We start from the raw sequence: 72,089 nt of genomic DNA on the forward strand, positions 1-72,089 counted from the left end.
AGGAAAATGCATAAAATTAATTATGAATATATATATAATGAAATATAGTTATCAAAACTATGTTCTATATCAGAACTATATCAGAAATTTAATTGATACTGAAACTTTAAAACTCATACAATAAAAACCACATATAATATTAAAGTAGACCAGAAAGTTACAACAACATAGATGGAAAAACAACATAGATAGTTATAACAACATAGATGGATAAGAATGGAAATATTAATGTTGAATACAGTTATCCACACTGATACTGAGGACAAAATCTGGTAAATGAGGAAGAAAATGAAAATTATTTAGCATTTAAACAAAACTATGGAATATTGCTAAAGTTGTGAAGCAGTATCATATCATGAAATTATTTTTCTGAGAAAAACATTGAAATTATGTAATCATGATATAATATTTTTATTTCTCATGCTGCCTTAGTTACTATCCTATATGGTTTATCATAACTAATTTAATTATTATTCAGAATTATTGTGGCACGATCATGTTCCTATTGTCAGAACTTGCTCAGATTCTCATGAGGCTACGAACCATGTTTGCTGGTGCACTTGCTTATCCAGGCTTGTAACATGGTTCTTGTTGCATGATAGCTGAATAATAAATACATATGAAGGGATGGAGGGGTAAATGGGTATCTGTATGGCTGATGGCCATTGGTAGTAGGAGGAAGAGATATAAATCTGGAGGAGAGTTTTCTTATGTTCAAAAATATCATTAAAGACATATCTAAAACAACAACTTTGTAAATGCAATGTAACAAATACAAAGAATAATAAAATTGTTTTAAAATGGCTGTGAAGTCATGAACTTCAGAAACTAAGGTGACATTAACTTTGCCTTCCTATTAAATTTCAGTTTTGAAAGACATTCAGTGAGCACTCATTACGCTATTACTTGCTGTGAGGAACACAGACACCTGAAACATATCCTCAACACTCAGTTCCCAGTGTGCATCACTCAGCAGTCATGATCCAAGTGAGATGAACAAGAGCCAGTGGTCACTGTGAAGCATTAGTAATCGGTTTGCATCATGCAAAGTGATGTGAATCCACAATCATTGGTGCAATCATAAAGAAAGGGATTAAGCAAATATCCTCTCTGTGTTCTGGTGATGAGAGGAATGAACATGCTTAGCACTAAATATTTGACTAAAATCGTACTCTTGAGAGATGCCATGCTCATTAAAAAATGAAACATGCTATTAGTTGATAATATTTAACTGCTAGTAATTCCCAGCAGATTATTATCCATACAACAGGAGCTAAGATACTCAAATGTCCTCAGTTCCTTACTACTAACACAGCAGAGTCGTGTAAAATTGTACCTGGACAGGATTATGAAAACAGAGTACATGGTATTAGATATGACAAAGATCATCTTTTTAATAATAAAGATAGCACTTGCTTTGTTGAATTCCAGGCTATCTAATTCTTCCTAATGCTAAATGTGGTGGTATATACCTGTGATTGCCATTACTTGAGAGGCTGAGAAGCAGGATCAAGAATTTGAAACTATTTGGGCAACAGCTCCATCTCAAAAATACAATACAATAAATATTATCTACTTTTCATTTGCTTCTTCATAACTTTGACTTTTTAATCTCTCTATTCAGAAACTTAAACTTGTACTGTTAGCAGAATCTTCTATAATTAACTTTTAAACCAGTAACAATGTGGAGTTTCACTCACATTAAAAACTAAGAGGCACTCTTTAAGCATGCTTAATGAGAGACAAATGCAATGTTATTTCTTTTTCAATAAGTAAAAGCAATGCAACGTTACCTGCTGATTGCAGAAGGGGAAATGTTCCCTCTTTAATTTTCATCTGAAATTCAATGAAGGCATGTTTAGGATGAAATAGATAACACTTGATAACCAGCTTCATCTTCATTCTAGCCAAGGGACAAACCACAGAGGACTGACATGCTGACAAGGACAGAACAGCTAAAGGCATCTGATCCTTCCCATAAGAACCTCAGCTTTGCTGACGTGAACCCACAACACTGATCGAGTCACCCTAGATTTATCGTGTGAGTCCCAATGTGTCAGGCATCCCCTCTCCAGGGAAAAGTGAGGAAAGGATTACATGATAACATGCCACATGGCTTCCACTTCTGGGCATTACATAAGAAAAGGCAAAAAGGAAGGAGAATCAGTCCCATTTTATAACCTGTACTTGAGATATGAACCGGTGTGTCCTATTGCAGTGGGGTAGTGGAGCATAAAATATTAATGCTCTTGATACAGTGAGACTAATAATACCTATAGTTCATTCATTCATTCATTCATTCATTCATTCATTTGGTGAATACTTACCAAGTATGCACTGTAACATAGAATCCATTAGTGGCCAGTTTGGACAACAGCCCATAGACAGGGACAAGGGCAAGGTGCCGACACTTGTGTAATGCTTGGCCATGCAAAGATGGAAGGTTGGGCTTTGTGGTGTGTGAGGATTCATTTGGAAGCAGTCCCAGCACCAACATGCTTTGCTGACAGCCTGAAGCAGGCCCAGGAGAGAGAAATCAAGGCAGACTTCCAGGTTCTGGACCTGAGCGATTGAACAAATGTTTGTACTTTATTTGGAAGGCTACAAGGTAAAGATCCAGTATGAAGATAAAATAGGAGCTTGCATTTGAATTAGAACCTGTTGGAACACTATGCCAATGCTTGGAGTGGACGCTTCCATAAAATCTGAACTAGAAGTACCTATCTCTAGTCAAGCTAGAAATAACTACTGAGTTGACATCAGATGGAGGAGTTGGTCTGTGCAGGAAGTCTTCTCCTGACACAACAGTAACCAAGGTGATTGATTATCAATGCAGGCAAATCACAAACTTAGTCTGTAATTATATTTGCTTAAATCATGTATGTGAAGAGAGAATAAAAGTGCCCCTCGATCAATATGTAGCACCATGAAGACTTGACATAATATGGTGAAACAATGAAAAATATCAAAATACTTTTCTCTTTTGATAAAAAGTCATGAGGAGTAGAGAAAAACATGAATCTAAATAGTGAATGACTTGGTTGTATGCAGAGGGTGAAGAGAAAGTAAGTGTATGTGTGTAGAATTTATAAATGGGATGCACAGGAGAAATGATGTTAACTTAACATCTGACAACACTTTGCACATTATCTCCATGGTGTTGGGCAGAGGAGAAAGAACACAGGAAATGCCTCATCAACCTCCACTCACTAATGTAATGTCTGTTGAAAGTTGAGTTTCCCTCTTTCTTGTACCATGCAATCACTCACATTTTCCACATAAAGTAATCACCCCGCAGTTTATTTGATGTTGCCAGGTTCAAGAAGAAAGTCAAAATGCAATACATGAATGATCTTCTATGATCTATATGTGGCCTACAACATATCATAAATACTATGCTAATGTAGAGAATTTAGCTGGATTAAAGAAACACACAATTGAAGAGTTGATATTTTATTCTCAGCTATAATTTACTATAGGGCATATGGTTAACTAAGGACTTTAGGATTTTTACATAAAGTGAAAAAATCTATAGTCAGCTGAATATATGCAAGAGAGCAGAAGGTTTCTGATGGATCGGCTTAGTGGTTAATGAGGCACTCCAAGAAGCTGCAAAGATCTGAAGGTTTGGAAAGCAGGAACGGGGACCCGCAGATCAATTTATTTTATGGCACAGCATAGTTCTTATGGACCTGACTGGTTTTGCTTGGAGTCAGCCCTGTATGAAGACAAAGGAAGAGGTGTGATCTCATAGAAAGTACAGTTTTTTGAGGCAGAAATTTCTTGTTAGCTGAAAATCAAAAACTAATAAAAAATGAGACACAAATGCATTGATAGGTTAATGTAATTTTGACACAAATTAATTTTAAAAATAATACACTTTCAGTAGGAGAACTAAGGATGAAATAAAGAATTGAGTCACACAAGAAAAAACAGAAATTGATTTAGTACCTGCTTGCTGATAACCCCAAATTAATGAATGTATTTCAATGTTTCTTTTAAATAATTAGCAGGAAATGTTCAGTTATGGAATGTTAGAAAGTCACATTTGTTTCTGGAAAGTAATTTTCCTTGTACCTTTAGAGTCACAAAGTTCTTTAGATTTTTTCACCCCAATAATTTTCTTTTGGACAATTTACTTAGTGTTCTCCAATAATAGCAGCAATCTGAAATGAGTAACCTGAAAGAAGTATAGCAACATGTCATAAAGATGTTCACTGCAGTGTTATGTACAATACTTCAAATTAGAGGTAAGCTAAATGTCTCAAAGAAGAAAATACTGAGTAAATACAACATTAAAAACAATGACAATGAAGTCCAAGATAAAGTAGTCACGGAACAACAAAAACATTTTTCAAAATTTCATTTCTCAATTTTTCTATATGTTAATATGAAAGCATTGGAAAAACCTTGAAAGATAATTTTGACAGGAAGAAAAACATTTATATTATATGATCTGAATGTTAGAAATTTCATACTATCTTATTAGCAGTTTTGTTTGATCTTATGCTTGATATAAAAAGCTAAGAGAAAAGTTACTAAGAGAGGCATGTTTTCTCTTCTGATCCACAGCACCAGATAGAATTACTCACTGAATTCCAGGATACTTGAACAGTAGGGAGAAATATTTCACTCAGTAGCCAGAAAAATATCACTTTGAGATAAAATGCATTATTAAGTAGAATGAAAGATGCTACTTAATATTGAAAGGTCCATTTGGGTAGAAAATTTAACAAATCTAAATATCCCTTACTATATGAATCACATAAAGAGTAACATTAAAATTATAAATAAATCAAGGACAAATTCATAATCATGATGGAAACATTACAACTTTTCCAATTATCTACAGATAAAGCAAAAAAAGATAAAATATAGACAAATAGAAAAACATGAAAGCAAATACAATACAATATGAATATTCATAGATTCCTTCTTAAAATTTAGATGTTAGTTTTCTCAAATATACAGGGAATGTTTATTAGCTCACAATGTTTTAACAAATTTTACAGAGTAGATAACATACAGATTGTATTATTTGACTGATTGCAATTAAGTTATGAGTTAATGGTAAAAAGAAAGAATTCTTTTTAGAAATACATTTCAAAATAATTTAATAAAAGTCAATAATATTAGTGATAACTCAAGCAAGTCTAAGCAAAAGATAAGACAATTACACATCAAAAGTTGTGAGATATTGCTTAATAGGTCGGAGAAATTTGTAATCTTTTATCTTATATTTTTAATATTGATTCAATTCCATTTAAAAAGATATTACACATTAATAAAAAGCAATCAAATTGATGATTAAATTAATTTTTAAAATCAAGGAAGAAAGAAAATAGTTACTATGGAACTCAGGAAGATGTAACCTGTAACAGAAGCAGAAGTGGGAGATGCCCAAGCCTTTGTGGGAAGCTGGGAAGCAGGCTTGGGCACAGTCACAGGCTTCACCTCCAGAAGACTTCCGTGCCTCACTTCTGCTGTGTCAGCCTGCCTCTCCGATCTCACTGCACTCGGGAGCCTGAAGCAGTGACTAAGATGCAGGGGGAAGATTGGGGTGGGGACATTCAGTAAGAAGTTACAAGATACTGTGTGCTGAGCAGCTGGCTCCAGGGCAGTTGCTTGCCTTAGGGGAGTTAGACTCAAAGAAATGTGACCCAAACACACTTAATTCCAAATCTCGGGACATACATCTTCTTCATCCTCTGGGTTTTTTAGTTTTCCTATCTGACATCTTCCTTAGTGACAATGCTTTCAAATTAGACAGACCCCACATTGAGGAGAATATCCATTGTATTCTGGGGAATTAAAGAGTGTCTACATAAAGGAAGTTTCTGACACAAGAGTTTCCAGAGATACCAAACTAAGGTCAGTCAAGGCCAGTCCTGATCTTGTGTGGAGTAACAATCCAAACTCCTCTCCAACTCCTACTAGAGTGAGGGCCTCTCCAGCCATATGTAGTTGGACATTCTGCTCCCCTCCTGCCCTGATCCATATGGGGTCCAGTAAGTCCTCTATTATCATACTCTTCTCCATCTCAGGTCTGAGGAGGCTGGTGTGTTAACAAAGACCCTGACTTTGCACAAAGACATCTTCCCAAGACCCAGCTTGCTCTCCTCCAGCTGTGTGAAACTTTCCTGTCACCTCCTATCACAGGGCTGCCTGACCCAACCTTCCAATATCCATTGGATTCATCCTCCTTACTCTGACGTGAGGATTTAGATTAGAGGAGCTGAGTGAAGATGTCCTCCCGTGCTTCCCAGGGTTACCTCTCTCCCTCTCCCTGCCTTGTATCTCCCACCTCCGTTGGAGACTCTTGTCTCCTCTCCTCAGGTTCACTTCCTTCTTACGAGCTGGCTCAGTTCATTCTACGAACAAAACCATAGCATGCTCCCTCTCTGGCATCCTCAACTCCTAGATGCACCTAAATCTTAAGATTTACCTCTCCCAAGTCTTGCTCATCATTTTCCTCTTGTAGTTGAAGTGGACAGGAGCCTTAGATTTGGAAGCTAGATTCCAAGTCTCCATCACAAAGGTGAAATGCTTATATCGTAACTAAGTTGCTTGATTTTTATGCATCTATGGTCATATTCTTTTCTACATTAAATTTATTTCATTCCTTAACTTCTGGATTATGAAAGTTATATTGACTTGTATATCATGTGTAGATGAAATCAATGAAGTAATACAAAAGAGAAAGTAACATTCTCCAGGAACTGGTCCACTTCTCCAACCCCTCAGCCTACCTTCACCCACGTCAGCAATCTGGTCCCAGGCCAGTTTCAGAAGTGGCATAATGTCATGCATTGTACTCCACAGCATACTGCCCTGGCATAGCAGTGATTCGTTCTATGGGAGGTGCACAATATTGCAAAGTAGGTCTGATTCTAACCCAATATACCTAAAAGTACCTCTTTTGATTAGCTGAAGGCAGTAGGTTCACCCACTCTCATTTTGATGCCAGATCTTTTCCCCACCATAAGCAGTGTCATGATTGCTTATCTTGAGGTTAATATCCTGATGAGCTAGTGCTGTTTTTAATTCTACAGCACAGATGCCTAAAATGGAATTTCTGAGTTCAATAGCGTTTATACTTTTAATTTTAAGAAATATTTCCAAATTTATTTTGGAAATATCTGGGCCTCCCTATCACACCATCAGCTAAGTACCTTCTTCATTTCTGTTTCAGATGTTATCATTTTTCTTAATTTTTCTCCAATCTGATTTTACTGTTGATTTAATTCCAATTTCTCTGATTCTCAACAAAATTTTACATATTGCTGCTTATTAGCCCCTATAATGGCCTGTTCATCTTAGCAGTTTTCTTAGGTTGTTTGTCATGTTTTAATCCATTTTGGGGAATTCTTATATGTGAGGCAACCTTTTCTCATATGTGTTAAAACTATTTTAACAATTTTCTGATAGTCATTTGAATTCTGGCTATCATTCTTTGCCGCACACAAAAGTATTTAATCTATGGGCAGTCGAAAATGCCCAGTCTTTTTCATTCATCCACATTATACATTTAATTTGCATGCCTTCTCCAACCTAGTTTGCCCAAAGCTTACTAGTATTTTAAAGACCATAAAGTTGTCATTGTCTTCTAAAGTCAACCATATATTTTGACTGCTAAGGAACAGTTTCAGCTGTTTTTGTTGGCTTTATTTCCCCTTTTTTCATTTAACAACCTTTGTGTACCAAATCAAACAGAATTAAGACTGTTATTGGGGAGGGGAGTTCATAGGGAAAGTGAAAATACAAAATGCCCACGGTACATTTTGCACTTTTTTAATACAGTTAAATAATCTTAAATTCACGTTGATTTTGCCTAACATCTTATTCTTACTTTTTAGAATAAAAAGTGATGGTGTCTGTGGAACCCCATTTCTCCCAAAACTTGCAGAAATATATTCTCTTTATCTGCCCATTACATGTCTCGGTCATATTGGCCAAGGACTAGGAGCAGTGCAAAGGAATTATGATTGACATACTTAGCAGAAGAATGACAGTATGCCGAGGGAGAACTGAGATGATATTATGAATATTATGAGTAAAATGTTAGATTCTCTTAATTGTAATGTGTATTTAACACAGAGAGAGTTAAATAATTTAAATGCGATTTTAATTTAAATAGTAACAAAACTTACACGCATTGCTAATTACAGAAGACATGATATATTTATTTTATTGTCCTCTCTGTTTGCCCAGAGGTCACACTGAAAGATAATAGAGAGGAGCAATAGATAGATACAGAATGAAAATTTTTAAAGAAAATAGAAATTTAAAAATAAAACTCTACCATTTTTGCCCATCAATATAAATGATGTAGAAATTCATAGAAAACAAACTTTCCCATAGATAGTTATTTAACATAGAAATGGAAATGTAACTTTATCAAAGAGATAAGACCCTGAGCTAGGGCTGGTAAATGTGAATTTGAGTTTCTTTGTTCTAATCATTTGCTTCAAGTTGGACACAGAATTAGGTCCCTGACTGGAGACTACTGGGCAGGTGAGGCCCCAGGCTCTGAGGTGCCCCGAGTCCCCAGAGCCATCTCTTGTATCCCCCATTGTGGTGTATCAGGGACATTGCCTTAGCAAGTTATCCCAGATGTTCAATGACTGCAGATCTGCTTTTTACTCTAGTAAGCAATGAGAACTCAGTTCTATCTCAAAAGTAAACTTAAAAGAGAAGGGTTTTTAGCTCTTATAAAGTGTTATATACATTACATGCAAATTGGTTAACATGGGTCATCACTGAGTACACAACCAAGCCAGGCAATAGGCCAGTTCCCAGCTTTATGTTCCAGTGGACTTTTTTTTCTTCTTACTCTTGTTCTGCTTATTTATATTTATTTGTATTGTTTTGTTTAACTACATGTTGTGGTTCATACATCTTGTGTTATTTTTGAAAAGTGGCATTTAATGAAGTGAAACTAAACAGGTAACTGTCAAGAGGGGATGACAGTCTGTTAATTTATGTAAAGTAGAAGCAACCAGATGTTATAGAAAATACTTCAGTCAGAAGTAAAGAATCCTACAAATGCAATGCTGTTTTTAATAAACAGGTGTTGGTTGCATGTTGTGATAAGAATTCTTTTCCAGGAATATTTCCAGAGCTCGACCTATGCCCAACTGCCAAGAGCCAGGTGGCTGGTATGGACTGGGTGCTGGAAATATTTAATAGCAAGGAAAAACCCACTGTGACGAGAGTAGCTCCTGTCCTTTAAAAACTGAACTTTCAGACTCCAGAATCTTATTGTCCAAGAACAGGAACTCTTTTATCTGAGCAATTGCTATTTACCTATTGCTAGCCTCATATAGGTCCTAAGCAAAGAAATGGGCAGAGTTCATCCACTAATATCAGTTTCCGTGGGTACAGTACAATAGTTACATACATCACTATAGCCTGAACCAAATGGTCATAAAGTTTATCGCCTTTATCATCTTCCTTGTGCTAAATTTCCTCTCCTATTTTTCTAAATTAATATATTACAATATCCAGATGCCAATTGTGGTCTTAAACAGGCAACTCTAATTGTGAAATTTGGATGAGCCAGTTGCCATAGCCCTAAGATACGTTCACTCACCCAGTTGGAACACTTTTCTTTGGAAAATAATTTAATACAGTGAGAAAGACCTCCAAAATAAAACTTGTGTCTTTAGGAAGAGAGTAATGGTAGGCCAAGAATGATGGATGCTCTTCCCTGCTTTTTTCTCTGTAGTATTCAGGTGTCACAAGGAATAACCTAAGCATTGCTGAAGTTTATCAGGAAATCAGCTCTTAACGGTTAACCAGATGTGTTCTGATGGTACCTGGTCAAGGTCATTGCCACATGACCTCAAAAGATTCTCCATGTTCCCCAATGAGGATGTACTAGTCTAATGTTTATTGTTCCATCATTTATCTTTCATAATTCTCCTTTCAGAAGCCCAGACGCCCCCTTCAGCATTCAGAGTGTTTTGGCCTCCAGTGATAGAGCAGCGTCATGCTCTGCAGGCCTGTTGAAGCCTCCATGTTGGGCCCACTGCACACAGTGTGAAGAGGCGGTGCCTCCCATCAGTATGCAAATGAACATATCAACAGTCTGTCTTGTCAAAATCCATTGTGTCACAATTATTACCACAAGTCTCACTTTGCTGCCAGAAATTTTACATCCATGACAGCTACAAAAAGATGAGCTCTTTTCTCCTCCCTCAATTTTATTTCTATCAGCATACAGTTTACTCTACCCAGCACAGTGAGCCAACATGAAGCAATGAGCCTATCCTTCAGATGAGGTCATAAGAAAACAATACGTCTCAGTGATGAGCATTTTACAAGAAATTCAAAGAAAAGGCTGTGTGAGGAAACCACGCAGCATCTTTCTCTAAGAGACCAGCACCACTTCTCCACGGTGCAGTGTCTCTCTTGGACTTCTGATGCTCCAGAAACTCACAGGTGGGGAATTTTCTTCTAAACCGCACTTCCTCCCTGAGGCTGTTGTCACAGCTCCATTTGTAGACCAACAATGAGGTTTGTTCTAGGCAGTGAGGACTGAGAACAGGAGAGATATCGTTTGTGGTATTTTATCCCTGCTTGTTCATAAGTAGATTCCCTTAGTTTTACTCTATATATCTTATCTTCTACTATTTAATGAGTATCCTGGAGAGCACATGGATGAAAAGCAAAGCAACTTTCAAGTACAGTATTTACTTGTAAATATTTCACTTCTATAAATTTCTTGTATTAAAGCTACAGTATGCATGGATTGCTGTGTCATTCTTTATTTTTACCTTGAAGTAATTCTAGATTGTTCTAAGGACCCCTCAGGTCCATAACTTTAGTGTTACCTTTTCTCTGAACTTTCCTGACTCAAAGTGTGAATGAATTATTAATAGCAATCTGTTCTTTAAGTACTCTGGACTGGTCATCTTTCACGTAGCACAATACTTGGGATAATTAACTTATAAAGAGAATGGACTTATTTTTGACTTGTCATTTTAGAGGTTTTTATCCACTATCAGTTAGTGCTATGGCTTTGTGTCTATAGCAAGGACACACATCACGGCAAGAGTAAATGGCAGAACTTAAAGGTTTATTTCATCATCTGGAGAGAAAATCTGAAGATCACCTACAAGGACCTAAAGGTCTCCCACTAGGCCACCACTTATGGCTTGTACAACCTCCTAATAATACCATAGTCTGTGGACTAATGCTTCTCAATACAAGAGTCTTGGAGAACATTCAACATCTAAACTACTCATACCCTTTTGCCTAAGAAAATAAGAGAGATTACTTTGAATTTCTCAGCCTAATTTTTTAATGTAACCTGAGGTTGGAAGTATATTTTATGTCATGAACCATTGTATACTTATTTGTAAAATCAAATGAAATTTTGCAAGTTACTTATACTTTTTAAATATTTGATATTTTCTATTACATTCTACCCATATTCCTTGTTTTTCTTTATTTTATTCAAAATAAAATATCAGTGTCGACCCACACAAGTTGTTTCCACAACTCACCATGTGAGAACTACCCTAGCAGAGAGAATGTGGTGACATTACACAAGGTCCTGGGGACTCAAGAGGCCAGTGAGTGACCTGAGGCCTCTGGTGGACATTCATGCTGTCACTTTTCAGTGTCAAGATAGAGGAAAGAGGTTATCACTTAGAGACATCTAGAAAAACAGACATTTTGTCTCAATTATTACAATAATAGCATTGAAAGATTCTAAATAGTGGAAAATATGGAACAAGCATTTGAGAAAAAGTATCACCCACCTGAATTACATCTGCCTTAAGAGTATATGTCCTCTTGATGACATTTCTGGACAATGACTTGAAAAGGAGAGCTCCGAGCTAGCTAAAATCCCCAATGAGACAGGTCTCATGTGCCTACTGACATGACCACCTACTAGATGTGTGTCTCTGCAAATTTCTCAGCCTCCAGGAACCTATAAAATGAGGAGAAAGACACTGCCCATTTTAGAGAATTGTTACAGAAGAAGTGAAGGCCCCCAGGAAGGATAGCAGGGGAGGGGAAGGTCTGAAGAGGCCTTTGGAAGAGTTTGGAGGAGACCTGGCAACTGCCCAGCGGTTCATGGGTATAATGACCATGCCTCTCTACTAGGGGCAGAGAATTGCTTTCCCCTGCAGGTGTGATCCATGGGTTCTCTCCCACAGTAGCAGAATCTGTGTGAGAGAGTAGGGTCATAGAAACAGCAGGACCCTCTGCACACCTGCAACGTACCAGTGCTGTGGAGATGAAAACCCACTCCATCCAGAGAGCACCACAGGAAAGCAGTGGCTCCAGCCAAGCTGTGTGACTGACTCTCCCGCCGATGTTCTCCTCCACAGATACCCTGAGTGACAGCTGTGTGCCTCGAGGTCTTGTTCCTGAATTCATCAGAGACAGCAGGAATCTGAATAAGCAGGCACTTGTGTGGAATGAGAGGAGAGCTTATGCTATGCTGTGCGTGCCTGTGAAGCAGGGCCTTATCCAAGGTGGTGTGGGCATCGAGAGGCACCAAACAAGCAGCACATCTTTGAGCTGGTCTTCATGCTTTTTGTCCACGGCCCATCCCTTGCTACTGCAGCCACAAATTAAGTTTAAGTTCTAACACTTACAGAGCGACAACACAGGCAGCTTGTGCTCTCTGCTTCTCCCTGCTGCCCAACCATCTTCCTGGGACTGTGTGTGCCTCTTTAACTATTAATAGAACTTTATTTTTCCAATCTTTTAACTTGTGGATTATAAAAGAGAGGTCTTCACTAGCATCTCCAAACATAACAAGTCACTTACAATGGAAGGGCTTACAATGGCAGTGTCTCCACTGTAAGAAAAGAGAGAGCAAGAGATATGTTCACCAGCCAATGCTGCAAAATGGCGGTACTATTTTCATTGAGTTTTGTTTGCTTTAGGGTCTGGCTAAGTGTGAGAGTCCAAGTGCATCCCCGCTTTCCTGGGAGCTGACCGGGAACATCAGGGGCCCAGGAGTCTCGCCTTGGGAGCAGGAGTTTCTCTCCTTGAGCACCTTAGCTGTCCTCTTGTCCCAACTCCTACAATTCTCCATGTCCCAGAGTTGCTGGTCTCCTCTCTACACTTCTTCACTCTTCTCTCAGTGAGCAGAGTTTCAGACGCCAGAGATGGCAAGAAACCCAAACTGTCACTCTCATATGGTTGTGTTCTGGAATGAGAGACATGCAAGCACATTTCTACCCGCCAGTGCTAAGAAAAACCATTAAGCCAGGAAAGGTCTTATCAAGAGGATTAAGAGAGTCTTGGGCTGAACATGCCAGGCCAGAAGTAGAAGTGCTAATGGCCTGAGTTACTGACTGGGACAACCTGAGCAACAACATTCCTGGGAAGAATGAACCTGAACAGGAATGGAAAGAGATGAGAGCTGAGAAGCCACTGGGCCAGTCCTTCACAGCACAAAAGATGGTGACACAAACTGTGCAGGTTACTCTGCGGGGAGGTCGTCTATGGAGAGAAAGACTGAGTCACAAGCAAGGTCCAGGCCTCAGCAGTTCCCGCTGCCCAGCGGTGTCATCTCTCGCTAACAGTGATCACTCTCTTTTAAAGACATCTGCACTGAGGAACAGTATATGGCCTAGAAAATGCACTCATTTTCAATGCCCAACTCAATGGCATTTAATAAATTTAATGTCACTAAATAATCACCACAGTGTAATTTGAGAGTATGTCCACATCCTGAAAAGGAACTTCAGATCCCTAAGAGTAATTCCCCAACACCTGCTCTCCTTTGCCTTTTCTGGACATTTTGTATAAATGGACTCACACAGCATATCATACTTTGTGTCTGGTTTCTTTCACAGTTGAGGTTTGGCCACATCTTGGTGTGTGTCAGTATTTCATACATTTTAACTGTTGAATAACAATCTGTTGTATAGTGCACCATCTTTTATTTTGGTGACAGCATCTGAAAGCACAGTGCTCCCTCCTTGCCTGCCTCAAACTCCTGTCACATGGTGAGGGAAGATGAGAACTGAATGCACATACTGGAGGTGGCACTGGCAGGTGACATTGCTAGACGTTGTTTATTTTGTGGATTATTGTTCCTTCAGTGTCACTGTCTTGTCCAAATCTACATGATGATAATGGGTCAATCTTGTAACTAAAGCTAGCATTCACGTACAGTGAAACATTAGTTTATGAGCATAATTCACTGTGGAAACATGCTTATAATCCATAGTGCTTGTATATTAAAATGAATGCTCTCCTAATAAATAATAGAAACTCAGCTGAATTGTTTCACAAGCCAAAAACTTCATCTAAAAATAATTACATTACTGTAAGCTAATTAAAAAGTATAAATAAAATACAGAATATAAAGGAAAATATACAAATTAATTTGCACTTGGCTTGCAAAATCTTCATGCCTTGTATGAGAGAGACAAGAGAGAGGAGGGTCATTGTGTAGGACAACTTCACTCTCAGTAACAGAATCACTGCTACCTATTGGTTTAGAATGTTGTTCTTTTCATGGAAATTTAACAAGGAATCCATTCAGTGACACTTGCTTTTGCTTCCTTTTGAGGGTTTCACCGAAATGTGACATGACATTGTTGTGAAACAGATTAATCACTTGCACAGTTAAATCATATTCTACAAAATTGTTGTCCCTAAGAGTAATTCCCCAACACCTGCTCTCCTTTGCCTTTTCTGGACATTTTGAATAAATGGACTTACATAGCATATCGTACTGTGTGTCTGGTTTCTTTTACAGTTGAGATTTGGCCACATTTTTCTTGTCCCATAATTCACAAAATGAACATTTCTAAAAAATTTTGCACTATTTCTCACACTTTACACATCTCTCTCATCTCATTTGAAGTGAAGAATTCCACCATCTTTTTCTTCTCCCCCTTTGCAAATGAGATCTCTTCCACAATCCCTTGCTGTTAGGAGACAATCACTCACAATCCCATGACAAGAGAGAGAATGATCATTGACTCAGCTGTGGTCACGTACTACTCATATTGAGAGACACTGCTCATTTATCAAGTTGCAATTTATTAGAAATGTTTGCTGGTCTTGTGGAACACTCACAGACCAAGTTAGTCACTCCGATGTTTTATTGTACTGCCTTTTAGGCTACTGTGTCATTGTATCACCTCTCAGTCTTATCCTGCCCCAGTTTCTAGATTGAACTCTTGAGCTTTTGAAGGTTTCTTTGAACACTTTGACCCACACAACCATCATGCAGCAGAAGGCAGAGGCAATCTGAGTCTGTCTGGCCTTGAAGCATGTATTCTTTGGTAACAGTCTCCTTCTCTCACCTTTTCTTCAGTTCACCAATGAATAATGAACTAAGTCAAGCTGATTCACAGCCAGTGAACAGCAGGGAAGGTTTGGGTGCGGAGTTGCAGACGCGTATCAGATACTTTCCCATTCACAATGCTCAGTCCACACAAAAGGGGAGAAAGCAAGAGTCAGCAGACCCTTGTTCAGACCAAGATGTTGATTTTCCCAAGTTATTAGGAAAGTCCTGATAAGCCCACGGAAGGACTGTCGCATGGAGAGCCTTCCTGGTAAAGTGTGCTTAAAGACAGGTCCTCCCCACTTTGCAGTAGAAACTCACCCTGAGAAATAAATAATTCAACCCGGGAGACAGAAGATAACATGAACCAGTTCAGAGCTTCCTGGAAACACTTGATAGGTACGGAAATACTAAACAATTAAAGGAATAAGCAACAACAGAAATTCATGTCATGTTTCACTCCATGCTTGGACATGACTGAGTTGGAGAAATTCAGTGTGGTTCTACTTTGTCCTCTAGTCAGTGAGTGTAGGAATATATTCAGCTAGGGGAATGCACGGATGCTGGTCAAATCTGCATATTTCTTGTCCTCCACACTTTCCACTCAATGATATTTATGTGACTTGCCTGTCAAATTCTTCCTGCATCCACCTATGTCTCTTCTTGCCTTCCTCTCCATCATTCTCCAGTCATCTGACTTCCACTTGGGATCATGTCCTGCCTTGGCACTCAATGGCCACCTGGGCTCTGGCTTCCTTCCCGAGATTGAAGACTGCTTCACCCAATAGATATTACTTTGTTCCAGTGGCTCAGTCTTGTGACTCTCACCCTAAGCTACAGATGATCCAGTGCCACACATGCCCCTTTGATTTTATGGTGAGCCTCAATTCTTCTTAATGTGACTGTGATATTGCTCATAGAACTGTGCTTCGTGCAGCCAGCCACTATTCAAAAGAGAAGTCCATTCCTTCCATTCTAGACAACTCTCGACATCCTCCCTTCTCTTGATGATAGTTTTTTTTAAAACTCTCTTCTAATTACATACCCAGACTTGTCATTTAGTGAACTTTAGAAATTATTTATCCAAATTCCAATTTTAGAATCTAGTAAACCCATTTTATCATTAAGTAAGGGAAGTGAATTTTTCACTTGAAATCCTATTTTAACCTTCATATAGTATGTAAAAATATCTAGATTGCTTGATATCAAAAAAGCTAAGCTCTGTAAATTTCACTGACTTCCCAGATATTTTGATAGCTATGATTACCCAGTTCATTTGATCATTTGACTTTGTATATTTTCAATAACTGTGATTTTAGCTTATGGCCTCTGCCTTGATAGGATCATAACAATCTACTATTTCAGAAAATTTTCTTTCTACATATTTATTGAGGCCAATTTAATTTCCAAAAGAATTCACAGAAGTTTATTAAGTAATTGCTATGATGAAAAATTCAAATGAGATAATGCAATGTAGTAATGCAAAATTACATTTGATGCTAATATTTCCTCTAAAAAAACTCCCATGAATATTTAAATGCTTCTCTTGTTTCATTCAGTGAAGATCCTCATGACTCCACGTGTTTAGCTACCTGAAATTTCTATGCCAGACTTCAAAGTTTTTTGTGGTTGTCGTATGATTATTTGCTTATTTGTATATTTTTCCAGAACAAAATAGTCAGGATAGACTGGATTTACTTCTAAAATATGTATTCCTGAAACTTATGAACACTAAATATTTTTGCTTTATAAAAGGTCAAGTAGCAAATTAGTTTTAAAACAATAGCAGAATGCCTATCAAAATGTCTCAGTATAATTTTTATACAGATACACAGAAGGTAGAGTCCACAAAAGAAATTCTTTTTGTATTTTAAATAGAAAAAAGTTTTTAAAAACCAATAAAATAGTTTAAAAGCAAGTCACACATTGCAAATTATTATATTCACAGTAGTTATTTAGAATATAAAATACAGGCATGAAAAACTGTCCAGAAAATTATGAGCACAAAATTTTCCTCTCAATGAATCAAGGGAAAACAACTGTATAACTATCTTAACTGTTATATTTTTCCTTCCTTTCCCCTTTCTCCCATCATGATTTTTCTTTCATTTTGAACAATTTCTTCCCTATTCATAATATCTGTTGGACATTTTGGATTTTTCTTACTCTTTCAGATTCTCACACCAGTGAGACAATACGATGTTTACACATGTGGGTCCGATTTACTTCACTTATGTGTACAGTTGTGAGTTGCATCCATTTACCTAAAAAGTCTGAAGTTTATCTTTGTTTATGACTGAGTAGTATCCCATTATATTAAAAAAACCTCATCTTTTTATGGTTGGAAATTTGGGTTGTTTCCAAGATTTAGCTCTTACAAATTGTGCAGCAGCACAGAGCCTGTCTGGCAGGGCCCTAAGTTCAATTCCCAGTACAAAGAAAAATTGGGTCACATATATAGTAACATTTGTTACTGGTTAATTTATTGATGACAATCATTCTATCTGGAGTGAGATGGAATCTCAGTGTCGTTTTAATTTGCATCTCTCGAATGACCAATGCTATTGAACATTTTTCATATTTTTTGGCCATTTGTATTTCTTCATCTGAGAACTGTGTATTCACCTCAGATGCCTATTTTTGGAAAGGGTCTTTGAATTTTGGGGACTTGATTTTTTCAATTCTTTATATCTTCTGTATATAAGTCCTTTGAGGAAAACTGATTATAATTTTTCTCACTTTGTGGGTTGTCTTTTCACTTTGTTGGTGATGTTTTTGTGTGCAAAAATCTTTCTATTAAGGTGAGAATCCATTTGTTGATTCTTTATAGTATATGTCATGCAATCTGGGTTTTGTGCAGGAGGTCTCTGCCTACACCTATGTCTTCAAGATTTCTACCAATTTCTTTCAGTATATTTAATTTCTGTTTTAATATTTAGATCTTTGGTCCATTTTGACTTTAGTGCATAGTGATATATATTAGTCTAGTTTTAATGTTTAGCATCATTTATTAAAGATCTTTTCTTCTTAATCTTTTCAGCATCATTATTAAAGAAGCTGTCTTCCAGTGAACATATTTGACTCCTTTACTGAAGATAAGATGGTTTACTGTGTTTGTAGTTATAACTGCATCTTCCATTCTGTTACACTGATCTCAGGTCTGTTTGTTTCTGTTTATTTGTTTGTATGTTTGTTTTTGCCCATACCCATGCTGATTTTATCGTGGTAGTTTGATAGTATAATTTTAGGTCAGGGATTGTGATGCAACCTGACTTGCCTTTGTTATGCAGAATTGCTTTTGCTATTCTAGATTTCTTCTGGTCCAAATGAATTTTAGGAAGGTTTTCTCTAGATCTGTGAGGTATATTAATGATATTTTGATTGGTATTGCATTAAATCTGTTTAACAGTTTTGGGAAGAAGCCCATTTTCACTATCATGATTCTTCCTTTCCATGAGCAATGGATATCTTTCCATCTCTGACATCTTCTTCAATCTTTTTTTTTCAGAGTACTATAATTTTCATTGTATAGATCTTTGCTTCTTTTGTTAGATTGATTTCTAAGTATTTCATTTCTTTAGATGCTCTTATAAAATGTACAGTTTCTCTAATTTCGCTCTCTGTGAGTTTGTTGCTTATGTATAGAAATGTTGATTCTTGAGTGTTAAATTTATATCCAGCTACACTAATGAATTTTGTTTTTTGGGGTTTTTTTTTTTTTTTTGTCTTTTTCGTTTTTATTGGTACCTGGGATTGAACTCACAACTGCCTGCTTGCAAGGCAGGTGCTTAAGCTGCTGAGCTAAATCCCCAGGCCCCTGAATTTTGTTATTAAATCTCTAAAGCTTTTGGTGGAACTTTTGGGGTCTTCCATGTAGAGTACTATGTCACCTGCAAATAATGACACTTTAACTTCTAGGAAGAAGTTAAAGAAGTTCTTTATTGCCTTCATTTCATTCTCCTGTCTAATTGCTCTGGCTAATGTTTCCAGGACTATATTGAATAGGAGAAGTAATAATGAATATCTTGTCTTGCTCCTAATTTCTATTTAATCTTTTCAGCATCATTTATTAAAGGGGTTATTTGTCTTCCAGTGAGCATATTTGGCTCCTTTGTTGAAGATAAGATGATTTAGTATGTTTGTAGTTCTAACTGCACCTTCTATGCTGTTACATTGACATCAGGTCTATTGTTTGTTGCTGTTTGTTTGTACATTTGTTTTTACCAATATCATGCTGATTTTAATCACAGTAGTTTGGTAATATAATTTTAGAATGCAAGCTTTCAGTTTTTGACCATATAGCATGATGTTATCTGTTCATTTGTTATACATAATTTTTATCAAACTAAGATAAAGGTCCTCCAGTTTGTAGGGTCTTCATCATGAATGGATGTTGGACTTTGTTAAATGCTTTTTCTGTATTTATTGAGATAATCTTTGTCTTTTGTTCTTTTAATATGGTGTATTACATTTAATTTGCATGGAATCATCCCTGCATCCTTGGTGTGAATCCAACTTATTGATGGTGCATAATCTTCTAATGATTTGCTACATTCAGTTTGCCAGTATCTTACTGAGGATTTTTGTGTCTATGTTCTAGAGGGAAATTGGCTTGTAGTTCTCTTTTTTGGTTGGGTTCTTCTATGGTTTTGGAATCAGAGTAATACTTTCCTCCAGAAATGATTTTGGATGTATTATTTCTCTTTTAATTTCCTTAAAGAGTTCAGCATTAGTGGCATTTGCTCTTTAAATTTCTTGTATAATTTGGGGGCTGGGGATTTAGCTCAGCAGCATAAGTGCCTGCCTTGCAAGTGTGCGGTCATGAGTTCGATCCCTGGTACCCATAAAAACAAAAAACAATTTTAAAAAATTTCTTGTAGAATTCAACTATGAATCTATCAAGGCCTGGTCATTTTGTTTTGTTTTGTTTTGTTGTTTATTTGTTTTTTGAGGGAGGAGGGTAAATTTTTATATTATATTTTCAATTTTTTGGTTGATACAAGGTTATTATATCTCCGTGATTTAGTTTTGGCAACTGGATTATGTCTAAGAATCTGGTCATTTCTTCTGCTTCTTTTATCTTACAAGATATAATATAGGTTCTCATAGTAGGTACTGATGATCTTCTGAATTTCTATGTTAGTTTCCCCTTTTCATTCCCAATTGCTTGAATTGAATTCTTTATTTTCTCTTTTTCATGAGGTTGGCTAATGGTTTATCAATTTTATTTATTCTTTCAAAGAACCCACTTTTCAATTCATTGCTTCTTTGTATGGTTTCTTAGTCTCAATTGCATTAATTTCTGCTCTTATTCTTATGATTTATTTCCTCCTCTGAGCTTTGAGTTTGATTTGTTCTTTTTCTAGAAATTTGATGTCTAACATTTGGTCATTTATTTAAGCTCATCCTGTTTTCCTGATGTGAGAGCTGATTGTTATACATTTCCTTCTTGGGACTGTTTTCATTTTACCCTGTAAGTTTTAGTATGCTGTATTGGCATTATCATTTAATTGTATATACTATATAATTTCATGTTTAATTTTTCTCTGTGACTCATTGGTTGTACAAAGTGTGTTTTGGAGATTTTGTGATTTCTTTTTTCATTGACTTTCAGTTTCATCGCAGTATAGTCAAATAATATTCAAGAAAAGAATTCACTTCTTCTACATTTACTTAAAGATTTTTGTGTTTTAGTATGTGATATATTTTGAAGAACATCTTATGGGAGGGGAAAAGAATTTTTATCTGATGTTTTGTCATAGAACACTTTGTAGATATCTACCATTTGTTCACTGGCTTGGTTTAATTCTTATATTTCTTTGTTGACTTTTGTCCAGTTTGTGAGAGTAGGTATTAAGGTTTCCCAGTACAATTGTGTTAGTGCTTGTCTTAGTTACTTTATGCTCGTCACTGAGACAAAATACCTGATGCCCAAGTTGGCAAAGGAAAGGTTTATTTCTTACAGTGTTTTGGAGGTTTCAGTCCATACTCAGTTGGCTCCCAGGCAGGCGGGCATGGCTGGGCCGCAGTTCATGGCGGCTGCACACAGCAAACTCAAACCAGCAAAGAGCAAGACACACCTTCTTCCTGCCATTACATCACATCCTGGCTCCACCTCTATGTGGGTGGAGCACTAACACCAACAATACAAGCACTAGACAATGAACCAATCAAAAATGCACAATGCAAACTCATGAGGCCTGGGGGACAGAGACATAAACCATGATAGTGCTTATTTGGGTTTTTTACGTCTGTTAATATTTGTTTTGTGTAGCTGAGTGCACCAGAGCTTAGTCCATGTATATGTATTATTGTTTTCTCTTCTCCTTGGAGATTTCCCTAAGAAGTATATAATGACCTTCCTTGTATCTTTTGATCAGTTTTGGCTTAAGGTTTATACTGTCTGCAAGTAGAATAATGACCTCTGCTTCTTTGAAGGTTCCTGTGGCATGGAGAATTATTTTTCATCCTTTGACTTTTAGTCTATGAATTTCATTTTGGGTTAAATGTGTTTCTTGAATGCAGTATATTGTTGGAACTTGTTTCTTGATCCATTCTGCCAGTTTGTTTCATTTGATTGGTGAATTGGGATCATTTACACAGATGGTTATAACTGATTTTCATTGGCTTATTTTTTCCATGTTATTTTCCTATTATTGGCTCCCTGTCTTATTCCTCTGTTTAATTGATTGCCCTGCTTGGTGATGTCTTTCTATTGGTGTTCATGTGTTTGTGGTCTTTGCTATCTTTTTCTAATACATATTTTAGATCATTCGGTAGAACTGATTTGGTGGTCATGATTTTCTCCAGTTGTTCTTTGTCATAGCAGTATCTTATTTCTCTGTTGAATCTGAAAGATAGTTGTGTGGGCTACATCATTCTGGGTTGAACATTGTTTACTTTACAGGATCAAAATGCCTTACTCCACACTCTCCTTGAATTGAGGATTTGTGTTGATAAGCCTGTTGTGATTCTGCAGGGCTTTCATTTATAGGTGATTTGTTTCTTTTCTTTAGGTGTTTGTAACATTTTGTTCTTGTGCTGAGTTTCTGGAAATTTGATTGTTATATACCTTGGTATAGATTTATTTTGGTCATGGTTATTTGAAGTTCTATATGCATCATTTATATGTATGTCAAGTTCTTTATCCATGTTTGGGACATTTTTTGCCATTATTTCTGTGAAGAGATTTTTAATGACCTTTGCACTTCATCCAGCTTTTTAATTGACTCTATAATCAATCTTATGCTGTTCTTCTTTGCTTCATCTTGTAACTGTTGGATTTATTTTTCACTGTTCCTTGTTATTTTTTAAAATATCTTTCTTTTCCTGGTCCTTAGTCATATTCGTGTCTTCTAGTATATATCGTTGCCTTCATTCAATCTGTTGCATATCTTTTAATGAAGTTTTTAATCTAATAGATTTTTTGGGTTATGTTCATTGATTCCATTTCTCGTCTATGTGGGCCATTCATAGTTTTCATCATTTTCTTGAGTGCCTCTTTTTATTTGTGTCTGTTTTAATTTCTTTCATTTTTTATTGTCATTTATTTTTGTACCTTAGGTATTATTTTTCCTATGGCCTGTTCCATTTTTTTCACTTCTGCTGCTATCATTTCAGAGAGTTTCCATGGTCGCCTTCTGATTTGCTCTATCTATATGTGCTCTGGACTTGTACTGGGTGAGCTGGGCATTTGGGGTTGCATTTTGCTTATTTATCTTGCCATTTTATATTTTTAATTTTATTTTCTGTGCTGATTATTGTAGATTTTTTATGTTAGGTAACTTTATGCTTGGTATTAAGGTTTTCCTAGGTAATGTCTGTTCCTCGGGGATGTCTTCTAGATATAGATGATTCTCAGTCTTTCTGTCTGTCCCAAGAACCTACCTTCCCAAAATATTAAGATTGTGGAGTTGCTATTTGACTCAAGGCCCATTCCTTTGCTACTTGATGGTGGTTATGACCCTTTGCAATCTCAGTTTTGTCACACAGGGGAGAAAATGTGATCATATTAGGTAAGGCATTCTGGTTAAAATAGTAGAGTTAGCAATAACAATAGACTCAAACACAGCCTGACCAATTGTGGTAACTATTAGCCTGATATCTTTAACCTTTGGTACAAGTTATACAGATATAGAATATAATCCAACTCGTACTAGGAACTTGTATACAGTGATTTTTCCACTTAGTAGAATGATTTTACACCCAGTAAAGGGACTTAAAAGCATAATGGGTAGGATGGAGAGGTGGATGAGATTAAATACAATAAAGGCAAATGTGGTGGGCATAGCATTATCCTCCAAGTTTTGGGTAATTGTAGTATATAAAAGGGAAAGATTGAAAGAGAAAGCCTAGGTGTCTGGAAGTGAACCAGAAAGGGATGAGACAATGTTTACCCACAACAAAGTCTCATAAAAGCAAACAAGATAGTTGATGCAACAGAGGATGAGTACAAGTAGAATAATACAAAGGGAAATTTTAGAGATTTAAATTGAGAACAAGAGGGAAAAGATGGTTGAAAAAAGAAGACAACAAAAAAGAAAAAGAAAAAATAGTAAACAAAAATAATCATGCATACAGAAAAAAAACCAACGTAGAACAGAAGCAAAAAGAGAAAAAGGGAAAAACACAAACAAAAAACAACAGTGGCAAAACAAAAATAAATAAATGAATAAAAAACAAAACATGATAACCCAACTGACTACTAAGAAGAAAACCCATCAGATAGAGAAAAATAATTAGTGAGTCCTCTAGTGTCTACAGCTCCAGGGTGAGTCCCACCATGATTCCAAAATGTGTGCTCTAGCCAAGGTTGCAGGTGGGTTTGGATCTGCTCTTTGTCTCTGTATTTGGGGGATGGGATTAGTTTTCTGTACCTGGAGTTCTCCCCATTTAAAGTGAATAAAGACACTTAAAATGAATAAAGGAAAGGGAGAAGAAAGAAAGTTTTAAAAAGGAAAAGAAAAGAAGATGGCTCTATTCACTCACTTCTGTGTGTTTTTGTCCCCAAGCACAAAGATGTTTCACACAGGAGCCTATCTCAGCCTCACTTCCCACCACCGCCCCAGTTCTGGGTCAGTGGATCAAGGGGAGCCCCCAAGAGAACTTCTTTGGTCCATGTCAGAACATGCAGTCAGCAGATAATAAAAGGTTTTAAAGCACACACAGACGCCCACACGTCTTAAACACACACAGCATCCTTAATTTCAAATCATAAACATATGGATATCTTGGCAGGATGGAGACTTACCAAGATTTCACTCTTGCTTTACCTTTTGTTCAACCATGAGTTGCTATGTATCACAACCTTTCTTTGCACAATCCCATCCATTATTTCTATTTGGAAGTCGTAGACTTTTCTATTATTTGGTAATTATACAATATCTGGGTCCAATCCATCTTTTCTTATATTGTGTGGGACATTCTTGGCTTGTAGTCTTCATGTGGTTTTATTGTTTCACTTCTTTCCTCTTGAACTTGAATTAAAGACAATGGTTTTACTTTTTAAAACCTCCAGCATCATCTTATTTGTGAAAAAAATGAGCTTGGTGCATCAATGATACAAAGACTTGGAGTGGATACGGAGCTTGGGCCTCACCATTTCCCAAGTACCTGGAAACTCAGTGATATTCACTTCAGAAAGTTAGTAGTATTTAAAATAAAATGTTTTATTTCATTAACTAGGGTAGAAATAAAGAAAGTAGAAAATTCCTCTCTGATTAAAAAACAAAAACAAACAAACAAACAAAAAAACCAAAACCCAAAAGAGCCTTCTGGAGTCTATGTAGAATGAAAAACTTGAGGATCTATACCCTTTCCTCTGATCTGAGTTTGTTTACATTTTAGGATGCTTTGCATAAATTCCATTTGTAACTATAAATCAAGTTTAAAGGACACTGTTATAAAATCTGCTTCATTAAGGAACCCTCAGAAAAAACAATCTTTTAACTTTCTCTGCAAACCGTTGTCAGACTAATGATTGATCATGGATACCAAATCTTGACTTTTAAACAAGTACAAATTTTCTATACTGTGTATTATTCCTTTTTCTTTTGTTTAGGCTAAGATCTTTTAAGATGCTATAAATCTATTTTACCATTCTGTTTGTTTTAATATTTAAATTACTTCCTTCCTGAGAACCCACTGCTATTGCCCTTAACTTTCAAACTTTCTTTCATTTATTTATTTATTTATTTTTATTAATTAAGTTTAATGATACATTTTAAGTCTACATAATCATTATTTGCATCACAGAGGCTTTGTACATGTATGTAACTTCTCTCAATTCCTTTTGTTTTCCGTTCCCTGATCCTCTCTTCAGACTAATGCTTTTACTTGCTGAGTGACTGAGAATACAAATCATGAACAGGTCCAGTCCTGTTTACTCTGGTCCTTTATGAATCAGTACACTATAAGCCATTGCCAATATTTGCACCGAACACTTATTGACCAAGGTTTCACAGTGGCCTTACTGCACAAAGGAGGTCTACTACTGATGAGAGTACAGATTTTTATCAAAATATTCCTTTCAATAGAAACAGAAATATAGTGATTTATCATCCTAGAATGAAACAGAAGCTGTTGCTAAGTCACAGTACAAAGAATGTCAAAGTATGTCAAATTTTAATATATTAAAATCATTTGGGGCAATAAATCCTTTTTACATAATTCTATGGAGACAACATGTAGATCAAATAATTTATTAACAGAAAATCATTGATCTGCAGGGCTGTCAATGGACACCTGTCCATTATCACCCATCCATTAATTCACGTTTTGTTCTAGGTATCAGAAGTCATATTCAAACGCTAAGTAACTATGCAGATTTGATCATGTGACACTTGTCTCAAACACTAAATTGTATATTTGGAAATTAGAGTCAGAGAAGACAGATGCTTTGGATGGCCTTTGTCATTGTGCTACAGATGACTCACAAAATGCAAAGCTCAGATTAAAGAAGCTTTCCTAAGAAATGGTATAGGAAGTCACAGAATATGTTGTATGCCTTAGCTTATAAAGCTTTCTTAACTGGCTGTGTGACAACTGAATGAATGAATACATAAAAGATCTTCAAAGTATAAATGCTTTTCCTTTTTATTTTAATCTTTCCATTTTTCTCTGGCAGCAGACACTTTTAAACTTTATTTGTGCATGTTTACAGTTCATGTAATTTACAATTGTTTGGGGGATGGTTACATATACATATTACAGAATGTTTCTTTCTTTCCCCTCCTCTTCTTCTTTTCTCCTCTCTCCCTTCTCCCTTACCCCATTTTTTTATTCTTGTTGAATTATTTGTCTTAGCTCATGTTATGGCATATAATGTTTTTATCAATTGAGGTTATTAAGTTCCTGTAGGTGGCATATCTTTAGTCTACTTATTTCCCTTTCCCTCCCGCCTCACACTTGACCCTTATTTCACTGAACCACTTACCTGTTTCAAGAGACACATTCCCCTTGTAACTTTCTGCCTGGTGTAGTTCATGTCTAGATGTACCCAAAGCCTCATGGGGTCATGGGGTGCTTTTCAGAGCTAGAATATGTGATTGATTCATAATGCAATGCTAGATTTAAAAGTCCTGGGATAAAGGGTGTTAACTGCTACATCAGTTCACTGATTGGATTGGCACTGTCCTAATCCCAGTGGGCTGGATACAATAGAAAGGACAGAAAGAGGTGCAGACTCTCTCTCTCTCTCTCTCTCTCTCTCTCTCTCTCTCTCTCTCTCTCCCTCTCTCTCTTTCTCTCTGGCTTTAGCTCTTGCTCTAGCTCTGGCTCTCTCTCATTCCTTTTGCTGTCCTCCATAGCCATGAACTATTGCCTCTCTGCCATGTGCCACCTTGCCTTGAAGTCAGCTGATTATGGACAGAAACTTCTACAAACTGTAAGCTAAATAAACTTTTTTTCCTTTAACTTTGTCTTAGCAAGGAGATAAGTAGCTAAGATATTATCCATTGTTTACAGTGGTGTTTTGCTTGTACTTTGCCTCACTCAAATTAGAGGTACCACACAGTATTTAAGCTCATATGTCTGCTTTCTTTCACTCAATATAATATTTTCCAGGCATATCCATTTTCCTATAAATGTCTGAAATTTGTCTTTCTTTATAGCTGAGTGGTACTCCACTACATATAGATACCACATTCTCTTTATCCAGTCATATCTGTCAATGAGTACACAGGCTGCTTCCAGGATTTAGCTATTACAAATTGTGCTGCTGTAGACAGTGCCATGCTCATATCACAATAGAGCCATGTCTTAAGCACTTTGGGGAAGATATTTAGCAGAGGGATAGGCAGGTCACATGGAATTTCTAATTTAAGTTCTTTAAGAAATCTCCATACTGACATCCATAATGGCTGTACCGGCTCACATTCCCACCAACAATGAAAGAGGGCTCCTTTTTTTACCACCACCACACAACATTTGTTGTTGCTTGATGGTTTAATGACTTCTCTGCTTTTCAGAGCAACAGATATTTCTTCAGAAAAAAATTTTCAGAAGACTAATATCAGTGAAATAACATGATTTTCTGTTTCTTGGCTTCAACTGAGTATCAATTTGAAAAAAATCTATCCACACTAATGTATTCTCTTAGGTTAGAAGGGTCTAATAAATATGTATATGTTTCTAAATGGAGCTAACAGTGTTCAACTCAGAAAAAGTAGATATAAAAATAAATGTGGACAACTGATATGGACTTTGAATTCACTCAAATCAAGACATATTTTCAATGTAAATACTGATTCTAAAATTATTTCTTCTGATAATCTCATATTATTCTGCAAGTGGCTAAAAATAGCCTTAACAATGGACAAACACATCTACTTCTAAAGATGATCATGATAAAAGAGGACAACTCACATACTTCATTAAGACTCCTTGCCAAGGCATAACCTTACATCAAGGGAAACTTTGCATTGGAAACCAGCATCTATCTGTTCCTTATGACCTGTGGAAACAAGAGATGTTAACTTTTGCTCTTGATTTCTTACCCCACCCAAGAATCAAAACCTCATTGTGGCTTTATTTTCTTCAACTCTAAAATAAATAGAAATGGTGAATCATGTCTGGATCCCCTCTGAGAGCCTATATTTTAGGGCTTTCAAGGAAGTTCTCGTGTGTGGATGACATATTTTATCCAATATTTTTAATTCTCTCTCTAACATGCTTTTTATCCACCTTTCTTTCATAAGAAGCTGGTAAAGAAGAAATTGCTCTACAAAATTAATCTCTAGTTAATGCTGTTTCAGAAAAGCTGTCCATGAGTGTAAGGAAAATACTCTTACTTTGTAATTCTGAGTACATACATACATATTGTGATTCTAAATATATATACTCAGGCTTCGAGTATCAGTTTTCTATTAGAGTTCCTCATGCATGTCAACCCTCTTTCCCATCCTCCACGCTATCTAATGCTGTTTTCTTCAGTAGCTCCCCTCACTATGCTATTAGGAAATTGTTTTAGGTTCTACATGGTTAAACATAAACTACCATGTTTTTTCATCTGTACTTCCTTACTTTAGCCAAATGTTTACTGTATACTGGCTCCCAATAATTATTTGGCTAGTGAATATGGAATAAGATTTATATTTTGAAGGACTTATGCAGACAAATGCGAGGCCCCTGGTTTGACAGAGATGCTCAATGGGGTGTTTTTGTCAAATATCTCCAACTTATGCATTTACAATGCTATGTTATTCTTCAGTTATATATCTTCACCTCCTGAAGCTTCATGCTACAGATGATGCACTAGCGTGACAAAAAAGAAATGAGTGAAAGACAGAAACAAAACACTAATTGAAGCCAAATTCCTTCCTTTCTTTTCCTAAATTACTTTAGCATTTTGAGGAAATATCTGCAATATAAAGCAAGACATTATTTTTAAATATAAGGATATCTCCTATGAGAAAGAGAGAAACAGGAGTAAAAATCAATAACTGGAGAGAAAATGGATAAAAGTGATGCTCCAAGGGAGTTCACAGCTCCTCAGGAGTCAGTGTTTACACTGTGACAAAAATTCCAAAGTGTTTCTTTGAATGGGGGGGCGGGGGTGTAGGTGGCTGTCTCCTCAAACAGATACCTTGGGAAAAATATATATATTAATGGGTTAATTCCAAAAATAGGATGAGAAATTCTCTATTTAGTTCATGTCTAAATACTCTGTCAAAATTAAAAATAGGTAAGTAATTCTCTATTTAGTTCATGTCTAAATACTCTGTCAAAATTGTTTTTGTTTTTTAACTTTTAACTTTTAAAAAATGTCTCTGAGTCATTTGCAAACAAATATATCACAAAAGCATAGCGTCCTGGATCTAGAAGAGGCCTCCCCTCCTTAGTTTTCAAGAGAACCAGTACAAGCCCAACAGGAAGGTCTTATGATTGTGGATCTGGCATCAAGACTTGGGGAAACTGACTGGTCTCCTCACTCCTTCTTGATCTAAAATTAATGTTTCTGATTTTGTTGAAATGACTCTTCTTTGGCCAGATATTTCAAAAGATTGGTCTTTTCTTAGTGCAGGATTCTGGTACTTTTTGATGCCATGAGACCCAGCTATTTGGATTCGCATTCTTCTTATTTTCTTGGATCTTTTAATGGTTCATGTAAAGGACCCTCTCACTATGAAGGGTTAAGAGGGGCTGACTGAGTGCTGAATCTGATGCTCATTCTACCGGAATGGGTTTTATGGCCTTCTCCCACCCTCTGCCCTATGTATGTGCTGACAAAGAATATGTGGACAATATGGATTCTTTAATATACAATCACGGAAATTATTGGAATTATGTATTTTCAAAAAAATTATGTAATTGCTATAATTAATTAGGGGCTTATGTTATATTTGAAATAAAAAGTAATAAAATAAAATGAAACAGCCCCCCTTACATGCAAAAGACTAAGTGCTTGCAATATTTTAGCTACTTTTTAATTGCTCCATTTTTTATTTCCATGAGAAAAGGCAGAAAGTACCCAAGTGCAAGAGAAAACACCTGATTCCATTTAAGTGTAGGGTTCATGCAGTAAAGCTGGAGCCCAGATTGAAAGATTGTCCCTGCAGGCTTGGTGCAGAAATTCTATCTGCTATGCATTACCCACCAGGTGAGAACTCAGTGGCATGCACGGAAGCCTAGGTCTGGAGGGACAGCTTCATTTATAGTAAGCGCTGTGTTGAGCTGCCTGCGTTCTCAGAGGACAGGTCTCTGGTGATCTGTGCACAGAACATAGTTTTTTAAAGTTTGATTTATAGCTTTAGTTACTTGAAATATATCAATATACAGTAGTTGTTTACTATGTGTGAGAAAATTCAGATTTTTCTTGGGGAATTCAATGCTTAGTCAAATAAATTTTGAAATCCATATAGAAAGAAATGCAGACTTCAGGAAGGAAGGCAGAGCAATGAGACGGTCCAACACCGTCTCATTTATTGTTAGGATCTGCTCTTCAGAAGGTGCTCTGAAGAGAAAGGTATGTTTTTCTATCAAAAATGCATCCTCTAAAATGAATAAATAACTGTGCCTCGTCACTTTCTGTGATGACTTTTTCCAGTATTCCATAAAGATGGTGATGGCCATTGAGTTCTTGCTTAAACTTCTCATGATGGGGAATACCAAGCTGTCAAAAACCTTATTTAAACTAGCAAATCTTGGCTTGGATAAATTATTTTATTGAGCTAAATCCTATTTATTGTTAGGATCTGCTTAAGTCCTCTTGCACTTGGCATTTGGTCATTTTTTAAATATTTTCTGACAGCTATCATGTATTTTTTGGATTCCTTCTTCTTTAATTTTAGGTACTGTCCCTTACAGTGTCTCCTCAATGTCCTAAGAGCCTAGGTAGAAATGCATATGGGTGTCTATGGTTTGAGTGGACAGGAGTCATGAATATAATTTTCCTTCAAAACAGTTAGTCCCAGATGAAAAAGTTTTACCCCAAAAGTCCAAGGAGACTCCATTTTCTTCACCTGATGTGGGACTTTATTCTTTCTGTCCCCAGAGGGCATCCAAAATGTCACTGTGGCAGTTCTTACTCCATGCCATCAGGATACAAATTGGCAACTTTAGGGAAATAAATTTTATCAAATAAATTAAAATATTCTGTTGGCAAAGCTGTGGAGAAACAGAAACTCTCATATGGAAAACTAATATAAACCCTAAGGAAGAGGATTTGAAAAACCTGACAAAATTACATGTAAGTATTGGATCTAGTCATCTTATTTCTAAGATTCTGATGATCTTCACTGAGGATTCTCCACATCCAGTATAAAACAATATTTAAGAAAAAAATCCAAGATCATTTATTCTACATTATCTATAAGATATTGACTCAATCTGAATGAGTACCAGTAGGATAATAAAAGTTGAATACATTATGATACAGCTGTGCAGGAGGATATCATACCATAAGAACAGGTCTTTATTTGAAAAATGTAAAAACCATGATATGCACAAATGTGTGTATATACTATATTTAATAAGAAAAATGGGAAATAAGAATATATGTATTTGATTTTATCTCAAAAAGATACAAAAGGATAAATAAAATAAAATTACTGCTATAGTGTGAGTGGAGATGGGTAGACTGAGACCACAGGAGTATACATAATTTTTTGGTACAGTTTCATGTATTTTAAGTCATGTAAACATATTCAAAAATGAAATTAATGTGATAAAATATTTCTTCTTTTTCATTTAGTAATTCTACTTCTAATAACTGATCCTATGTAAATGCCCAACCAACAACAAAGAAGATGTTAATGAAGTCTTTTGGACTTATTTGAATAAATACACCCCTTTGAATAAATACACTCCCCCCAAGTTAAATATTTAGGGTTTCAGCAACACTTTGTCCTCTGCCCAGGCCATCACTACCTGCCCTACCATTGGGTGAAGCCAATACATTGGCGAGCTTGTGAACTAGCTCAGAAGAGAGTGAAGGAGACTCTAGGTCCAACATCTTGGGGGAGCAGCGGGGGGGATTCGGCTGCAGTGCATTTTTCAAGAGCATCAGCCTGCTGTGAGCAGAAACATGCAGGCTGCTTCTCAAAAATTGTCCCAAATTGAAGGAAGGAGTTTGGACCTTTTATTCCACACTACAATCATTGAATGCAGGCTAAACTTTTAGACAAAGCCCTTTTCTCCACCTGGAGGCAATTTTTGAAAATGTCTGTTAACTTTAGAATAGCCATAGCTGCCATTCAAGTAGCTCAAGAAATGAATGCTTCCACCTAAAGGAGTTTCTAGAAGACGTATCACAATAGGTGGCACAGAGGCAGGGAGCTGCCATTCTGCATCCTGGACTTCATGGCTGAATACACCACTGATTGGGTTAGGGACTCTGAAAGGAAGCAGAGATGATGGGAAGCAATGCAGTCCAACCTAGACTACTGACTTCCATGGACTTGCAAACCATCAAATTTGACATGAAACCCCAAAGTCGTGAATGTCCGCAACAGTCTAAAATCCAGAGCAGAGGGAGATCCTTATTGTGGTCTTGGAGGTCTACAGCATAAAGATGATGTCACAGGTTGATTTGTGTCCCATAAAAATATGTCAAAGTACTAACAAACACTACTTCAGAAAGTGACGTCATTTGGAGACAGGATCATCCCAGGTGTACCCAGTTAACGTGAGATCATCCTGGAGTAGTTTGGACTCTAATTCAAGGCAATTTGTGACCTTATAAGAAAATATCAATGTAAAATCATGGGCGTATGGCATGGAAAGACAGAGGCATACCCTGGAGAGATATGACCAAGGACCATGGACAAACGTCAAATCTGAAAGAGGCAAGGAAGGGTCTTCCCAGAGGATTAGATGGAGAAGAATCCTATTAACAGTTCAGTTTCAGAATTCTGGTCTCCAGGACCACCGAAGAATAGATTTCTGATGTTTCAAGGTACCCAGTATGTATCATTTTTACAGGAGCCACACACTTCAGAGATACTAGAGAAGGTACCTGAAACTTTGAGCAGCCAGGAAATCATTGAACTGCTTGTGTGGATAGAAAGAGCAGGGGACAGGGAAAGACAAGACAAAAAGCAGCAGGGGCAGACACAGGGAAAGTGCTCAAGAAGGACAGGAAATGGGAGAGTGTGGCTGACCCAGATCAACAGCACTGTACTGATACACGGCATCTTCATTCACCCACAAGAACAGTGAAAATGAGGCAGCGTGGAAAAAACAGGGGCCAATGGATCTTTTTAACCTATCTGAAAAGCTAATTAGAAAGCCAATAGTTATCAATCAGGGAGTGAGGTGCTCAGAGCACCATCACGGCGTCCTTCCCTTGAGTGAGCCTCCCTTATTTGAGATGCAACAGGCTCCCTTGACATTTATTTCCTTTCCTTTTAAAATGTAGCATGTATCTATTTAAAATGATATTAGCTTTGGCATTGTTTAGCTTTTGTGTACATGGCTGTCAAATTTGTGTGAGAGAGAGAAAGAAAATGTCCTTGGCTCTGACTATCCCTGATTTATGTGATAAACTTTGTATCTGCCAATGTTTGCTGAAGGAATGGTACAAGCTTGAATCATATCGTGAAATTTATAAATGTATTTCAATGGAAAGAAAATGTTTTTACTTGTGCTCTCCCTCATGAAAGTACTTGAACCTGAATTTCAAGGCAGAAAGTCTTCTCTTTGGGAATTATTTAAAAGTGGCTGAGCCCTCCTTTCCCCCTTTTCAAAAGCAACTGAAGAAATTTTCTTCCCTTTTCTTTTATATATAAATTTTGGTATTGGGTTACATACCAAGGTAAAGTACAAAATTCTGTTAAAATTGAGGTTTTTAATAGAAATAGTAAACAGAAATTCTAATCTCTCAACCCAATGGGCCCTGTGACTTTTGAAAGAATGCCAAATCCTTAAACCTGGCCACCAAAACCAAATTATTTGTTCTGGCCATAAAAGTAATTCTGAGTTTCTGAGTTTTGTTTGCTGGCTTATATTTGTTGAAATTTATAAAAAGTCAGAGAGTTCTCCTAAGTATACCAAAGCCTAATTCAAATTCTACAGTTTTGAAGGGACAGTGTATAGAGAGTATAATTTAAATATAACTATTTAAACAATCATTATTGCAAACAATTGGGTTCTTAACTGCCTATTCATAAATGTATCCTTTGATCAAATGTGGCTAAAATTTTAATAACTGACTAATGAAAAGTAAAAGGTTATCCTATTATTTTCTGTGATTTCTCTTATTCTGACAACCTGCCTTATTATGATTATTTTGTGCTATGCAATTGGGCATGTAGCTGTGCTCTGTTCTGCAAATATATTTGTTGTTGGCAGCTGTTCCATTATCTTATGCATATATTCTTCTGTATTTGAATTTATGTCTTCTGGGCCCATTCCCAGAACAACATGGATGGCTTAGGAAAGTATAAAAAAACAGTTTGCACTGTGAATCTCTAACATCCAAGAGACTAATGATGTGTTTCATTCTTAGGAAACATTAAACTACAATGCCCTAGCCTTCCAGAGCACTTTCGGTGAATTTCATTGTGTAGAACAAAAGTAACTGCAAGATTATTTCTCCATGCATCTTCCAGGGTTGGACTTACATGGCTTCCTCATCTTATACTGGCTTTGTTTTATGGATTAACTATTCAATTTCTATTCAAATTAGCCCACAATACTTCATTATTTTCTTGGAACATACATGATCTTTACCATTCTCACTGTTCATTTCCAGATGATCCTTCAAAAAATTTAGTAACTTCTCTGAGACACGCAGATGGCACATGAAGAGCTAGAACTTTAACATTCACCCCTGGAGGCACAGTGGGACCACATGAAGTGGATTTTAGCACGTGTGTCAATACCTGGTCCTAAATGTAAGCTAATTAAGTCAAAACCTATGGGGCATTGCACTTTTTAAAGCTCCCAACCTCATATATGGATCCATATGCATTTAGGGTGAGAATCTTGCTCTGGCAGATAAAAAATTTTAAGTAATTCATCAGTTTAGTGTGAATTATTATGTGAAAACATAAATTCTTCTATTCTTAAAGTCCTATAGGGTTATCATAAGTATTAAATGGTTAGCACAAGTAAAATGCTCACAGCCAAGTCTGGCCATGAGGAGAAAGCATCATCATCATCATCATTACCATCACCACCAGGGCAGAAATTCTCGAACAATTCGACTGAAATGGCTCTTTAACCATACAGTAGTCAAATGCGGCTCATGAAATTTCTTGATCATAGTTATCTTCTATCAATGAAAAAGAAAAGCATGTGGGACTAGAAAGATGAACGTAAGGTAGAAATAAAGTCATCAAAACCTAGCCCCCAAAGAGCTCTTTTATTCTTGTTTTGCTCATATAGTAACTTGTGCTTGTGTAGTGACCATATTTTGCTCAGCGAGTAACCACCCAGCATTCATAGGTAGCTGCAGTTTCTGCCACTCATACAAACAAAATCCAATGACTGATAAAAGCTTTAACTTACTCAGAATAATGGAAAAGCATAGCTAATTCTTGGAGCTGTGCATATTTCAATTCATGAAAAATGATTTTATTAAATATATGCACATTCTAAATAGTAAAAAACATTTAACCAAACATTTAGTCAAATCTTTATCAATAAATTAATGTCACAATCACGTGGCTTTTATTTGCAGATTTGTCATTATGAGATGAAAATTTCTTATACGCTAAAAGACTAAAATCTGGAAAGTTAAATAAATGTGTAACTATTTTTTGCAGCTATTCTATTTAACATGTTCTTAGATTTTATTTGAATCGAGTGGCTGTTCCATACTGACAATCATTTTAGCCTGCTGGAAATTAGTATAGTGTAAAAAATAGCAAATCTTTTATGTTTGAAGTGTACACTGTAAAATTAATCAGATTTCCTTCTATATCCAAATCAGGTGTAGTGCATCTGATTACAGCTCTGTAATTCCAGCCAGACGGATTATAAATTCAAGCCCAGTCTCAGCAATTTAGTGACTTAGGAGACCATGTATCAAAATAAAAAATAGAAAAAGGTTTGGAAATGTAACTCAGTGCAAAAACTTTGGATTTGACCCCCAGTACCACCTACATAAACAAGCAAACAAACAAACCAGGTATCTGAGGAACTGATAAAAAAAAAAAACGCTATTATTCTGAGAACACTGGTTTCAAACAGGACACACATAGCAAAAGGATTTTCAAGCAGAGTCTAAATGCTTGCTTACCTTTTCTACAGAGCACCACTATGAGCTGCTAAGGCAGATACACAGACTCAAGCAATAGTGAAAAATCTCTGCATGGAACCAAATGCCTTGTTCAATGGGTTCAATAGCATGAAATGCATTTGTAGTTCCATCCAACGTATAACAAAGTTCTACCTGAGTCACAGTGGTTAAAGCTGGCAGCCCCCTGAGTTGTTGAGCAGTTAATTTTATCAAACATATTCAGTATGATATGCAAAGCAGGAACACCAAATAATAACACTAAAGTTGAATGGAGCAAAACTATCATCAACTACAACCAAGATTCTATTACACAATGGTTATTTTAATGAGAAAAATGAGAAAACTGTAAACCCTGAATTGCATTGAGTTATATTTCATCAGACTTAGTCTAAGGAAAATTCTTACAAGTTTGCATTATTGTTCTCCTTTCTTACATGGTTACTAAGATTTGGAAACCGTTGTCTAAGACTATAAATATGGGAATATCATTGCCAAGCACCTATTATTCCAAGAAACATTTGCTACCTGGCAGAGAAGAGAGTGATGCAGGGTTCCTTCACACTTTCCCCACTGGCACATTGGCACTGATTCAGTTGTAAGTTGACCAGTCTTACTGCTGTGTAAGAAAGCATAGCAGACCTGACCCTGGAGGGGAGCCTTTGGTGAGCAGCATGATTTGGAATTGAGAAAGACACAGTTATTAAATGTCAGTGACACATTCCAGAATGCCCTTCATGAGAATGACTGGCCTGAGCATGCTATTCATTGCTCAGTTCACAAACAGTTTAACGCAAGAAGCTAGGGAACACTGAAGAAGGTGAGCTTTGGGTAAAGGAAGGTTCAGAGCATAGCATTCCAGTGTTCCCTGCAGAAGTGGGCTTTCTTCCAATAACCATGGCTCAGGAGGAGATTCCTCTTCATGGATGTTTCATGCTTAGAATAAGATATATATATATATATTTAAAAATGGGTTTGGAGGTAGGACTTCTGCAAAGATAGAGGAAAGAGTCCATCAGATCTCCCCGGGAAATCAACCATTTAACTGGCAAAATCTAAAAATATGAAGGAAAAATATGGTATGCAACAAGTGAAGAAATATTTGTTTTAAAAAATCAACTAAATATATGTTAAAACAGTGAGAGTCGATGGTGTTTGGAGGCCAATCATGCTTTCTCCTTCTCCACCACAGATCAGTGCAACAGAAGATCCAGGGCAGGAAATGCAGGCAGGATGACATTCCCACATATCTGCAGCTTCCAGCCCAGGTCTATGGTGTCACATGGCAGGGACAAGTCAGCAGAATGTTCATGCTGCCCTACTTCGTGGTATAAAGCACCTGGACCAGGAGGACTGGATCTCTCTTTTCCATCCAACCATAACTTGTAGTGGTTGCTGACTCCTGCTGCAGCAGACCTGGAATGCTATGGTACTAAATAACCCTACCACAGCCGTCTTATAGTACAGAGGTTCACCAGCAGGCCAGCAGAGAGATCCATCGGCGACCCCACATGCTTCAGCATCTGTGCATAGAGCAGGGGCTGCAATTCCAGAAGGAACAGATTGCTGACCCCACCTCAAGTTCCTGTGCAGCCATTCAGAGGTGCTGCCCAAGGGAAACATAAGATGTGAGGGAAAGGAGCTCCACAGCTCTGCCTAAGGACACTGCCTTCATTTGGAAAATTATCTAGAGAGACCAAAATATAAGGAGAAATATCTTATAATTAGGAATTAGAAGAAACATTATGCAAGATGTCCACTCACTTGAAATTTATGTATAAATTCAGAGTAATGTCAATAATATTCCATGAAAGTTTTTGGAATAAATTAGAAAACATATATATCTTATAATAAAATTATATAGTTTACAAATATATAAATTATATGCATTACAATTTATACATATTTAAATGCAAATGAACTACAGTGGACAAAATAATGTATAAAGGCGGTAAAATTTAAATATTTACATAATCTAACTTCAAAACCTACTATAATGCTAAAGCATACAAAAATACAGTGTCGTTTTGATATGTCTGATGTTATAGTATACGAAGTTATACTCAAATATTTCAAGGAATGAGACACTATGGTAACTACTATTAAGTCGGGTTATCTGTGGTAAGACAGTATGTTGCTTAAATTGTTCTGTTCTGACCTGTGTCAGAACCTGACCCAGGACCTTTTTTTAAAATTTATTTATTTTTTTATTACTTTTTAATTAAGGGAAAAATAAATTTTAAAAATTAGCAGGATATATTATAGTAAACATTTTGACTTCCTATTAACTTGATTTGAAGCCCTGTATTTCTCTCACCATCTTGTTTGGACTGATTTTACTCTATTCTGTTTTGCTTGATATTATTAAGTTTGAGGGTATAGGCAACTACTTTGAAGGCAATAAGATTCACTATGATGCCCATTCTGGTTTGACTATCATCTTCTTTTGAAGTCCTGTAATGTCTCCAGTGTTTCGGTTTTATTGGTTTTGTTCTGTACTTTTTTGTTCAATTTTATTATACCTGATGATATAGGCAATTCTTTTTAAGGTGGAAAGAGACATTATGGTAACTATTGTAGATTACCTTGTATTCTGTTTTTACATCATATACTATGTCCATCCTTTGTTTTGACTGACTGCCTTGTTTTGTCACATTTGGTTTTATTCTCTTCCAAAAAAAAGTAATAAGAACTGTGGGAGTAATGAAACCCAAAATGTATAATTGTTATTGTAAAAAAGAGAGGAAAAGAAAGTGCTCTAAAGGATACAACTGCAAGTATGTTTAGGTGTGTAAGATAAATGACCATATTACTAAGTTTTTGTCTCTTTGCAGTCTCACTGTTTGAATTTCCACTTTGTATGCTTTAATTTTGTAACTTGAACAACTATTTCTAAGATGACAATATGTAACCTATTTACTAGTGATTTCTTACTGCTTATTTTTTTGAAATTCTGTATTACTTGTACCCTTTTACTGTTTTGTTATTTTTCTCTTTAAATAAAATTTTAAAAAATACAGTGTCTATGTAATCATAGAAAAATATCAAGAAATGAACCAATAGTAAATCTTGGAGGGACTGTGGGGAAAAAGGAACCCTTTTCTACTTTTGATGGGAGTATAGACTGTGCAACCACTGTGGAAATCAACAGGGAGATTCCTTAAAAAACCAGAACTGGGTCACATTTGACCCAGCCATTTCTCTACTGGGTATCTTCCTGAAAGAATTAAAAGCATCATACTACAGGAATATGGGAACTGCCATGTTTATAGTGACACACTTTGTAGTAGCCAAATCTTTGAAATAACCCAAATGCCCATCAACCAAGGAATGGATAAAGGAGATATGAGTTTTTTATACAGTGAGTATTACCCTGCCATAAAGAAGGATAAATGAGAAATTTCTAGGTATTTATGCACCTTGAGACTATGTTGTTAAATGAAATAAATTGTACACACATGTAAATACCATATTGTTTCTCTGGTGTGAGAAGGCAAAAGTATAAATAAAGACTGAAATGTATATTAGGTACTGTGAAACAGGAAGAAAATGTTCAAATGGGCAAGGGAACAGGGGAAGAAGGAGGGAGAAAGGAAAGAAGGGAAAAGTAAGAAAATGTGAGAAAAGAAAAAATGGAAACAAAGCTTTTATAAGTGGGAATGGGAGGATAGGTTGGAGGGAAGATAGAGGAATGGGGAAAAAAGAATCAAGCTATAGCATGTATAGGTACAATTTCTCTGGTGAATGTGATCACCAGGAATATCTAAAATGTACCAACAAAATCTCATTAAAAAATAGATCAGTGCAGTAGAACATAGTCCCAACACAGGCACACAGATGTGCATGGTCAACATTTGTTCAGCAAGATAACCAATCACTGCAAATGGAGGAGAAAGTAGTTTTAACAAACAGACTGTATTTCTACATAGAAAGCAGTGAAAGCTAATTTCTACATGCTCTATAGAAAAATAACGAGTTATTGATTAACCAGATGGCTTAACATAAAAACTAGAATCACAAGGCTTCTAAAATCATGAAACTATTTTTGCAACCTTAGAATGGGCAAATATTTCTTAGAAATAATACAGCATTAATGACAAGAAAAAGGATAAATTAGACTTCAGCAAAACTATAATTTTCTATTTCTATCAAGATAAAAATTAAAATAATTTGGAACCAATTATAAACATGTAATGTGATAACAATTATAAAAATACATTGTAATACTTGTAATTCACAAGTTTCTCACATCCAGAACATACAAAGAGCTACAAATCGGTAACAGGCAAACCCAATAAAAATGAAAGAATTGAACAGACACTGAATGAAATAGTGAGTAGATAAAATGTTACACAATCATTAGAGAAATAAAAACTAATATGAAGATTATGTACTATATTACACTCACCAGAATTCGTATAGTACAAGCAACTGGTAACACCAACAGTCAGGTAGGCAGAGTGGAAAGCACCAACCCGCATATCACTGGAGAGGATGTAAGAATGAATTACTATTTCATTGAGGACTTTCATACAAAAATAGAAACAGATCTTTTAGTTGCAGAGGCTGGGTGGCCTGGGGTGAGTGTGCCCACACCATCCCCAGAGCCCAGCTAGTTTGGGATCCTCATACATCCCCAGACAGAAAACTTCATGGCTTCCTGTTGCACTGGATCAGCTCGGTGAGTCTTGAGCCTGTCTGCCTCACCCTCAGTGAACCTCTCTCAATTGGGGGAACTGGGTGGCCAGATTGCAGGAGCTGAGGGCCTAGAAGAGAATTTCTAACAGGCCCTGAGGAAACCGTGGAATAACACTTAAAACATAGCACTATAGGAAAATGACAAAACAAAAGATCAAATTACAATCTCAAAACTCCAGCCCATCCCAAGAAATCATAGGATCTACATACTTAGAGGAAAATATATGCCGTACACTTGAAATATCCGACATAATAGCAAATGAAATAAAGAAGCCACTATGGAAAGCTTTGAAGGAATTCAAATTAGAAATAAACTCCCAGGTAAAAGAAGAAATGATAAAAAAAAATGAACGAGATGCTGAACATATCTAAAAAAAACACAGTTAAAAAATTGGAGGAACTGAAAAAAAGGTAGTATCCCTGGATGAACAATGTAAGAAACAAGCAGAATATATAAAGCAGATGCAAAGACATATGCAGGAAATCAAAAATTCCATTGAAAGTTGTAAAAACTGTCTCAATGAAAGTAAAGATAGAATTTCAGACCTCAAAGACAACATTGCAGCTAGTGAACAGGAAAGAAAAGATCTTTTTAAAATAACAATAAATCAGGAAATAACAATTCAACACCTGCAAGATGATGTAAAGAAAAACAACATAAGATTAATAGGTGTAAATGAAAAAGAAGGGGACAACATAAAGGATGTCAAGAGGATATTTAGAAAAGTAATGCTGAAAACATGGGATTGGAAACTGATATCAGGATCAGTGAAACATATAGAACTCCAAATAGCCATAACCAAAATGAAACTACACACAGACATATAATAATAACCATCGCAGAAATCCAATAAAAGAATAAAATATTAAAAGCTGTCAGAGAGAAAAGATAGATAACCTATAAAGGAAATACTATCAGAATCACTGCAGACTTCTCAAAACAAACAATGAAGTTGAGAAGAGCATGGAGTGAAGTATTTCAGATCCTAAAGGAAAATTATTTCCAACCTAGACTGATGTACCCTGAAAAACTGTCCTTAAAAATCAGTGGAGAAACAAGATACTTCCATGACAAAGAACAGCTGAAGAACTTCATGATCACCAAAAGACCCTGCAAAGAATATTGAAAGACAGTTTAGATACACTTAGGAAAAAACCACTAAGCAAATCAGACAATTAAAACAAACAGAAAGATAAAGATGCAACAGCAGAAAGATAACATGTCAACAATAACCAACATATAACAGTTATAACCATTAACGCAAATGGTCTCAATGAACCAATTAAAAGAAATAGAATGGCAGAATGGATCAAGAAACAAAATCCAACCATATGCTGTGTACAACAAACCATCTAAACCAAAAGGATATTCACAGGTTGAAAGTCAAAGGAAGGAAAACAATATTTCATGCAACAGGAATACCAAAAAAAGCAGAGATAGCTATTCTGTTTGCAGACAATGTGAACTTCAAACCAAAAATGATCAGAAGAGATAAAGAAAGTTATTACATACTGGCTAGGGGAAAAGTTCAAGAAGAAGAGAAAAATATTTTAAATGTATATTCACCAAATTCCAGAGCACCCAATTATATAAAACAAGTATTAACAGAATGAAAAACCAAATTAACAGTCACACAATTATAACAGGAGACCTTGACACACCATTGGCACCAAGGGACAGATCAACCAAACAGAAAATCAGTAAAGAAATAACAGAATTGAATCACACCTGTGAAAAAAGAACTTGATAGACATATACAGAGTGTTCCATCCAACAACATCAGAATACTCATTCTTCTCAGCAGTACATGGGTCATTCTCTAGACTAGACCATATATTATCTCACAGAACATATTTAAATAAATGCAAAAGAGTTGAAATTATCCCTGGCATGTTATTGGATCATAGCACCATGTAATTAGAAACTAATAATAAAAGATACTACAAAAATCCCACAAACACATGGAAACTGAATAATATACTTTTGAGTAATCAATGTGTCACAGAGGAAACTAAAGAAGAAATTAAACAATACCTACAAGCAAACGAAAATACAAATACAACTTACTGGAATCTGTGGGATGCAATGAAACCTGTCCTCAGAGGAAAATTTTTTGCACTGAGTTCCCATATCAGGAAAATGGAATACAAATAAATAACCTGATTTTACACCTCAAACAGCTGGGAAAAGAAGAGCAAGTCAAGCCCAAAGCCAAAAGAAGGGAAGAAATTATAAAAATCAGAGCAGAAATTAATGCCATAGAGACTAAGAAAACAATCCAAAGAATCAATGAATCAAAGAATTGGTTCTTTGAAAGAATAAATAAAATTTATAAGCCCCTAGGCAATCTTATTTTAAAAAGGTAAGAAAAAGCTCAAATTCATGCAATAAGGAATGAAAAAAGTGAAATCACTACACACTCTGTAGAAATACAGAAGATCATCAACGCCTATTTTGAAAACCTCTACTCTCATAGATTTTAATAACACAGAAAAAATAGGTTCCTAAAAACTTACAAAGAACCAAAGCTGGGTCAAGAAGATGTAAAACCGCTGAATAACCCAATTTATATTAATGAAATTGAAAATGTAATTAAGTCCTTACCTACAAAGAAGAGCCCAGGCCCAGACAGATTCATTACAGAATTCTACAAGAAGTACAAAGAAAACTTAATGCCAACACTCCTCAAATACTTTAATGAAATTGAAAGGGAAGCAATCCTCCCTAAGTCATTCCTGGATGAAAATATTACCCTAGCACCATAACCTAAGAAAGACCCAACTAAAAAACAGAACTACAGACCAATCTCCCTAATGAACATAAATGCAAAAATCCTCAATAAAGGTGAATTTCTTTTTTTTTTAATTTTATTTAAGGAGAAAAATTTTAAAAAGCAGAGAAAGGGTACAAGTTATACAAATTTACAGAAAAAAATAAACAGTAGGAAATCACTAGTTAATGGATTACATATTGTCATCTTAGAAATAATTGTTCAAGTTACAAAATTAAAGCTTATAAAGTGAACATTCCAACAGTGAGACTGCAAACAGTTCTGTTCAATGATCCAACAAAACTCAGTAATATCATTATCTGTCTTATACACTTAAATATACATGCAGTTATATCATTTAGAGCACTTTCTTTTCCTCTCTTTTGTACAATGACAATTACACATTTTGGGTTTTGTTGCTCCCACAGTTCTTATTACTTTTTTGGAAGAGAGTAGAACCAAATGTGACATAACAGAACAGAGTCAGTCAAATCAAAAGGATGGACATAATAGATGTAAAAACATAATACAAGGTGATCAACAATGGTTACCATAATGCCTCCCACTATCTCTAATAGAATTGCCTATATCATCAGTTATAATAAAATTGAACAAAACAGTAAAGAACAAAACCAACAAAACCAAAACATTGGAGACATTATAGGTCTTCAAAAGTAGATAATAGTCAACCAGAATGGGCGTCATAATGAATCCCACTATCTTCACAGCTGTTGCCTAAACTTTCAAACCTGGTACTATCAAGCAAAACAGAACAGAGGAACATCAGTCAAAACAAGATGGTGAGAGCAATACAGGGCTTTAAATCAAGATAATGGAAAGTCAATGTGGGTTACTATGATATATCCTGCTCTTTTTTTATTTATTTTTCCCTTAATTAAAAGGACAAAAATAAAAAGTAAATAATAAAATGGAGATTGATATAAAAGAGGGCATAACAGCAAAACAGTGCAGATCAAAACATAACCATTTAAGCAAAATAGTGTTTCACCACAAGATAATCCCCACATAAAAGTAGTTACCATATTGTCTCTTTCCTTGAAATCTTTGAGTATAGCTTCATATAATGTAGCATCAAATATATCAAAACAATGTAAAACCATTTAAGAGAATGACAGTATTACAGGGTATTTAGAATCAACTAACAGAAAATGAACAATGGTTTCTGTATAATCTCCTTGTCTATAAAAGTTTTCTTATACTATCATATATAATAAAATCCAATAAGATACAACCTGTTTAGACCAATGGAGACAGAAGAACAAAATCTTGATGAGACTTCAAAACAAGATGATACTAAATCAGTATTACCTATTAAGATGTCATTTTCTCCAAAATAGCTGTTCCTATCATCCCATTTTCTTTACCCCATTTCTGTTGAGCTCTTCTTCTGTCATTAGTTGTCAGTTTGTCTTCCTCATTTTGTTTTCTGCTCCATTCATTGTGGCCTTTCTGCCACTATTTCTGAATTCTTCGTATTTTCCTTTTTTAGAATATCCTGCAGTATCCTCTGTAGAGTTGATTTGGTGGTTGCATATTCCCCTAGTTCCTCTTTATCCTGGAAGCACCTTTTTTTCCATCAATTTCCAGGGATAGTTGTGCAGGATATATCAATCTTGGCTGGAGATTATTACCTTTCAAAGCTTGAATTATTTCCCCCCACACTTTTCGTGATTTGATGGTTTGTGCCAAGAAGCCTGCTGTAATTCTGATGGGTGTTCCCTTGTAAGTGATCTGTTTCTTGTCTCTGACGGCTTTTAATAGTCTGTTCTTGTACTAGATTTCTGGAATTTTAATTATTATATGCTCTGTTTGGGTTGTAGGTGGCTGGGGTCCTGTATGCTTCATACAACTGAGTATCTTTACCTTTTGCTAAATTAGGAAAATTCTCCTGGATTATTTCTGTGAGTAGCTTTTGTAGTTCATTTGTTTGTGTCCCTACTTCTTCTTTTATGTTCTTAATTCTTAAGTTATAGATCCTCTTATTATCTTCTAGTCTTTGTATCATTGCTGTTTGTTTCTTTGCTATTTTTAAGAAGTTTTTCATTTCATGCTCCCATATTACAAATCTGCCCTCCAGTTCAGATAATTTGTCCTTAGTTTCTTTCAAGCTGTTATGCCAGTTTTTGATAGAGTTTTTAGTTTCCTGATAATCTCTTTGAACCTGCTTCACGTATTCTATGCTTTCTCTATTTTCTCCATCAAACAATTCACCCCTCTTTTTCTGTTCTTCCATTCCACTATCTGTTTTTTCTTGGGTGGTGCTTAACATTTCTCTAACTATTCTGCTTATGTCTAGCTTCAGATCATTGATAACTTCATTCCTGAACTTGTCTATGAGGCTCTGGAGATAGCGCTTTATATCTATTGGTGCTATGTCTGCTATTGCCTCTTTCTCAGGATTGGGGGCCGAGGAGCCTTTCTTGTTGCTGCCTCTTCCCATATTCTTTGTTCCTTATATATGCAAGCGTATATAGGAGGCTCAGCTTCCTTCCCTGTTGGCCACAGTCTGATTGAATTGCGCTGGCTAGGTGTTCCCGCCCACTGCAGCGCACCAGGAAGTTGCAGACCAGGCAGCCTATGTGGGGCCTGCCCCTCCAGGTCAATCTACCTTCAGGCACTGGGACCTGGGTTGTGCTAGCCTACTGGGTCTCAGCCAGCAGCGTCATGTAGGCTAGGCACTGCTCACCAATCCCGCTTGAGAGGGGGATACGTGACTGAAGTCACTGCAGCGCCCTGTTCCTGCAAGTCTGCCGGGTCCCAGTATGTCCTCTGTTGGAGTCTCCTAGACCGTGGGAGAGTCCCAGTTTCTCTCACTCACGCAGGTCAATGCACAGCTCCCCACCCATCTTGCTTTCAACTCCATTCACCGATTCCCATTCTCAGAGCTTTCACGTGTCTCTCTCCCTGCTGAGCCGATGTAGATGCAGCAGCGGTGGGAAACCCAAATCGCGGCTTCCAATGGCGTGAGCTCCAGCTTCCACGCTGAGGCTTTTCTGTTCCTGTTATAACACGAGGATTGCATTCCCAGTTGGTTTCTCTCAGCCTAGTTCATTCTTGGGCAGCAGGGCATATCTCCTCTTGCTTATGATTCCTTACTCTGCACCATTCCTGAATTCTAAGCTGGGTCTTTCAGAGAGCCTCCGTAGCTGCTGCTATCTGTCCGCCATGTTCTCTGAATAAAGGTGAATTTCTAAGCAAACAGGCGAGCATCACCAGTTCCAGAGGCCCTGTATCCTGGGGTAAGTGCCCCACGCACTCTCCCATGAGCCCAGCTTGTTTGGGACCATTGAGCTTTCAGGGGCAGTGAACAGATAGGGGGGTCTAAGGTGCCTACATCTGCCTCCCCTTTCTGGCTGCACTTGGAGAACTATGGAGTTCTAAGCAAGCAGGTAGGCACCTACTGTCCCCAGAGCCCAGCCTGTTTGGGACTCTCGCACCATCTGGGTGCAGTGGAACAGCTAGGTGGGTCTGGGGCACCTGCATCTGCCTCCCCATGTGTCTGGAGGACTGTGGATTTCTAATCAAGCAGGAGAGCATCACCAGTTCCACAGACCCTGTGTCCTGGGGTAAGTGCCCTGCGCACTCTCCCTGGACCTCAGCCTGTTTGGTACCTGGGAGCCTTTCACATGCAGTAAAACAGCTAGGCAGGTCTGAGGCACCTACATCTGCCTCCCTGTTCTGGCTGCACTTGGAGCACTGTGGAGTTCTAAGCAAGCAAGTGGGTACCCACTGTTCCCAGAGCCCAGCTTGTTTGGGGCTGTGGAGTTCTAAGCAAGCAGGCAAGTGGCATGGGTTTCAGAGGCCTGGCGGCCTGTGGGAACTGAGTGGCAGAGTCCCAGGAGCTGTGAGCAAAGAAGTGGATTTCCAACAGATCCTGAGGAAGCTTTCAAATAACACTTGAAATACAGAAATATAAGAAAATGACAAAATGAAAGACCAAATTACAACCTCAAACCTGCAGCCCATCTAAAGAAACCTAGGAGCAATGTATATAGAAGAAAATATATGCCATACACTTCAAATATTGGACATAACAGCAACTGAAATAAACAAGCAACTCCAGGAAGCTTTAAAGGAATTCAAACTAGAAATAATCTCCCAGGTAAAACAAGAAATGATAAAAGAAATGAACGAGATGCTGAACATATCTAAAGAAAACACAATTAAAAAATTGGAGGAACTGAACAAAAACATAGAATCGCTAGATGAGCAATATAAGAAACAAAGAGAATACATAAAGTAGATACAAAGAGATATGCAGGAAATCAAAAATTCCACTGAAAGCTGTAAAAGCCACCTCAATGAAAGTGAAGGTAAAATTTCAGACCTTGAAGACAAATTTGTAGCTAGTGAACAGGAAAGGAAAATTCTTTTAAAAATAACAAAGAATCAGGAAATAACAATTAAACAGCTGCAAGATGATGCAAAGAAAAACAACATAAGATTGATAGGAATAAATGAAAAAGAAGGGGACAACATAAAGGATGTCAAGGGGATATTTAGAGAAGTAATAGCTGGAAATTTCCCAAGCATGAGATCGGAAACTGATATCAGGATCAGTGAAACATATAGAACTCCAAATAGCCATAACCAAAATAAAACTACACCCAGACATATAATAATCACCATCCCCAAAATCCAACAAAAGAGTAGAATATTAAAAGCTCTTAGAGAGAAGAGACAGACCACTTATAAAGGAAAACGTATCAGAATCACGGCAGACTTCTCAGTACAAGCAAAGAAGTCAAGAAGAGCATGGAGTGAAGTATTTCAGATCCTAAAGGAAAATGATTTCCAACCTAGACTGATGTACCCTGAAAAACTGTCCTTCAAAATCGATGGAGAAACAAGATATTTCCGTGACAAAGAACAGCTGAGCAACTTCAAGCCAACCCTGCAAACAATATTGAAAGAAGGCTTAGATACACTTAGGAAAAAACCACTAAGCAAAGCAGACAACAAACAAAACAGAAAGATAAAGATGCAACAGCAGCAAGATAACATGTCAACAATAACCAATATATAACAGTTATAACCATTAATGTAAGTGGTCTCAATGCACCAATTCAAAGAAACAGACTGGCAGAATGGATCAAGAAACAACATCCAACCACATGCTGGCTACAAGAAACCCATCTAATGCAAAAGGATATTCACAGACTGAAAGTCAAAGGATGGAAAGCAATATTTCATGCAATAAGAACACCAAAAAAAGTGGGGGTAGCTATTCTTTTTGCAGACAATGTGAACTTCAAACCAAAAGCAATCAGAAGAGATACAGAAGGTTATTACATACTGGTTAGGGGAAACTTCAAGAGGAAGAGATAACAATCTTAAATATATATGCGCCAAATTCCAGAGCACCCAATTATATAAAACAAGTATTAACAGAATGAAAAACCAAATTAACAGTCACACAATTATAACAAGAGACCTTGACACAGCATTGGCACCAAGGGACAGATCAACCAAACAGAAAATCAGCAAAGAAATAACAGAATTGAATCACACCTGTGAACAAAAGGACTTGATAGACATATACAGAGTGTTCCATTCAACATCAGAATACACATTCTTCTCAGCAGTACATGGGTCATTCTCTAGACTAGACCATATATTATCTCACAGAACATATTTAAATAAATGCAAAAGAGTTGAAATTATCCCTGGCATGTTATCGGATCATAGCACCATGAAATTAGAAATTGATAATAAAAGATACTGCAAAAACCTCACAAACACATGGAAACTGAATAATACATTCTTGAGTAATCAGTGAGTCACAGAGGAAATTAAGAAATTAAACAATACCTACAAGCAAACAAAAATACAAATACAACTTACTGGAATCTGTGGGATGCAATGAAAGCCATCCTCAGAGGAAAATTTTTTGCAGTGAGTTCCCATATCAGGAAAATAGAACGAATACAAATAACCTAATGCTATACCTCAAACATCTAGAAAAATAAGAGCAAGTCAAGCCAAAGTCAAAAGATGGGAGGAAATTATAAAAATCAGAGCAGAAATTAATGCAATGGAAACTAAGAAAACAATCCAAAGAATCAATGAATCAAAGAGTTGGTTCTTTGAAAAAATAAATAAAATTGATAAGCCCCTAGGCAACCTTATTTTAAAAAGGGAAGAAAAAGCTCAAATTCATGCAATAAGGAATGAACAAAGCAGAATCACTACAGACTCTGTAGAAATACAGAAAATGATTTAATCAGCACTTATTTTGAAAACCTCTACTCTCATAGATTTGATAAAACAGAAGAACTAGACAGATTCCTAGAAACATATGAAGAACCAAAGCTAGGTCAAGAAGATGTAAAACTGCTGAATAACCCAATTTCTATCAATGAAATTGAAAATGTAATTAAGTCCTTACCTACAAAGAAGAGCCCAGGCCCATAAGGTTTCACTGCAGATTCTACAAGAAATACAAAGAAGACTTAATGCTGACACTCCTCAAACTCGTTAATGATAGTGAAAGGGAGGCAATCTTTCCTAAGCCATTCCTGGAAACAAATATTATACTAGTACCATAACCTAAGAAAGACCCAACTAAAAAGAGAACTACAGACCAATATCCCTAATGAACACAGATGCAAAAATCCTCAATAAAATATTGTCAAATAGGATGCAGCAAATCATCAAGCAGATGATTGACCATTACCAAGTGGGATTCACCCAGGCATGCAGGGATGGTTCAATATGCATAAATCAATAAGTGTAATCCACCATATCAATAACCCAAAAGTAAGAATCACATGATCATTTCTATAGATGCAGAAAAAGCTTTTGATAAGGTCCAACATTCACTTATGATAAGAATCTTATAGAAAATTGGAATAGACGGTCTTTATCTCAATGTAATAAAGGCCTTCTATGACAAACCAACGGCCAGTATCATACTAAACGGCCAAAAATTGAAGGCCTTTACTTTAAAATTAGGCACAAGACAAAGATGTCCCTTATCACCACTCCTATTTAATATAGTCCTGGGAATACTAGCCAGAGCAATTAGACAAGAGAGAGAAATAAAAGGGGTAAAGATAGGAAAAGAAGAAGTTAAATTATCATTATTTACAGATGACATGACACTCTACATAGAAGACCCCCAAAACTCCATTGAAAGACTCTTAGGTATAATAAATAAATACAGCAATGTCTGGATACAATATCAATACTCAAAAATCAATAGCATCCCTATACACTAACAACAAAATCACTGACAGAGAAATAAGAGAAATGCTTCACTCTAGCAATCAAAAAAATGATTTTTTTTTTCTTATTGGTACCAGGGATCAAATTCATGACTGCCTGCTTGCAAGGCAGGCACTTAGGCCGCTGAGCTAAATCCCCAGCCCCCCCAAAAATGAAATATTTAGGAATTACTCTCATGAAAGAAGTGAAAGACCTATGCAGGGAAAATTATAATAAACTGAAAAAAGAAATTGAAGAGGATCTCAGAAAATGGAAAGACATCTCTTGCTCACAGATAGGAAGAATAAATATTTTAAAAATGTCCATTCTCCCAAAACTGTTATACAGATTCAATGCAATCTCAATAAAAATACCATCAACATACCTCATAGATCTCAAGAAATCACTCCTAAAATTCATCTGGAGCGATAAGAGACCTAGAAGAGCAAAGACAGTTCAAAGCAGCAAAGGCAAGGCAGGAGGCATCACAATCCCTGACTTGAAGTTATACTACAAAGCAACAGTAGTAAAATCAACATGGTACTGGAACCAAAACAGAGCTGAAGATCAATGGCATAGATTAGAAGATACAACCACAACTACAAACACACTCAACCACCTTATCTTTCATAAAGGGGCCAAACATGTTCACTGGAAGAAGGACAGTCTTTTTAAAAAATGGTGTTGGAAAAACTGGCTTTCCATATACTGAAAACTAAAACTAGACCCATGCCTATCACCATGTACTAAATTAAAATCTAAATGGATCAAAGATCTGAATATTAAAACAGAAACACTAAACCTATTGGAAGACAAATTGGGTAGAAACCTTGAAGACATAGGGGTAGGTAGAGAATTCATAAATAGGACTCAAACCACCTGGGAAATACTTCCCAGAATCAATAACTGGGATCACGTCTTATTAAAAAGTTTCTGCACATCAAAAGAAATCTCCAGCGCAGTGAAAAGAAAACCCACAAACTGGGAAAAAATCTTAGTGAACTGTCCCTCAGACAAAGGACTTCTGTCTAAAACATATAATTAAAAAAATCAGACCCCCAAAGTTCAAAGACCCAATCCAAAAATGGGCATCTGAGATGAATAAACAATTCTTAGATGAAGAAATACAAATGGCAAATAAATGCATGAAAATATGTTCATCATCATTACTCATTAGAGAAATGCAAATTGAAACCACACTGAGATTCCATCTTACTCCTGAAAGAATGGCCAGGATCAAGAAACCCACCAACAACAAATGCTGGAGATGCTGTGGGGAAAAAGGAACTCTCCTGCACTGTTGGTGGGAGTGTAGACTGGTGCAACCATTGTGAAGGTCAGTCTGGAGATTTCTCAAAAAGCTGGGATTAGAAGTCCCATTTGTTCCAGCTATTCCACTTCTAAGCATATTCCCAGAAGAACTGCATGCATCATACCACAGTGATATATGTGCACCCATGTTTTTAGCAGCACAATTTGTAATAGCCAGATCTTGTAAACAACCTAAGTGGCTATCAACTGAGGAATGGATAAAAAAAGTTGTGTTATTTTTATACAATGGAGTACTATTCAGCTATAAAGAAGGATCACTTTGAGATATTTATAAATAAATGGGAGCAGCTTGAGACCATACTCATAAGTGAAATAAATCAAACCCATATGTATAAATACCAAATAATTTCCATAAGGTAAGAAATGATAAGAATACATAAAAGTATGTGGTAATCATGCTTCCCCATTATATTGCTTTGAAACCTTATAATGGTTTCATTCATTAATTGGAATGGTTTTATTCTGGGTTGTTTGATCTTATTGTCTGTGATGGTAGGAACAACTATTTTGAAGAAAACAAGACAGCATAATAGCTAGTGCTGACTTAATATCGTCTTGTTTGAAGTCCCACCAAACTGTTGTTCTTCTGTCTCCATTGGTCTTATCATATTGTATCTTATTGGATTTTATTATATGTGATAGTACAAACAAAAAATTTTATAGACAAGGAGATAATATAAAAACCATTGTTCATTTTCTGTTAGTTGGTTCTAAATACCCTGTAATACTTTCATTCTCTTGAATGGTTTTACACTGTCTTGGTATGTTTGATGCTATAGTACACAAAGTTATACTCAAATATTTCAAGGAAAGAGACACTATGGTAAGTACTGTTATGTCAGGTTATCTTGTGGTGAAACACTATGTTGCTTAAATTGTTCCGTTCTGACCTGTGAGGTCGTTTTGTTATGTACTGTTTTATCTCAATCTCCTTTTATTTTTTTAATTAAGGAAAAAATAAATTTAAAAAAAATAGCAGGATATATTATAGTAACCATTTTGACTTCCTATTAACTTGATTTGAAGCCCTGTATTGCTCTCACTATCTTGTTTTGATTGATTTCACTCTTTCCTGTTTTGTTTGATAGTATCAAGTTTGAGGGTATAGGCAATACTTTGAAGACAATGAGATTCACTTTGATGCCCACTCTGGTTTCACTATTATCTTTTTTTAAAATCCTGTAATGTCTCCAATGTTTTGGTTTTACTGGTTTTGTCCTGTACTGTTTTGTTCAATTTTATTAATTGATGATATCGGCAATTCTTTTTAAGATAGCAAGAGACATTGTAGTGTAACCATTGTTGATCACTCTGTATTCTGTTTTTTCATCATGTACTATGTCCGTCCTTTTGATTTGACTGACTGTTTTGTTTTGTCACATTTTGGTTTTATTCTCTTCCAAAAAAAATGTAATAAGAATTGTGGGAGTAATAAAACCCAAAGTATGTAATTGTTATTGTAAAAAAAAGAGGAAAAGAAAGTGCTCTAAAGGATGTAACTTCATGTATATTTAAGTGTGTAAGATAAAAAAACCATATTAATGTTTGTTGGATCATTGAGCAGAACTGTTTGCAGTCTCACTGTTTGATGTCCACTTTGTAAGCTTTAATTTTGTAACTTGCACAACTATTTCTAAGATGACAATATGTAATCTATTAACTAGTGATTTCTTTCTGTTTATTTTTTGAAATTCTGTGTTACTTGTACCCTTTTTCTGTCTTGTATTTTTCTCTTTAAATAAAATTTTTAAAAAATAGAAACAGATCTACTATCTCTTAGTAATTATACGCCTACATACCCAAAATAAATAAAACTGTATATCCACAAAAATACTTGTATAAGAAAATCTGTAGCAGTCACATTGAAAATATCCCCAAGTGAGAAGCAACTAAAATGCTTATCAATAGAAGAATGATGAAATAAATCTTGTAATTTTTTCCAATAAAGGAATAGTATTGGTTAATAAGAAACACTTTTTAAATTTATTTTTAAATTTGTTGTTTTACTTGACAAGTAAAAATATATGGATTTGTCATGCACAATATCATATGTTCATATACCTGTGTAATGTGGAGTGGCTAACTAAAGCTATTTAACGTATGTAAGATGTTACATCCTTATCATTTTTGTGGGAAAAACGTAATATTGACTACTTAGCAATTTTCAAATATACTACATACATTATTATATAAAATCAGCATTACCTCTATAGACCTCTTGAATTTATTTTTCTTATCTGAAATTTTGTGTTCTTGGACCCGTATCTCCCTAGTACCCTTGTAACCAGCCCCTGGCAATCTTATTTCATTCTGTTTATATATGTATTGCTTTTTATGTTCTATATCAAGTTTGATTGTATAGTATTTGGGTGGCTTCTATGGGTGGCTTATTTCAAGAGGCTAATGTCATCTAAATTCATCTATGTTACATATCACAGGATTTCTTTTTTTTTTTTCTTTTTTAGGGCCAAATGTACTCCATTTTGCATATGTTGTAGTTTTTTCCCCCATTCACCCATGATTGCTATGAATAACGGCAATAATCTCATGTATTGTAATTGTACACACTGCCATAAACATGGGGTAAAGATGTGTCAGCATACCGATTTCATATTCTTTGTATATATGTACAGAATCATATTTGGTGAACTGTAGGATGGCCCTGTACTGTTTAACCTTTACTGTTACTGTACCATTTTCCAAACATTATATTAGTTCACATTCTCACCAACAAAGGGCAAGTTTATCCCCGTTCTCCACATTTCCATAATACTTATCTTTCATAATTGTGATAACAGTCTCTGATTGCTTCTTTTGCTGGGCAAAAGCTTTCTAGTTTGATGCCATCTCATTTAGCTATTTTTGGTTTCATTGTATGTGCTTTTGGTATCATTTCCTCCCCCCCAAAAAAAATTCATTGCCAAAGCCAAGATCTTTGAACTTATCTCCTGTGTTTTCTTATAGTAGCTCTATTGTTTGGGGTCTCATTTTTCAGCCTTCAAATGATCTTGACTTGGTTTTTGTGTATGATGTGAGATGAGTGCAATTTCATTCTCTTATTTTTATTTTTTGATGTTTATTATTACATGGCTGCAGAACACAAGATCAAACTCACTGTAGGGAATTGCTATGTGTACATAATAAATTTCCCCCTTCCCTCCATCACCTTTTATTTTTCCAGCATCAGATTAATTTGCCTGATAATACCTTATAAAGCTAATTATCATATTTTACATATCTCATGCATTAGTTGTCTAGTTTTCCCAACAACATATACTAAAGACACTGCCCTTTTATATGCATGATAAACAAGGTGAACATTAATTCATGGGTCTTGGTTTCTGGTTTTAGATTTTGAGTTTTGCAGTTATACAGGCACACAAATTTTCAAAATTCAATGAACTAAAAACATAAGAACTGAACTTTTACTGTATGCAAACTGTATTTTAAGTTTTTAAAGGCGAAGCATACATATAAAAGGCACCTCACATCCTCGCCAAAGGCTGCTGCATCTGCTTTCCCTGCTCTTGAAAAATACGAGTTTTTCCTCTGATAGGTCACACAGCACTAACGTGTGGTCCCGCCACTGTGGCAGCACCCTCCCAGGTCTTCCCTTGAAAGCAGACATGTGCAAAGAAGAGTCTCTGACCAGGTTCAAGCTCTTTTATAAATGCATTGAGTCATGTGTATGAGGCAGTGATGAGCGGAGCAGACAGGTGCTCTACTCTGGGAATGCTACACTGGAGGTTTATGATGGGTTTGGTGGTTTCCTGTCTCATCAGCACGTGGGAAATGTACACTTTAGTTCTGAGACTGATGAATTGTCACTCTGTTTATTTGGAGGATTCAATTAAGATTCTGGATAAATACACACAAGTCCTTGCCTGGAAGGGTCTTTCCGCATGCCTACATCATTCTCATTGTCTTTAAAAATTACTACTGATATATGTGCATTTTAAGATAAAATAATAAAAAACAGTAATATCAAGATTGCACCTATTATATATTTTCTTTAAGAGAACACACTTTAACATCCCTTTATTTCTGCATTATGCCTATTTATTCCTATAAGTATGTTTTTAAAAGGAAAAAATAGACAGGATTTATGATTTCCTTGCATAAACTGATTAATTAGAAGCTTTGGATTTATCACACTAAATTTCTTCCTGGTTTTTTTCTTTACCTCTGCAAATGATTGTAACTAAAATTAGGCATCTTCATGCATCAGAAGTACGACTATTTTTTCCCTTCTTTTGTCTTGGTGTGGTGAATAGTAATGATGACTTTGCAGAAACACACACTGGTGCAAAGCAAGAAAAAAAGTGTGAATTAGAAAAGTACATCTCACACAAAAGTCATATTCTCCATAGTGTATACCTTCGAAGGTATTTTTTAATTCCTCTAAGCCCCAGGGGTGAAATTTAAAATTCAAGAGGAAATAACACTGAGTAAATGGTCCAGCTCTTTGGAACTCTGTCTTCACCACCTAACTCCAGACTGCATCTTCTAACTGCCCACTTAAAATACATTTTTTCTGCCCACTTCAGGCACAGAGTTGTACAAAAGAAAAAATGGGAAGGTGACATTTTCTATTTTAGACACCTGTGATCATTCATTAACTAAATAAACACCAACCACCACCTAAGATCACATTAAGAGGCAGAATCTCAAAGGGACGTACATGAAATGGATGGAATTGTTGATGGACCCAGCAGAGGCAGCTGGCGGGCTGGACACCATCGCATGACGGAAAGTGTGCTAATGGGCGGAGATCCTGTCATCCGGTGCCTAGCAAGGGACCATGGTAAGAGCTTAGCAAATGCTAGTTAAGGATGCATTGAATGAATTCTTATTTTTCATTTAAAAAAGCATTCTAAAAGACAATTATGAAGCATCAGATCAAATTCCCAATCATGAGAACAGCGTTTTCTAACCTGATTTCTCTTCCATGAGATAGAGCTTCATAAACTGAAACACTATCCAGGCTTCTTGTTTGCTTTACTTATCTATATCCCCAACTGTTTTGGGTATAGCATCATTTTAAAATATTGAATGATCTGGTGGCACTATTCTGAATAATCTTCACATCTTTTAAAATATAGCCCCCAAATTTTAAATGATACTATTTAGAAGAACATAATCTATATTGAATACAGTGAGGTCTTTATTTTTCAGGAACTGAAGAATTTTAAAGTATTAATATTATCTAAAAAGGAAGTTGATTCCCATTTCCCACTCTCACGACTAAAAGCATACTATTCCAGAATGTGATCATTGTGGAAAAGATTGGTAGCTGTCTTTTAAATCCTTTCCTTCCTTTGAAATTATGATAAAATCTTAGTTTTATAATACATAATTCCTTATCTGGACTATATGTCTCCACTTTCCTAGCAACAAGGTGTGGTACTTCTCAATAAGAGAATGGGAATGCATGTGATGTACACTCTTATTAGATTTGAAAATTAAAACTTCAGAATCGTCATTCTTCCCTAAATCTCAGAATCTAGATATAATGACTGCATAGAAAATTGCAGTGGAATTGGGAATGACACTTCAGAAGATAAGAAGGATCCTGGATCCCCAAGTGGCTTTGGAAGACGATTGACTCAGTTACCCTCAATTTCTAAAATTAGAATTGTATGAGAGAGAAGCAAATGTCCATATCCTCTAAATCATTACATTTGAGGTCCACTGAGATTTATTTGTTTAGATGGCTGCTTTCACTAACCAACTAATAAAGACATCTAAATATTTCAGATGTTTTCTCTCATACCTTACAATTGAACAGGGCTTATTTATACCATATTTGTGAAAATGATTCTAGTATTTACAAAAATAGCATGCATGAGGTCTACTAGTGCCTATACTTCAAATTTAGGAGATGAAAAGCATTCTGAGATGTAAGATAAGTGAGAGTTCAATATTACTAGGCCCTTTCAGTAGATGAACACACTATGTGGGGTCTGCAAGAAATGGATTTGATAACTGGATATGTGGTATAGATTCCTAATTATGGATTGAAAATTACTTGTGTGGTAGATATTGTTGTTACTCCAGAAAGTAAGTTTCATTACAAAAGTGTGGAGAAAAAAAGATCATGTTGGACTGAGAATGAGTATGAGCTGAGGGAGAAGATGCAGTGAACATGGACTGTTTGCTTGCAGGAAGTTTAGCAATGTGTGTGCCGATAAGCACCACTGCGTAACCCACTCACAAAAATCTGCCAGAATAACAAGTATTCACTCCGAAAATTAGAGCAGAGGCAGCTGGGAGTGGTGGCGCACTCCTGTAATCCTAGAACTCAGGAGGCTGAGGCAGGAGGATCGTTGCAAGGTCGAGACCAGGCTGGGCTACGAAGTGAGCCCAAGACCAGTCTGAACTGCATAGTGAGACTGTGTCTCAAAAAGACAAAAATAAATAAATAAATAAAAATTAGAGTAGAGGCCACGTATTTGCCTTAACGAAAGAGAAAGTTTGACGAGACAGAATACTAATGGGGCTGGGATAAACAAAAACAGACACATTTCCACTCCTCCTGAAAGCCGACAGTACGTCCTGACAGCAACAGAAGCCACTATCTTCACTTTGAAAGTCATTGCTAGGAACCATTTGAACACGGGGCCCAACAGGTTGCAGCAAACTGGGTCCTGCTATGCGGCTTATATGAAATCAGCAGTGGAGAGGGCACCAGACAAGGTAGGAAGGTAGGAAGGCAGCCTGATGGCCAGAGCATGAGTACCGTGACGGCCAGGCGCACTGATGTGAAACAGAAAGGAAAACAAACAGCAGCTCGCCAGCAACAGAGAGAGCAGCAGCAGCACCCGCAGTCTCTTTGCTGCGCAGGCCCTTCAGTACAGCCACCCGCCCTCCTGGTGGGTGCTGGCTCACGGGGTGTGCAACGCAGGTGTGTCCTGCTGGTCACCGCCTGAAGTGCCATGAGTCACTGTTATAGGACCTCTCTCTTTGCATCCTACATCTGCTCATCACTGTGTGGGTCTTCCTTTCTGGCAAAACCCCGTCTTGTTAATCCTAACCTGTTCCTGCACCGTTCCAGCTGACAGTCTGGAGAAGCTCATGTCTCCCTGCCCTGGGGAACGCTTGCCTCCAGCGGGTCTGTTACACTGCCCAGTGTAGTTTCCTTGTCCATTCATTTCCTTACTCTTTTCAATAATTTTTGCACTACTTCTCAAATTCCTAATGCTTATCCCATTCTCACACTCATCTGCCCAGCTGTCTCCTGCTTCACTTAGGAACCAGAAGCAGCTGGGAAGGACATTCAGCCACACAACCAGCACCCAAGTCCTCCGGCTGCCTGCACCTGCGCCCGTGCACCGCTTCCCACGCCGGCACACAGAGCAGTGCACACTTGCAGCCAAAGCTCGTGTCCCTCAGCTCCTTCGCTATGCCCATCCCTCCAGGTAAGTTCCGTCTATCCCCTTCCTCTCTCACGTCATTAATTTTTCATTTCCACATGGATTGTTCCTACTAGGAACAATGTGTTCTGATTTCTCCCACTTCAGGGAAAAAGAAAAAAATAAAATAAAACAGCGACCTTGTGTCACAGCTCTTGTGGTGAAATCTGCTGTCTCTTTAGCATCTGCCAGCCTCTCTCACCACGTCCTCCGGAAACCACTTTCACCCAGTGCCCTTCTGAAACTTTTCAAAGTCTTAAAGACACCCGTGGTCAAGTGCTAGGTTTTTATTTGAGGTAATCTTCCAAAGATCATTCTTCCGTCTATCTACTTACGCAGCTTCACAGATATAACTAATAAGCACTTCGAGTTTAAAAATTCCGAAGCCCAGCCTCCGTCCCATGCCCAAGCTGCTCCTCCTTTTTCTTGGGAGTTGCCCATTTTATCCTGCCAGCGAGCCACCTCAAATACCTTGAAGCCATTCTTGACTGCTTTCTTTCTCTTCCTCTCCATATACCAACTATAAAAAATTCTGTCAACTCTACTGTCAAAATCTACTAAGAATTTGATAAATTTTAAATACTTCAGCACTCTAGCCCTGGTCCAAGCCACAGCCATGTCTTTTCTGGATGACAGTGAACCTTAATGCAGCTGCCCAGATAATTGCTGACACCATTGAACTGACAGTACACTTTCTCGTCGCTCTTAGAAGGAAACCCAAGTCTTGATCTGCTCAGCGTGACTTGTCTTTACTCACAATAATTGTCTGACCCAATTACTTGCCACCTTTCCCTCACTCTACAGCAGCCGCTCTGGAGCAAAGGTTCCTCTCACGTACAGGATGGCCCTGTTGGCACTGGCACCCACTCTGCACGCGTGTTCTTCTGAGATAACCCATGCCTCAGGTCCTCACCTGCCACTGCATAGCCCGAGACATCGCATTCTCACATGGGGCCCTCCGTGACACTTCTGTTAAACAGAACATGTGGTTATCTTGCCTCTGTTTCCCTGCATGATGTACATGTTTAGGGAACGCTGCGAGTTTCACGTGGCATTGCTACCCTCCTCTTCACAGGTCCTGGGATTCTTGTTTCTATGATTTATGCTGAATTTTCAGCTCAACGCCTAGAACATGACAAGTGCTCAATATATACTTTGTCCAAAATACATAACTGAATAAATGAATCTTTTGGCAGTTTAATGTAATATCGTAGAGTATTCTGAGAGCTACCAAGTGGAGCCATGTGTCAACCAAACAGTACTGCACTCACATACACTAGGCCTAGGCAGACCGAGTTCAAAGATGAGACAGGCAAAGCTCATGCAAAGAGCTCTTTCAGGAGAGAGAAGCAAAAATTTATGGAAAAACTTTTGTATAAAAGTTGAACTTCATGATACTAGAAATAAAAAGTTGATATAAAATAGAAATGAAGAAAGACTTGATTGGGAGGGAAGAATCTCAGAACCAAAGAGCAGGAAATCTGCTTTACCATGAATACAAGCAGTGAATAACAGCGCTAAGCACATATGACAAAAATGTGAAGAAATTGCTGAAGATACAAACGGGAATGAGAAATTTATAAACCTCAAGGGTCACCTCAGACTGAAGCATCCGTGAGCTAATAATAGCCATCTGTACACTTCTCACCACCTCACGTTATGCCTGTTACAAGGAGAGATTCAATGATTAAGTGTCGGAGGAAGGCAGGAGAGAAAAGATGGAAAGAAGGCAGGAAGGAAGGAAGGAAGGAAGCACGCAAAGAAAGAAGGAAGGGAAATAATCTTATTACATAGAACTACATAATGCAAACAACAGAATTTAATTAAGAAATTCTTATCTCAACTGCACGGTTTCATTTGTTTATAGATGTCATATATTATAAAATTTAAAAATTTGATAAATTCTTCAAAAGTAGCAATTATGCAACCTACATTTCTTATATACACACACACATACAAAGCAAAAAAGTTAAAACATAAATAGGAAACATTTAAACAACTGCAATAAAATCAAACTTTTATAATTGAATAAGGACAGGGTCACCCTCCAACGTTAATGAGCAAAAGTTTCAAACCTACAACTGTAGAGTGTAGAAATAAAGATATTAACTATTTGAATATGGACATCATTGTATCCATATACTGATTAAACTTATTTTAAAATTTCACTCTTAAATAAAATCACATACATATAGACAACTAAATAATCAAATCCAAAAATTAGAAAAAAATATAATAAATGTATCATGAAGTATATAAATTAAATATAAAATTTCATAATAGTTTAGTTAGTAAAAATTAAAAGCATTCTTTTAAATATAGTCATTCTATTGCTTTGTAAATTTCTATTCTTTCATGTAAAATGAAGCAATAGAAATCTTTCAATTCACACAGAATTAAGATTTAGAAGACATAAAAACAGATAAAGATAAGATTAAGAAAATTATATATATGCATAATTTGGTGTTAATTGTCATTTAAATATTAATTATTAGAAAGGAGACTAAAACAAAATAGTTGGTTTAGATCTGACTCAAGTTATCAGAAAAAATATTTTCCAATTAAAATCTATATCTAATGATTATATTGGCAATTTCACATTTTCAATGAATAGATTCTACACTTACTATACAAAGATCCATAATGTAAAAATATATGAAAAATAAAGAAATAACACAAATAGAAAAATTATAGTCTGATTTTACTTACAACAAGAGACACAATAGCACCGTTAATAGAATAGTAAGTTGTAGCAAAAGAATTCATTCTAGAACTTCAGGAGTATTTGAAATCAGAAAACTGATCTGTGTGGTTCATCACATGAATAACTCAAAAGAGGGAAATCTATGTCTGTGATCACAAGAGACATAAGCTTGCTGTGTGCAGTCTCAAACCTTTGCTCAGTAAATGTGGGACGTGCAAATACTTCTGTAACATGACAAAGGATTCACTTCAAAACAACAGATATATAATATTTTATGAGGTAATTATAAAAAATGCATTAAGGTTAGATTAAGAATACGCTGGCCGGGCCTGGGGATGTGACTCAGTAGCAGAGCTCTTTCCTTGCATGCACAGGCTCTGGGTTCAATCCCAGTGTCACACACAAAAAAGAATAAACTAGTAATGTCTGCTTTTATGATGTTATTTTACATTGTATATTTGGTTTTCTTACCAGTGTAATAAGACATAGAAAAGGAAAATAGCATAAGAATTGAAAAAATAACAAAGTATTTCCCAATGATAAGAAAACCAACAGCCATTTGAAAGCAGCTAAAAATATTAAAACCAATAAAGCAATATCAAAAATAATAAAATAATCACTTAGAAAATAACCCGAAAATTAAACCATGGGAACACTGAAAATGTAAATTTATATGTAAAGAAACTTGAATCGGGAAGCTATCTCTACAAAGAAAGCAAAGAATAAAATCACTAAAAAAATTTCTAATAGATTCAACTACATCAAAAGACTCCGTACATAAAATCAAGAGACAACATAGATAAAATAATTATTGAATAAAAGAACGTATATTTTCCTGCTCATTAGTACAACATACAAAGTTTTCAAAATTTAGTTATGTAGTGAGTTACCAACTCACAGCATGGCACTGGCCCATTTTTGTGATATTGAAAGATATATAAATGTATGTTCTAAGCCAGTGTAAAATGACAGAAATGATAATCTTTGGATTATATGGACTTTAAATTTTTATGTTTTCATATTTCCTAGTTTTCTACATCTCTGGAATATGATACTATAAAGAATATATGCTTAATATATTGAAAGAGATGGAAAATGTCTACCTTATGTTAGAAAATTATTGATCACTATTTTTCTGGCTAAAAATTTAAATTTTTGAAACCTTAGAATGTATTTCATCCAATGTAAGTAATTGTTTACGTTATAATTTTTCAACTTACCTCTTCTTATAATAAATCCCCCTGTAACATTCCAACCTTTCTGATGACATTCCATTGTGTTCTGAGGGACATACCCCCAAGAGCACTTTCAGAAGTGCTGAAATTTTATGCTAGTGACTGGACAGGAACCCAGAATGCGACTCACAAAATGTCCCTTCCACAGCCTGTCCATGTGGAACCACACGGGCTGGCCCACGATTCCTTGAGGCTGTGGCCTCTGCAGTGGTCAGAAGGACAAGTCGAGTGGGACCTTGATCTTACCGTGCCTGGATTTCTAGCTCTGAGCACCCTGCAGGCGCCTTAGCTGCTCCGTGACTCCTGCACACCTTGGGCTAGTTCCCCGTAGGTGCTGCCACAAATGTCTGGCTCTGGTTTTGCATCTTAGCATTTTTCTTTCGTATTTCCAATCAAGTTCATTGTAAATTGTAAGTCTATTATTCAAGATGATAGCTTTCCTCAGAGGATGACATTATCAATAAAAGTAATGAGCATTTCCCCCTTCTAGTAAGTTTCACTAAATGCTAAATAGCACTCAGCTTGGCCCCAGTGTTTGTATTCATGCCCGTGACCAAGTGATGTGTCAGTTAGCGTACCTTCAGCCTGCATGAAGAAAACCTAGCACAGACTGGCTTAAACAACGGGGCCAGTCATTTCCTGAAGTGACCTTAGGCTTGGGGGGCTCTGTGCGGGCTGATTTAGCCACACAGTCAAGTACAGAGGGCCAGGGTCTTCTAGAGCCTGCTCTGTGATGCTCAGAGCGCCACCCTTGCTCAGCCTTGCCCACAATGGCAGCGCAGCGCACAGCCACAGGCAGACACCAATGCAATCCAGGGAAGTGAGGCAAATATTTTCTTTGATTGACTCGAAAGCGAGGTTACTTTTCGAAACATCGATTAGGGATAAATTCCACTAGACAGACGTAAAAGGCCCTGCCGTTTCTAGCCCAAGCCGGGGAGGGTGATGCCAGCTTTGTGGCGGGCACAGACACACCAGAGTATCCTACCAGAGCTGGCCTGGGCCCACTCTTGCAACTGCAGATCTGCTCATCTATGGCATAGCTTTGGGTGTCCAGACACGGGACAGCCAAAGGTGTTCTCCATGATCTGCTGGGGGGTGGGCAACAAACTTCTCAAATAAAGTGTTCAGGTAGTTAATGGATCTATTATGGGAGCAGATTAGGCCATCCACTGACTGTCCACTTAATACCAACATTAAGTCAAGGAGAAAACATGTCTTAGTAATTAGACTTTTGGAGAAAAGTAGCCATAAAATTTAAAGACATCCCTTTTTAGCTGTTTAACTGTCTGTATTACTTTATTAATTTTTAAAATATATACTATATATATATATAAATCCATTTACAACTAACTGATGCATGTATTATATATATATATATTAATTTATATTAAATCATATTGTATAGTCAATGTTTATTTTTATACAAGTTAATAGATGTCACATATATAATTTAAAAATCAAATTTTCAATATCCATAAATAAAGTCAATCTGCATTAAATGACAGAGTCCTTTTCCCATAGCAAAGGATTCAGGGTTGTTCCCAGTTCTTAACAACTGTGGGATAATGACCACAGTGTGGCCGGTTAGTACTCTCTAAAATCACAGGTTCTGTTATTACTCCAAAGTTTTCATTACCTTCTTGGAAACAGGTTCATCCCAAAATTATATTTTAGAATCAGAAACCCCGACAGTTTTCAGTGCCCTTAACAAATAAAAAAGAAACAAGAATGCTGAAACGGTCAAAACTAAAATATAGTAAAACTTTTCAATTGGCATAAAACCATTTGTTTTATTCTTTTTTCATTTTAAAACTAAAAAAATTATAAACTGCATATCTGTGAATTAGGATACAAAAAGACAAAAGTCATAAAGTTTGTAATGAATTGCCCACTTTTATACTTGTTTCAGTAACGTACTCCAGAAAATATAACAATATATGATAAATTAATGTACTAAGAAATATTTAAAATCTGAAGGTCACACAAATATTTTAGTAATATTTATAGTATTTAGTAATATGCATGTACTTAGTAATATATATACGTTATTTAGCAATACACATGTCTCTTTCAAAAAGCAGATTCTTCCTTGTATTATGAAATACATAGAATGAGAAACAAATCGAGACCAAGAACGAAAATGAAGATAAAAAACAAAATGCAAATAAATGGTGTAACAGTTCTTGACATTTATTAAATTTGCTAGGTTTACAGTGTTGTTCGTATCCGCAGGAACATGTTTACTCTGGGGTCTGCAGAGAGTCGCTGGGACACTACAGCACCATGTTGTCAGCTGGTGCAGACGTTCAGTGTCTGTCTTCCCGTGACACCTGTGCCCTTCAGCAGGTTAAGCCCCCTGCAGAGCACTGCCTCACAGATCCTGGTGGGCGAAAGGCTGGGGGTCCCCTCTCAGTGAGGTGGAGTCCACGCTTCTGTGAGCCCTTCTCTGCTGACATGGCTCTCATTTTAGAAACACGGTACTTTAAATATAATTCTCTGAATAACTCACACAGTCAGTATAGAAATTCATGTTCCAAGAGTTGCTTGAATGATTTGTTGGTAGATTTTTTCTGACACAAATTGGTTTTTCTTTAAGGTAAATTTACCAATTCACAGCAGTCAATCCTGCATTAAACCTTGCTGATCAATTTTAATGAAATGCTTTCAGTCATAATAATGTGTTAAAAATAAAAACCTTTTTTATATTATAACAACAAGGAAGTATTCATTTGCCCCCAAGTTCCAGTCTCCACCTTCTCCTGAGTAGAGAAAGCATAGCACAACAATAGCGACATTTTTTAACGATGCTGCTTTTCTTTAAGATCCTGGTCAGTGTAGCGTGACTAGGCAAGGTCACAACATGCTATCCTGTGCGCAGTGCCAACACGAACCCAGAGCCCCCTAGATCTGTATGAACGGTAGAGAAAAAGATCATGGGAAGGTTACTCCAGCCTAACACCCAAAACTAAAAGTTTATATTTCTTTATTTCTAATTTTTAATAGAAAATAAAGCTGATCATGGTGGTACATGCCTGTACCACCCCACCTACTCTAATCATGATGGTACATGCAAGTGATCCTATCTGCTGAGCAGGAGGATGGCAAGTTTGAGGCCAGCCTAGGTAACTTGGCATGACATTGTTTTAAAATTAAAAATAAAATGGATGGAGAAGTAACTCAGTGGTAGAACAAAGCTAGACTCAATCTTCGTGACTCTCAGTAATAATAGTTATCGTATTATTTTCAACTCCTCCCTGTACCCTGTTGTAAACTGAGCTATGCACACCGCATTCTTCTGTCCTTTCCTATGTTTTGGAAGAGTATTTTAGACCCACGGTTTCCACCCTTAATTCCAAGCTGAGGTCCAACTTCACTGTTGTGCTCTGCTTCCATCTCAGGAGGTCACCAGCTCACTTCTCTCCAGGTTCAGGCCTTTCCATTTAACCCTCACTTCATCTCCTCCCTCTGAGCAATCTGACCCTGATGCCCAGTGTTGCAGGCTGCTGAGTTAGTTAGAAATATTATAGGCAGTGAGATAGGGCGAGGTCCTCAATGGAGCCAGTGCAAACACCTGGCAGCTGTCTGGGAAGCTGACGCCTCCTGCTGTGGGCCAAGCCTCAAAACAAAAGACCATACAAATGTACCCATATCCTGGGATTGATCCCCTAAATAGTTTGCATCCCCCTGGGAAAAAGTCACAGCTCTGTAAGAATGCCCACTTCCTACTTGACTCACTTCCCCATTTGCCTGTAATGTAATCAGTTTTACCTGAACTATTGATCTTATTGGCTAACTATAGTTATGTCCCACCTTATGAGTTGTGAGCTCCCAGCTTTCCCCCACCTTGAACCCATGGTTTTACTCTATAAAAGTCCCTGGAAAAGACAGAGTCCTGGGCAACCAGACCCCCTCTGTCTCTCTTCAGACAGAAGCTTCCTTTCTCTCAATAAATATATTCTACTCTTACCTCTGTTGTTCCTAAAATGCATTCTTCGGTTTTAGGAAACACGAGCTCATGGACATGGTGTTTCATGCCCCTGTATCAACACCCCAACTCCACATGCACTGGATGCCTCCTCCTTTGTTCTCAAATACCATATTGGACAATCCTGTTTCCCCCCTTCTGTTTAGTTCAGTGCAAATGTTCAATACTCAAATGTAGACACAGCACCTTTCCAGCCCCCGGAGGTGAGAGTACATGTCACCACTCACGCTTACATGTGTCTGAGCGATGATGGAAGCTGTTCCCCAGTGAGTCTGTGTATATTAGAGAAGCCTCCACAGGCAGGGCGCAGCTCAGAGCACAGCCCTTTCTACCTAGTCCTGTGGAAGAATGAACTAGAAACACTCTGATAAGAAACAACAAAGTTACACACCAAAAAAATTCATTGATAGTTTGGAAGTGAAGAGCTTGGACAGAAGTGAAAGCTCTTGTGGGAAGAGAATCACAGAAACCTGTCTTTTTTTTTTGTTTTTTTTTTTTTTTGTTTTGTTTTTTTGGTACCAATGGGGGTCAAACTTATGACCTCACACTTGCCAGGCAGATGCTTATGGCTGCTGAGCTAAATACTGTACCCAAAATCCATGTTCTTAGCTGGATATAGAGATGTGAAGAGGGGAATGGACAGGAGTTCCCCATTTCTTTTGGCCTTGCAGAACCACTTTCACCAAGCTGAGAATCCAGGGAAAAGCATTTCAGCTAAGATCATGGAGCTGAGGAGGAAACTGAGGCTGAGTTGTCCGTGCCCATACTCCTGTGGGCCTTGAGTGCTCACTGGTTACCTTGCTCCATCTACCCTGTTTGCAATAGCTCTGTACTGAACCTCAGAACGCTTGCTGCAGCACAGCAGGAGGAATAAAGTTGCAGGAAAACTCCACTATGACAATAAACTGTGAGTGTAGTTGTTGATGCTTGGATAAGCTTCCTTGTGGAAAATGTTATCCATGGACGAGAGTGGTCCTAATCACTGAGAACACTGAGGAGTCAAAGACAACACACAGAACTTTGAAGGAAGAGAGAAAGCCCCTTCTGGGACAGGGCCAGTGAAAGTTAGGAGCAGGGAGCCATCCTGCTCTGGGAGTCAGCTCTTGTCACCCTGGCACTCCTCTTGAAGCCTCCTGGATTAAATGATCACATTCTGCAGAGCCTTCTCCAGGGCTGCCCAGCCCAGCCCTCTCCGATTAACTCCAAACACATTCACGTGGAAGTCTGTTCACCCCACTTAGATCTCATTAAGGCTGATGCTATTTTAGACTTTCATAAAAGCCTAATCAGCCTTTTAAGTGGCAAGATGCATTTGAGAAGCAAGTGGGAGTCATTTTGGATCTGGGTGAGCTTAACTGTGATCTGGAATTCATACTTCTCAAGTGCTTTCCAAACTCTTGAAATTAGACGGCTAGTTTGGCTACCACTTTTCTCTTTATTCTCAACACCTCTGACTCACCAGTCACAGTAACGTTTATCTTTAGACCTTTTCAAAAGTCATCATTGCTATTAAAGAATAACTATTAGAGTCTAGTAATGAGGACCACAATTGGCATTTTTAATTTGATTTCCATATAATCAATTATGTTTTCTTCATATTCAGTAGTCTGCGAGATTCAAGTTAGGCCTAACAATCAGGTTATGAGTGCAGTATGTTTTGGTTTGGGGGTCAGATAGAGTCTCAAAAGATTTATGTCACCATTTCTCTCTTCCCCTCTGGGCAGTGAGCTGCTCTGGATTTTAACACAACAAAAGATTGATCTTAAGCTCATTTCCATAAATATGTGGGACACTTAGGAATCACTAAACTGCTCAGCCAATCCCTGTTGAAAGTGGCAGCTAAGCTCCAGGAACAGACTATACTTACTGTGAAATTTCCCATGAATACTTAAGCTTCAACAAGGGGCAGTTTCTTCAAAACCACTTTGGTCAACAGATTTGTACTGAAATAAACTTCACAAGTTGACATCAGCTTAATTAAAAAGTGATAAATCTGCCTCGCCTCATCCATCAGCTATTTTAAAAAGAGAGAAACTTCAGCCTCTCTCCATTAAGTCACACTGGTTGGCATTTCTACACAGTTCTCCTCATGTGGTTTCTGTCTCGGGAATCAGGAGCCATGTATTTTTCCTTTAAGACAATGTCGACTGGTTTTCATGCATTATTTTGCATCATTTGTGCTGTTCTTCAGTTCTGGAAAAAACCTTGCTAATGAGTTAATGTTGGGTTTACCTGACTGTAGTTTTGTGTTCTCTTCCCTACAATAAATGCAACAAGATGAGTTGAAGAGCCTGAGTCCTAAGGCCCCAGATACATAGCAGTGTGCCCATCTCGATACAAGATTAAAGCACACAGTGCCTTCAGTGGTTGAGAATGGACCCCCTCAAGTCATCTTAAATACATTTTCAGATTTGGGAAGGATTTCATTCCCACCCCCAGTTAGGGGCTTGCAATGGAAATGCAGGAAGGTCAGTTCTCCTGGTGAGAAAACTCCCGGCACAGATTGTACTGGATGAGAGTAACTTCCTTCCTTGCAATGTGATTCTCACAAGGGTGGACGTGATGTTGTGGGGTGGAAAGTATGGTATCTATATCTTTAAAAACACTTGGACCATCTCAGGCCTTAGTTGAGGGTTGGTGTTAAATGCTGGCAGGGAGGTAGAGAGGCGGTGTAGTGATTCCCTGAGCCTCCTACACCCCACCCCTTCCGGTTTCCAACCCTCTGAAGGCTCCAAGCTCAGGAGCTCTGCATTTTCTAACCCATTTTAGAGAGACAATTCTGGCCTCTTCACTATGTGCTTCTCAGCTCATTCACATGCTGAGTAAAACTGTGTAATATTCTTCTTGGAATTTCAAAAAAGATTTTAAGAGAAGGATTGCTTTTTGCAAGTGCTCACTAATTGACAGTCATGAATTTTGATCTCAAAGCCAAGAGCCCAAATTTTGGTTCAACAAGGTCTTTTTGTAAAAAGATCACTCAGGTCTGTGGGAATATACTTACATATATAACTATACAAATCATCTTTTGTAAAAGCTAATTATAAAGGACATTGCAGGCATTTTAAACAATTACCAAAATACAAATAAATGTACATTCAGAAAAATGAGATGTTGGTGAACATAGATAATCATGAGTAGTCAAATAAAACACAAACAGGCTGTGTACATAAGAATCCTCTCAACCATGGACTTCTCCCTTTGCTAAAATCTATTTACTTTACAAATTTATAAAAGTTCAATTATTCTCATCTCACTTTGACACCACAGGGAACGAAGAATAATGAAGACTGCTCAGTGTCAACTCCCAATTTCTCTGAGTGCTTGTCTTTCTGCTGTTAGTTATAGTTACATTTACCATATCGCTGAATGCAAAATCAAGATATATAGCCTACCAAGGCATCTTTTTCCTCATTTGTCAATTTGCTTATATGAAAAGTCTAATGTGGAAAGCCATAAAAGTTGAGTTGCTTTTAATGTTAAGCAGATGGATTACACTTATTGAGAATTAATTTGTCAATAAATAAAATTCTATGGTGTGTGACTTGTTTCTTTTTAATGCATTTTGGAATATAACTCTGCCCTATTATCATTCCTTTCCCTCCTGCCAGATTACCATCAAAATAAGCATCACGATATTGTATTTCAAGAAGATTGTTTAATCCTTCTGGTGTATCTACTAAATTTTAGAAAAGAAAACATGGCAGAAGATGAAAACTTCCATATGAGAGGGTGGGTGATGCAGTTCCTTAAGAGTACATAATTTATGGTTTCTCTACACATATAAGCAAGAAAAAGTGGCCTATTTTATCTTCCTGTATAATGGGTGGAGCTGAGTGAAAGGCAGTCTCAATCTTTCTGGGCAAGTTGATAGGAATTGAAAAATGATTTTTCCCAAATAATGAGTTCCTGTGATGCTGGGAAGGTACTATGTCCCCAGGACATTTTGACACAGGAAACAGACAATTAAGTTATTGTGAAGACATGTAATCTGGCAGAACATCGTGAAAGAAGAAATAATAGAGAGCTACATAAGGGACTTTTAATCACATCTACCTTTCTTATTTAGTGAAAACCTTTAAATTTAGTCGGATGGAGGAGACTGGTAATGGCAGTGGACAGAGGCTGAGAAACCCTCTCCTATATCAGCAATACTAGCAGATACAAAACAAGCATTTGTGGGCTCTGGAGATTGATCAAATTCAAATGACAAATTAAAAGTATTTCATCATGAAAATCTAAATTTGATTTAAGAAAAAAACGTAAGAGTATCTAC

Source organism: Cavia porcellus, unplaced genomic scaffold (genome assembly GCF_034190915.1).
Source record: "Cavia porcellus strain 051 isolate PalLab524CR breed Dunkin Hartley unplaced genomic scaffold, mCavPor4.1 scaffold_20, whole genome shotgun sequence".
Classification (NCBI taxonomy): Eukaryota; Metazoa; Chordata; class Mammalia; order Rodentia; family Caviidae; genus Cavia; species Cavia porcellus.